Genomic DNA, 63,287 nt, shown 5'->3' on the forward strand with positions numbered 1-63,287 from the left:
ACCTTCCCTCATTGCCATAGACAAAAAAGAGTCTAAGGGATTGGGGACTCTACTGCATGTTAAAAATCTAGCACCAAATGCCCTTGTCAACTCCTCAAAGGACCTTATTGACCTCTCTTCCAGAGCATCAAACCATTGCATAGCCACATGCCTGAGGCTAGAGGGGAATACCTCGCACATAAGGGCTTCATTGCTAGAATGAACTGTCATTTTCTGATTGAAGTGACTGAAATGCTCCATAGGTTCAGATCTTCCATTGTATATGGCGAAAGTTGGCTATGAAAACCGGTGGGAAGCCTGGCCTTGTTGATTCTCCTAACAAAGGGTGACTTTGAGATTTGTCAAAGTGATTTGTCAAAGTCAAAGGGTGACTTTGAAGATGCTAAGAAGGATTCACTAGATGGGGTTCTTGACCTAAGGTGATACGAGTGATCCGTACTCTCCCCTAACCCATCACTTGATGGGGGGTGATGGATTCCTTCTATCACGCTCCCTTCGCCACAACTTCTTGCACAAGTGATCTATCTTAAGCTTTAATTTCTGCGTCTCCTGATCATGTGGAACATGGCTCCCAGTCTTAGAGTGACTCCTCTCTATACGCTCCGTATGGTATGACTCTACCATAACACTCGATGTATGGTACCTATCTCTCCTTCGCTCCAAATTAACAAACTGGTTTTCCCTTTATGAACGAACAGACTCCTCCCTATTCTGCTCCAAGTTGGCCATGAATACTTAAGACAAACCCACAACAACACCTTGGTTCCCACAGACGGCGCCAATTGTAAGGACACAAAAATTAGGCGGCCCAAACCCACTTAGAATAGTGAAGTTTGTGCAACCCAACTAGGCCCAAATCAATAGATATTTGTAAAGAGAGTGGGGTAAAATAAGGGGGGCTTAGCCCAGGGATAAAAATAGAGAAGGAATAACCAGAGGTCAACGTTTATGTGTATGAGAGGCTCTTTACAAGTTTGCCTATGGACGAAGTTCTCACACTAAATGATACACTATTCACTTTCTTCCTCCCAATGTTTTTGCTCTAATTTCTGTACTTAGAATGTTTTTCTCGCCCTTTCATCTGGAAGTTCCCTTTCTTTATATACTCCTAAGCCTATTACATCCTAGCCCTCCATCTCCCCTCAGCCAGACTCTCCTTATGACACTTGTCCCCTTAACTTCGATTAAAGGTGGTAGAAGAAGCTACTTAGCTGTGAATTCCATTATTCAAGTCACTTCCTCATTAATGCAGCTGATAAAACTGTTGCAAGTCATTTAATGCGGAGACAGTAGGTGAGCTTTCACTGGAAACTTCCTTCACCTACCTTACTCTCTCTCCAAACCCCATCCTCTTCATTTGGACTTCCAAGAAGTATTTTGTCTCTTCTCCTCTTATCCTCGGGTAAATCTCCTCTTTGAGCTTTAGAATACAATTTATAATGATAACCACAGTTCGTTGTACCCCTCTTCGGTCCTCAAGTAACCACAACTTGCATTAGTATTTGCATAATAAATAAATTAAAAAGTATCACATTTTAGCCAACCAAATTTAAAATTAACCTACATCAGGCTATGCAAAATTGTGTAAAAATATATAGTTGTTACAGTAAACATATAAATTTATATTGGTACTATTTATTTTGTATTTTATTTTTTATCTTTTTCTGTACGTATCCCAATGATGAAAAAAGACAATTGATGATGGTTGTTGTATGTAGAGAAAGAAAAACAATTAAAAAAATCAAGAAAAATTGATATTTTAATGAAATATAATGTAAAATAGATAATTTGATATTAAGTGTTTTGAAAAGTAAGTATATAAATGGTAAAAATAAATTGGGTAAATTGCAAAGTACACCCCCTAAAGTTTGAAATTGTTTAGATTTTACACTCTAAAGTTTGGTTCTGTTAGCCATTAGCAAAACTCCACCCTTTGTTAGTTTTGGCTATTAAGTGACATGCTAGCATACTGATGTGTTTTTTTTTTTTTTTTTGCAAATCAACCTCTCAAATGACGTTATTTAATTTAAAACAAATAAATGAGTTTGGATGTGAAGTAAAGTATAATTTTTAGTAGTTTTGGGAGGCAGATTTGACCCAAAATAAAATAAAATAAAATAAACGCATCAGCATGCCAACATATCAGTTAACCAAAACTAACGAATGACAGAGTTTTACTAACAAAACCAAACTTTAGAGTATAAATCTAATCTCTCAAATTTCAAAGTATAAAATTAAAATAATCTTAAACTTTAAGGGTTTATTTTGTAATTTACCCAAATAAATTTCTAGATGGGAATTTCTGCATAACATTCAATAGAGCCACATGTGTGAAGCACTGGACTTTTTGTTTTTTGGTAAACTGGATATTTCAGTTAAAAAGCTAAATGGTACAAAGTTTAGAAAATAACATCCCAACCGTCAACTAAAAACTGGTACATAATATAAGAAAGAGGACTATCTCTAAGGCCCCCATAGCGCTACTGCGATGGAATGAGTGAAGTCGATAACCTTGAAACTTCCTGTCCAAGGGACCCTAGGAATCCCTAAGTAGCACTGGACTTAAATGCTTTGTACTGTTAGCATCATTAAAGAGAGAGAGAGACACGTGTCATAAAATGGTTGGTGAAGCATGACGTGGATAGGAAACCTGCATGAATAGAGCATAACAGACACGCACTTTCACGTGTGTCCCCATGACTTTTTATAGTAGTATCTCATAATTGTGTTATAGCGCGTAACACACGCACCTTAACTTTTATAGCGTACTGATAACTGATAGAAAGATATGCTAGTCAAAGTCTCCAATCCAGTTTTTGTAAGAAAATTTTCAAATTATTTTACATTTTTCTCTTTTTCTCTTTCAATATTAAAATGAAAGAGAAAGATGTGGTGTTTTCTTGTCAGAGATTGCAAAAACCTTGTTTAAATTCAAGATGATAGTTTGTTGTAAGTTTTTAATTTGAAACTGAAACTATTTTTTTTTTACTCAATAGTAATAGCAAATAATAATTTGTTAAAATTTAAACTTTTATAAATATATTATGTGAATAACATTTCTCTCACTCTAATCACCGACTAACTAGGCTTTAAACTCTTATTCTCCGCTGCATTTCCCACGACAAAAAACAATAAGTATTTTTACCACCAGAACAAAGTCCTCCAATGAAAGAAACGGTTGTTGAAGAAATGCAGAGACAACTTGAGCATACTAATGGTGTTAATGGGGTTGGCGAAAAAGATGACTTCAACCCAAGTGCTCAGCCTCCATTTAAGATACTTGAGACCCGAGCTGCCATTCCCAAGAATTGCTGGGTCAAGAATCCGTGGTCTCTGCTTAGTCATTTTATCAGAGATGACTTTGTGGTCTTTGTATTGGCAGCAGCTACAATCTACTTCATTAATAGTTGGTCTTTTTGGCCACTCTACTGGGCTGCTCAGAGGACCTTGTTCTGGGTTATAGTTGTTCTTGGACATGATTGGTAATCTCATGCTTATATATTCTTTGCCTTCTAACATCTAAAATCATGTTATTATTGATTTTCACATACAGTTATACTGTGTTTGGTTTTCGATTGAACAGTGACCATGGAAGCTTTGTTGTCGTTGCCTTGGCAGCAGCTGCAATCTACTTCAATACTAGGCCTTTCTGGCCACTCTACTGGGCTGCTCAGGGGACCATGTTCTGGGCTATATTTGTTCTTGGACCTGACTGGTAATCTCATATATACTTGTGAATTCTGCTTAAGGTGACTAGTTTAAGTGGGACATATTCTAATATTTTAAATATTAATAAAAGATTTATTTAACTTTTGACATTTGTTTTTTATTTAGAATTTATTTTTTTAGATGCAAAGTTACAAATTAAAACCAATTCATTGTATTACTTTTCTTTTTTTTTTAATAAATACTTTATTGACCAAATAAAAGAAGAGAACAGTTAGAAGAACTAGTATTGAAGTAAAATAAACATTATTTCATTGAGTGAAGCAATTAAGTAATAAAAAAGTATGATAGAAAATTGTAACAAAATTATATATTTGATATCTTTAAATAAAATTTGAGTATAAATTTATTTATTAGTGGGATATTAATGAGTTCTTTTAGCATTTGTGTGTGGGAGATTAATGAGTTCTACTCTCTAAAACTGAGAAAATAAGTGGTTGTTGCCGCATCTAATAAAAAAAAATTTCTTTAACTTGTTTTTCTTTGATTAAAAAAATTAAATTTTATTTATTGATAAATAATTAGGACTTAATTAATATTTCTAATTTTACATGGATACCTCTGGTGGTAAAAATTTTGGGGCATTTTTTCATTCGCTCCTTAGTCAGTAGCCTATTGGCCTCGCTTCTTTAATTACCATGGATGGTGAGTGTGGTGGGGCATGTCTCTGGCTTATGTTAAGATTTAGCTATAAATTACTGACATTTCATGAATTTCACTGCTCTTGAATCCTATAGGAGAATCAGCCTCAGAACTCACCACCTGAACTATGGGAGTGTAGAGAATGACAAGTCATGGGTCCCGGTATTATCTCTAATCCATTATTTTTTTTTTAAAAATGCTCTCATTAATATATCGTGAACATGAATATAATGAATATATGGAGCAAAACTTTTAATTTTTTGAAGCATGCCATGTCAACTGTTAATATTTTGTTTGTGGTGACTCTCATGAATATGATTTAACAGAAAATAAAAATAATAATGATATTGAGGCGCTTTTTATTATTATTATTTTAATTAAGGATGAAATTTTAAGTTTAAAAAACGAAAAATTAACCTAGAAATTAAATTTTCACTTATAAAAGGTATTTTTTAACTTCATTTTTAATAAAATTAATATTATATTTTACTCACGCCAAGAGTAGTTTTAAGAAAATTACTTTTTATTATTATTATTTTTTGGTTTCAAGAAAATCATTGTCCTTTGATTTAGTATAATTTATCTTAATGGTAAAACTTAGATACAGTATTTAGGTATTATTTCTTAGATTCTCTTTTTAAAATTTAGCTATATGATTGTACTTAATTAAAAATATACATTTATCTATAACAAAAGAGTCACATAGTTAAATCTTAAGTGAAAAACCTAAGAAACAATACCTAAATATTGTACCTAACTTTTGTTCTTAATTATCTCAAATCTAGATTACTATATATATTTTGTATGTAGACCAACAACCGAAGACCAAACTGTCAAAAGCTAGAATATGCACAAGAGTTCCCTACTTTTTTTTGGATGTCGCATTTTTTTTTTTTGTATGACATCTTGTATTATTAGGTCAAAATTTGTGATTTATTGTTACAAAATTTTTTCCGCACAAATTGACACTTCTATGACCTTAAATTTTGTTTTGACGCCAAGCATATAGTAGATCTAGCTATTTGGTGTCCTTCTTCTTCTATTCAGCAGAAGTGCAAGATAAACATAAGATCAGTGTTTGTTTTACGGTGTATTTTACATGTATACATTGCATTTCAATAACTTCATGACTTTAAATTACGTTTTCGATTATAAATTGCATTGGTGTAAAACAAACTACGTAAAACAAGTTTTTGCCTTCAATATAATGGCTCCCTATTTTTCTATTACCTCATCAATTCTCTCTACCATTAGATTCTGCCAGCTATTATTGTGTGTGAAGTATTCTCTTTCTACAAGCCTTGGCTGCCTCAAATAGTTCACACAATGATTTGTATCCTGCTTGGTCTATGAGCATGTGCAAGTTTTGGGTCATGACTGGGTGGCTGGGTGCATCTAGAGATAGATTCTGTCCCCACACCACGTGCGTATCATATCAAAGCCTTTTATAACATATCGTCGGTATAGTATTCACGTCAATCTAGATAAACTAGGCTTTGGCTAAAAAACATAGTTAAACCCACACAACTGTGTTGTGCATCAACCTCTTCAAACTAAAACACAAAAATAGCGTATGGACTATGGACAGTACCTTGCAAGGGCCTCTCTCTCTCTCTCTTCTACCCATTGCATCCATGCTGGGACAGAGCCAAGACTTGGAATAATAGGTGGCTCTACTGTTCATTGTGAGGCGACTCTGAACTCTAACTCTATTGCTTAACCACAGAGGGGGGTTTTTTTTTTTTTTTGTCTTTGTTGCGTGCATGCTGGATAAGAAAAAAAAAATTTGTTTGAAACTTTTTAAAGGGTTAAGTTGTTTGTTTTGGGTAAAATAGGTTGATTGGTCATAATTTATTTTTAGCTTTACTATTGGTTTTTTTTTTTTTGGGCTAATTTTTTTGGGTTTCTAGATTTTTTTTTTTTTAGATATAATCTATTAATTTTTTATAGCTTTTAAAAGGTGAAAAATGCTAAAACTACATACATTAACAAATTACTATTACCTGTTAAAAAAAAAATTACTATTATGATGAGTGGTTATTAGTAAGTAAAAAGTGATGTTGTAGAAATTTTTTTGGCTATAACATTACTCTTAAAAATCCGATGACATTGTTAGGGGGGTACAGTGTACTTTTATTGATCGACATTACTCTTAAAATTTATGTGCTAACTACATGGGCGAATTGTAATACAAATTGCACTATTTTATGTGCCACCATCATTACTTTTAAATGATACTCAAACGCACATAAATGTAAGACAACGGTTAAATGTTCTTTTTGTGTCACAATAGTACAATTTATTTTTGCACTAAAAGTAAGCCGGTTGCCAAAAAGTAAGACAACGGTTAAATCCTAAAGTATCAAACTTTTTACCTTCAGTCTTCAATAGCAAAAGATTTGGAACTTATATAAAAGTTTTAAAAAAAATCTATTTCATTGACTAAGATTAAAAATAAATATTTAACTTTTAATTCACGTTCTTCTCCAAAAAAAAAAAAAAAAAATCAATTCACGTATTGCACGGTAGGATCAATAAATCTAGATCCACTAGCAGATATCAAAGTGTGACCATTTTAATTTTTGAATGATTGACGGCAGCTTTCAATGTACGTACTACATAGTACATAGTTCTCTGTGGCCTTTGCAAGTTAATCGGTCACAGTCATGAGTCATCACCTAATAGGCGAGTTTTTCTAAAAAAACAGAAAAAGAAAAAACCTCATGGCGAGTTATATGACTGAAAACTCATATGAGTGTTTGGCTTGATTTCTTAATTTTGTTTTCATCACTCAAACTCAGTGATGAAAACCGGAAACACCAAATTGGTGTTTTCAGTTTCTGAGTACATAACTCAGTGGCAAAATTGTAAAATTTTTGACCTGGTGGAGCCCACAGCTTTTGTGTTGTCAACCGGCTTCCTCTTTTTTTTGCTTTTCTCTACTTCTTTCTTCACTCCACCACCAACCCGTTTTTTGTCTTCTTCTTCTTCAGCCTTTCTTTTTCTTTTTTTTTTATTTCTTCTTCTACCGAGTTCCACCGGCTTCCTTGCTTTTCTTTTTTCTTTTTTTTTCTTTTTTTTTTTTGCTTTTTCTCTACTTCTTCTTTCTTTCTTCTTCATACCCACTCCACCACCAACAATGTTTTTTTTTTCTTCTTCTTCGTCAAATCCACTCCACCACCAACGGGTATTTTTTCTCCTCTTCTTCCTGGTTGTCTTTCTTTCTTTTCTTCTTTTTCTTTCTTTCATTCTTCTTCAGACCCACTCACCATGCTCATCCACGCATAAATATATACCCAGAAACAGAAACGCGCTCCTCATTTTCATGATTTTGGTATTCAATCTAAGGATTCCTGGGTTTGGATTTGGGGTTTTTGTGTTTGTGGGTTTGAGTTGGCAATTTTGGATCACTGATCTGAAGATTTTGTGTTGGTGTGTTTGGGTTTTCTGTGTTTATAGTTGTGGTTTGAAGCTTGGGCTGTGATGGAGGTGGGTTTGTGTGGTTAGTGGTGGTATTGATGATTGGAAATTTTTTCTTTTTGTGGCTATAGCTAATGGTTGGATTTTCTTTTGGTTGAGATTTTTTTTTTTTTTTTCATTTTGTGGCCGTTGGTGGTGTTGTCAGTGGTGGGTTTTGAGCTTGCCATTGTATATGTGGTTTTCGGTTTGTGGGTAAGAGGAAAAAAAAAATCTGAAATTTGGAATAGGGAAGAGGGAAAATATGTGCTATGAGTAAGGGAAAAAATTCATAGAGAAACGGTGTCGGAAGTGGGAGGGAACCAGTCTCTTGCTGGGTAATGTGAAATGGGTTTTGTGGTGTACAGAGGCATGAAATCAGTTGCTGGGTTTTGTGATGGAAAGGAAGAGTAGTAAAATGAAGAGAGAGAATGTCACACGCAGGTACCCATTTGACTATTCTGTGTAGTGTCAATTGTGGGGTCCATGGTTTTGGAAAAAAGTTGTAAAAATATGTAGCTGAGAACTGAGTCCTGAGTCCAAACATGTGTTTTGCAATTTTTGAGTGAATGTGAGATTTGAGAATTGAGTTATGAGTTTTGGGTTTGAGTTATGGGTTTTGAAAACTGAAATATGAAATTGGGTTAGCTCTAAACCAAACGGGCCTGAATGTCTACAGTTCGTTGACCAAAAAAACGTGTGAATGTCTTTGAACAGTACAGTAGTGTAATTTGCTAATTCTATTCTTTTTTAGTTCTATAATTTTTGGTTGGAAGGATGCATAAATTTGTGATTAATTTTTGAGAGTTTTGTATGTAAAACTGCATATTTCTGGTCATTAATCTTGTTTAGTGGCTAAAATGTATAATAGTTTACTTTTTTACTTTAATTATCCCAATTTTTTAAGATGATACATTATTTGTAGAAGGGAAGAAAAACAGGAATCCAGTGGTGGAAATTTCTTTTTCTTTTCTTTTTTTTGAGGATCGAGTGGTGGAAATTTCAAACCATAAAAAATAAACCCATAACTCTTCTGATTTATAATCTATAATTTATAATATATATAAAATCAAAATCATTTGACTTTTAATTGGCCTCATAATTATGCCACATAAGCTATTAAAGTCTCATAATTTACACATCACTATTCTTTTTTGATGTGTTACACATCACTATTCTAATATATAAATATATATAATATCATATCATATACTATATATTATATAACAAAAATTGGACTTAGAAACCGTAGTTACACCAAGTGGATTCACTAAATTGAAAATGAAAAAATTTAGAAGTCATGATTGTGCCAAATAGCTTCACTAAATTGCAAAAAAAAAAATAATAATAATAATAAGATTTTAAAATATATATATTTTTATCTTCTTCTTTTATAATTTCTAAGTTGATAAAAATTTTAATTTAATTACAATTCAAATTCTTCATCTAATCCTTTTATTATTAATTTATCTATAATTTCTAAGTGATTTATTCAATTAGTAATTGGAAATCTACTACTCATTAATGAGTTATGAATTCTAGCATTCCAAGGGAATAGAATTTTGGTTTCACACTAGCTAACTGTTCATATCAACGTTAATTTTATATAATAAAAAAAATCATAGTACATGTATACAACTACTAATATCTACATTTAATTTATTTTTTTTAAAACACCTCATGGATAGACACAAAAATTATAATTATTCTTATCAGTTTTCTATAAATCCCTAATCAATTTTTTAGATAAATACAAGAATTTAGTTGTTGTCATCTTTTGTTTAAGTTACATATGATTCTTAATTATAGTGCATTGCACGGGCATAACACTAGTATATGCTGAATTTAAAGAATATTCTATATTTAAACCCTTAGAATCTTGGTATATTATAATTTCTTTAAATGGTAAAATATATAGGGTCCGTTTGGATAGAACTTATTGCTGAAAACTGAAAACTGAAAACACTGTAGCAAAATAATTTTAAAATGTGTGAATAGTACCGCGGGACCCATTTTTAATGAAAAAGTGGCTGAAAAGTAAAATTTGTGGGTCTGTGAACAGTGCACGAATGCACTGTTCACGGAAGACTTGGTCAACAACTGTGGCTGGGAAGGAAAAAAAAAAAAAACTGAAGGTTGGACGCTGGAAGCTGGACGCAGCCTCCCAATCCAAACACACGCATAGTCCATATAAAAACACTAAATTTCTACTAATAACTACCATGATTTTCAAATTTTATATTTAGACAAAAAAAAAAAAAAAGAAATAAAAGATTATATTATATTAAACTTTATAGTGTATTGCATGGGTTACAAACCATAAATTCAGAATGTCACATTCATAACCTCTTTTGGAAGTAGGCAAAAACTATGATGCACTTTCGTAGCCTATCTAGTATCCATCCCCCAATACCTCAATACATAATGAGATTTAGAACATGTAAGTGTCCCTTTTAGCTCGGAATATGATTTTCTCTATATTACTTGAAGTTAAGAATGATTGGAATTATATTTTTTTAAATTTGACTACTCTATTTTTTTTTTTTTTTGAGTATGCAAATTTGACTATTCTAAATAAAGTGAAATTGCATACACCTTTAGATTCGTAATATTTAATTTAAATTATGAAGTTGATGTACAAAATAGTGATTCTAGAATGATAGGAGGAAATTGCTATTACGTTACTAAATACACACATATATATATGGGCAAACTTATGTACATTTCCTATGTTGATGCATCTTTTTATGTTCTCTAATTGACTTCAAAATATGGTTGTATGTATTAACAAATACAACAAAAACTATATTATATTTTTTAAAGATAATTAAATTCAACTGTAGTTTATTGATCAATACAATCAAATGATTAAATTTAATTAAAGACCATAAAATACAACAGCTAAGTAATTGTACATAAGATTTAGCTCATATATATATAATCCAAGAAAATGTTGATAGAATTCTTTTAGCACTAGGAAAATAAACAAGTTTTGAGTAACATTCTGTGACAGGGACGTGATACATGGGTGCTATTGGACTACATAGGGAGCCTGCTAAGTGTGTTGATTTTGCTAATGCTAGTACCAATTCGTAATCCATGGTCATCCATGAGTTCATATCGAGTGAGCTTCAACGACAATGACACGTTGCAGTGCCCCGAATCGAGCCATAATGTGCAGCACTTAAGAGTTGTTGAACTTGGCAATAGTGTTGAAGGCAGAGATGTAGAGGTAAGCGTAGGCGAAGGTGATGGAGAAGGCAGAGGCAGAGGCAGAGACGGAGGCAGAGGCGGAGGTGGAGATGATGGGGGAGATGGAGGAGATGGAGGAGAAGGCTTAGATATTGTAGAAAGTGGAGGTGGAGATATAAATTGGATAAACTCTTCCATATCCAAACTAATAAAGATGTCCATCATGGTCACAGTCCAAACAACTGCTGCTAGCATTGGCTCCCGTTCATGTGGCCAACATTCTAGGATCTTCCTAGATTGTATTTTGGTCAATGATTTAGTGGGTTACCTTTGTTGCATGATTGCTATCTTGTTAACCTATAAGAAGCCGCGGGTTGCAGAAATTCTTGGATGGATTGGATCTACTGTTGTTGCCTTTGGGTTCGTACTACTAACAACCATGTTCTTCGTCGAGTCTCGTGTTTGCTAAGAAAATAAGGTGTGAGTATGTTCATAAGACTCTGATAATGAACAAATGTATGCATTATTGATAAATATATACTAGTCGATAACCTGCGTGATATTCAGATATTGTATTAGTTCATTTGAAAATATTTTTTAAGAAATATAATACTTATTATAATAGTTATAATATTTTGGAAATTAGTTTCAGTTAATTTACATTTCATGATGTCATTAAAAAGAGAACAAAATGTAATCTTTTAAGATTAATGTAATTAAAAATATAAACGTATTGCTTGAGTGAAATGACAAATGTTTCAATTCCACTAATTTAAACAAATAATGACAATAATTAATTTTGTATTTTTTTTATTGCGTGTGATTAACTTTCCTTTTCATTTTATTGGATTTTGTTTTAATTGTTATCAAAGCAGCTCAACGTGAGTCATAATTTTACATTTCTAAACCAATTATTTCTTAAATATATTTTAGAAAAATTAATCATTGATAGGTGCTTTAATTAAATTTTTTTTACGCAGGTAGTTATTAAACTACCTATCGATTAATATATGAAAATAAATGCTTTTTTCCATTAATAAACTTTTGAGATTCTTCTACTATTGGTTTTTAAAAAAAAATAATAAAAGGGTTTTCTTTATTAAATAGGATCCGTAACACAGACATATTACTTTACCATAGCAAATATTTTATATATTTTGGTTAATTTTGTGTTGAGAAACTAAGAGGGTGTTTGGTTTAGTTAAGAATCTAACTCAAAACTCAATTTTCATCATCCGATTCTCAAAATACGTGGCCCCACCTCAAAACTCATTGTTTGGTTCATTTTTTGTTCTCAGTTTGCATAATTTATTACTCAAAAACTAAAATATTGTGGTATTGTTGTAAATATTTGCACTTATGTGGGACCCGCGGTCATGTTGTGTCTCCATCAAGTTAGAGCAACTCACACCCTCCTAACAAAGAAAGTATATCTTGTTTCCGTAATACCAACTCAACTCTTAGTTGGTGTTTCTAAGCCTAATAAAAAGTCGACACCTGTCTTAAAAAAAAAAAAAAAGCAAATCAGCAAAGCTCTTGAAAAGACAAGATTGCCCTTGAAATTTCTAAGCCCTGCCATTTACAATCTAAAACCTCTTTTGCAAAATCAAAATCAAAATCTTTCTCCTCTCTCTCACCTCACCACATCTCTCTCTCAACTCCAAACCTCCATAGCCACTGCCTTGCATCGCCGCCGGAGCTGCGTTGCCGAACTCCAAACCTCCGGCGCTATCGGCCTTTGTCTCATTGAAAATTCTCTAAAATCCTCTATCCTTCTCATTACTTCTTAGCCCCAACGACAGAATCTTTCTCGCCACTTTCAAGCCCCAACATTGCAAGAAGGTTTTCTTCTCTCTTTTACTATTTATTTTTTGTATTTTTCACAACTTATGTGTATCCTTTTTTTTTTCCTACCCGAAATTACAAGGGTCTATCTTTTTTATGATGATGGATTTGGCACCATAATCTCACCTTACAAGGGTCTATTTTTTATAACCAAATCTCAGAACACACGACGTTGCAAGATCTGTATGATGATGGAGTTGGATTTGCAGATTTGTTATGGGGTGAGATTTGGGTGTTTTTGTTTAGGGAAGAGAGAGGGGTTTGATGGAGTTTGGTATTGTGAGTTTCGGGTTTATTAGCTATCATTGTGTTTATTTTTGTCCATTTTATCACTGTATAACACCATTCTTTTTTTTAGTTTGTTTCCTTATTTTATTATCAGTGAATATAAATTTACATGGGATTGGGCTGCCAATATTAATATTAATGGTTCCTTGCAAGTGATGTATGATGCTATTGGAGTCATACTTCAGTGTACTTTGTTACTTGCATATAGTCTATATTGCCTTAGCTATAAATATTGAGGAATTTGGTACATTTTGTTAGATACCTTTGGATTATTTCAATATCAGTCTTGTTTATTATTGGCTTTATATACCCTGTTTCTTTCGATTTGCATCATGGCACTATATTGGTGGTGGTACTTTGCTAGTTGCTGGGTTTCTATTCTGTTGCTTGGGTTTGATCTTCATGTTCTTTGATTCGGTGGTGGTGATTTGGGGTTTTTTTTTTTCCAGTGGGTTTTTTTGTGTTTGTTTGCCAAGAAAATTTATGGGTTTGAATGCTAAGGTTTGCTTTATTGGGAATATGGGTTTGGGGCTTGGTTGGGATCTAGGTTTAGGGTTTGTTTTTTGCTAGAGATTGATTATGGGGAAGAACACTAGGGAAGAACACAAAGAACATGAACATGTTCTTATAAAAAATAATGAAAAGAATAAATTTAAAAAAAAAAAAGAAAGACATTTAATTAATTTATTTTGTTTTGATGTGTTTGGTTATGAAGAAAGTACAAGAAAAGAAAAGAAAATGATAAGAAAATAAGGATTAATTTGGTAAGAATATGAATCATATATGGGGAAGAACATAAAGAACATGAATATGTTCCTCTGGAAAAAAAAAAAAGGAATAAAAAATCATTTTAATTAAAAGAAAGTAATTTTTTTTTTGAGAGAAATTTTTTTTAAATTAAAATTGAGTAATTAATTTTTTTAAAAATATTTTGGCATTTAAAAAATGCCAAATAATTTTTTTAATAATATTTTAATGCTCACGTCAACGTCATGTCAACAACAGGACCCTCCGTCAATCACATAGGACTTTTCTATTAGCGGGTTGACGGCTGGGACTAAAATAAAATTGATTTTCTGTTTTTAAGAACCAGAATAGTAGCAAAATCAAAATAAGGACAAAAATGGTAATTAGCTCAAAATGTAGGGACCAAAAATGTATTTTCGCCTTAGTTAATTGGTTAGTGTAAGATTGCAAGACTTAGACCTAGACGTGTCGGACATGTTGGGAAACTTCTGCTTAAAGTGTCCTTATTTTGTTGGGAGAAATTTTTATTGAAAATGAATTCCTTTTAATTTTAGACATTTTTTTAATAAAATATTTTGATAGTTATAGACATAAAATATGCCTATAATATCAATTAATTACTTAATTGTAGTATCCCACTGTCGTGTCCTAATCTTTCAAGAATTTACGTGTCATTGTGTCTGTGTCAGTGTTGGTGAATTTGTGTCTATACTTCATGGTTGTTAGTTGGTTATTTGGCTAATAAGATTTGCTAAAAACTTGTATTTATTATAAATAAATAAAAATATTTGCAAGATTAAAACTTGTAGTCCACAACATTATAACATTAAAGAAATAAGATGCAATTTTCTCACATTCTTCTTAAAATTTTCTCTTTCTTAGTTTCTTCTTCTTAATTAGAGGCTGACTATCTCGAATTAAGTTAATTCTCGTTCTTTTATCTTAGAAACTAATGTGTTCATTATATTAAAATTATACCTCTTTAGGTATGGCAATTTAACATAAATTTGAAATATTTTTAGACACGTTTTTTCAAAAAAAAAAATTGGATTTGAATCTTAACAATATAGGCAAAGTGTTTATTACCAATAGATAAAGCAATATTGCTCAGCTTTGAAATGTTTTTCTTGGGGGGGGGGGGGGGGGGGGGAAGTTATACACACACCTAGGCTTCACTTGTATCTATACTTAGCCTGGAAAATGGAGGAGGGTTGCAGTAAATTGACAAACAACATAAAATTTAGTCACTTTATCATAGATGAATCAATTTCTTGTGACTAAGGATTAATAATTTACACCTTAAGTCATGCCAACCTTGGCTACTTTGTTGAGAATTAATAATTGACCACAAATTCTTGTGACTAAGGATTGGTTGTTGCTATTGTAAGTTATAGGAGCACCTGGTACTGGGTCCTGAACAACCCCACCCTATCCTATTATTATGGGAGAAGGAAGTAATAGCTGAACTATAGTTCCTTGTCATTGCTGAGTTTTAAAGTTTAGATGATATTGCAAACTGCACCATAATTAATGGGAAAGTGCAATTTGCACTGGAATTTTAGAGGTCTGTTTTATTACGTTCAAGGAGTGTTAACTCTTTATGGTTCAAACTCCTTATGCAAAATCTTTTGAACAATTAAAAATAATTAAGAAAAATTGATATTTTAATGAAATATAATGTAAAATAGATAATTTCATGTGAAGTGTTTTGAAAAATAAGTATATAAAATAGTAAAAATAAATTGGGTAAATTGCAAAGTACACTCCCTAAAGTTTGAGATTGTTTAAATTTTACACTCTAAAATTTGGTTCCATTAGGCATTAGCAAAACTCCACCCTCTGTTAGTTTTGACTATTAAGTGACACATTAGCATACTAATGTGTATTTTTTTTTTCAAATCAACCTATCAAAACGACGTTATTTAATTTAAAACAAAGAAATGAGTTTAGATGTGAACTAAAGTACAATTTTTAGTAGTTTTGGACAACAAAAAAAAACACATCAGCACGCCAATATATCACTTAACAATCAAAACTAACAAAGGGCTGAATTTTGCTAACAAAACCAAACTTTAGAGTATAAATCTAATATCTCAAATTTCAAAGTACAAAATTAAAATAATCTTAAACTTTAAGGGTTTCTTTTACAATTGGACAAAATTTAGCTACAAAATTAGTTGTAACCTTAGGCTACAAAATTACTTAATATCTTTTTATTAGAAGTGAATTTTGACAAATCCACCATTGGATTACATCTTCTTCTTATATCCTCTATGCTTGCAAAATTTCAAGAAAATTAATTATCAAGAGCTATGTCATCAATAAATTTTTAACTTGCAAGTTTTTGTAATTTAAAATTATGCACAAAATATAAGTTTATAGATCATATAGTAAATAATATTCAATTGACACAAAATTTAACATGTGTATTAAGAGCATAAAGAACATGCAATTTAACGGTTAGATTTTCAAAATATGTTGTAATATTTATTTTATTAAGTGAGTTTGTAGTCTTAAACTACAACTAATTTTGTAACTAAATTTTGTCCTTTACAATTTACCCAAATAAATTTCTAGATCAGAATTTTTGCATAACATTCAATAAGCATTGGGCTTTTTATTTTTTGATAAACCTGATATTTTATTAAAAAAGCTAAGATAGTACAAAGTCTAGAAAAAATAACACCCCAAGGCTGAGTTTGGATACGAATGAAAATTATTGCGTCCGCGTCTGTGCGTTTTTTTTTTTTTTTTTTTTTCTTCTGCTGATGCACGATTCAGGGGGACAGCGGTTACTGTTCATGCACTGTGCATGAACAGTAACCGATTTTGTTGACTTTTCAGCACCTCTGTGGGTCCCGTGTATTGTTCACGGGACCCACAAACTTCACTTTTCAGATTTTTTAAAATTAAAAATGGGACACACGGTACTATTCACACATTTAAAAATTATTTTGGTACAGTATTTTCAGTTTTCAGTTTTCAGTTTTCAGCAATAAGCTGTATCCAAACGGAGCCCAAGTGTCAGCTAAAAACTGGTAGAAAATATAAAAAAGAGAACTAGAATGCAAATCAGGGGAAATTGTACTGTGTATTCCTTCCGTAGCCAAAACATCCTCACAATAATTGAGGAGAGACCATCTCTAAGGCCCCATAGCGTTGCCGCCATGGAATGTGTGAAGGCAATAGCCCTGTTGAAACTTCCCGGCCAAGCACCCCTAGAAACTGGACTTTAATGTTTAGTACTGTTAGCAGCATTAAAGAGAGTGAGAGCACGTGTCATAAAATGGTTGGCGGAGCATGACATGGATAGGCAACTTTCAAGTGCGTACGCCTGACTTTTTATAGTAGTATCTTATAATTGAGTTATAGCGCACAACACGCGCACGTACGGCAACTTTTATAGCGTACTGATATATAACTGATAGAAAGATATGATAGTCAAAGTCTCCGAACTAGTACTAGTTTTGTTACTTTTGTACTAGTTTTGTAATAAATTTTTCAAATTTTTTTACATCTTTCTCTTTCATTTGGTGTTTTCTTATCAAAGGGTGCAAAACCTTTTGTTTTTTTCTAATATTGTTACAATAAATCCAAGATAAATTATTGTAAGTTTTTAATTTAAATTTATTATTAAAATTATTTTTTTATACACTAATAATAATAAATAATAACTTACTATTTAAAATTTATTATAAAAATATGAATTACAACTCGTTTTAATACCGGCTAGAATTTAAACTCTTATTCCCCACTACATTTCCTACAACGAAAAACAATAAGTATATTTACCACCAGAACAAAAGTCTTCCAATGAAAGAACCAGTTGTTGAAGAAATGCAGAGACAAGTTGAGCATACTAATGGTGTTAAGGGGGTTGGCGAAAAAGATGACTTCAACCCAACTGCTCAGCCTCCATTTAAGATAGCAGCGACCCGAGCTGCCATTCCAAAGAATTGCTGGGTCAAGAATCCGTGGTCTCTGCTGCTAAGTCATTTTACCAGAGATGAATTTGTGGTCTTTGTATTGGCAGCAGCTACAATCTACTTCATTAATAGTTGGTCTTTTTGGCCACTCTACTGGGCTGCTCAGACTCAGAGGACCACGTCCTGGGTTATAGTTGTTCTTGGACATGATTGGTAATCTCATGCTTATATATTCTTTGCCTTCTAACATCTAAAACCGTGTTATTATTGATTTTCACATACAGTTATACTGTGTTTGGTTTTCGATTGAACAGTGGCCATGGAAGCTTTGTTGTCGTCGCCTTGGCAGCAGCTGCAATCTGCTTCAATACTAGGTCTTTTAGGCCACTCTACTGGGCTGCTCAGGGGACCATATTCTGGGCTATATTTGTCCTTGGACATGACTGGTAATCTCGTACTTGTGAAATCTTTTATAAATATCTAAAATATTAGAATATTCTAATATTTTAGATATTTATAAAAGATTTATTTAACTTTTGATATTTGTTTTTAAAGAAAAATTTATTTTTTTAGATGCGAAGTTACAAATTAAAACCAATTCATTTTATTACTTTTTTTTATTTTTTCCTGAATAAATACTTTATTAACCAAGTAAAAGAACAGAACAGTTAGAAGAACTAATATTGAAGTAAAATAAACATTATTTCATTGAGTGAAGCAATCAAGTACTAATTGATCGAAAATTGTAACAAAATTATATATTTGACATTTTTAAATAAAATTTGAGTATAAATTTATTTATTAGTGAGATATTAATGAGTTATTTTAGCATTCGTGTGTGAAAGATTAATGAGTTCTAAACTCTAAAACTGAGAAAAATAAGTGGTTGTTGCCCCATCTAATTAATATATTTTTCTTTAACTGGTTTTTCTTTGATTAAAAAAACTAAATTTTATTTATTGATGAACAATTAGTACTTAATTAATACTTCTAGTTTTACATGGATACTTCCGTTGGTAAAAATTTTGGGGCATTTTTTCATTCGGTCCTCAGTCAGTAGCCTATTGGCCTCGCTTCCTTAATTAATTATTACCATGGATGGGGAGTTTGGTGGGGTATATCTCTGGCTTATGTTAAGATTTAGCTATAAATTACTGACATATCATGAATTTCACTGCTCTTGAATCCTACAGGAGAATCAGCCTCAGAACTCACCACCTGAACTATGGGAGTGTAGAGAATGACAAGTCATGGGTCCCGGTATTACCTCTTATCCATTATTAAAAAAAAAATGCTCTCATTAATCGTGAACATGAATATAATGATTATATGGAGCTAAACTTTTAATTTTTTGAAGCATGCCATGTCAACTGAAAATATTTTGTTTGTGGTGATTCTCATGATCGAATATAATTTAACAGAAAATGGAAATAATAATGAAATTGATGCGCTTTTTATTATTTTTTTTTAATTAAGGCTGAAATTGTAAGTTAAAAAAATGAAAAATTAACCTAAAAATTAAATTTTCACTTATAAAAGGTTTTTTTTAACCTCATTTTTTATAAAATTAATATTATATTTTACTCACGCCAAGAGTAGTTTTAAAAAAATTACTTTTTATTATTATTATTTTTTGGTTTCAAGAAAATCATTGTCCTTTGGTTTAGTATAATTTATCTTTATAGTAAAACTTAAAAACAATATTTAGGTATTATTTCTTAGATTCTCTTATTAAGATTCAGTTATGTGATTGTACTTAATTAAAAATATATATTTATCTATGACAAAAGAGTTATAGCTAAATCTTAATTAAGTGAAAAAACTAAGAAACAACACATAAATACTGTACCCAACTTTTGTCCTTAATTATCTCAAACCTAGATTACTATATGTAGTATGTAGACCAACAACCGAAGACCAAACTGTCAAAAGCTAGAATATGCACAAGAGTTCCCTACTTTTTTTTGGATGTCACTTCTTTTTTTTTTTTTTGTCTGACATCTTGTATTATTAGGTCAAAATTTGTGATTTATTGTTACAAAATTTTTTCCGCACAAATTGACACTTCTATGACCTCAAATTCTTTTTTGACGCCAAGCATATAGTAGATCTAGCTATTTGGTGTTCTTCTTCTTCTTCTTCTTCTTCTTCTTCTTCTATTCAGCAGAAGTGCAAGATAAACATAAGATCAGTGTTTGTGTTACAGTGTATTTTACATGTATACATTGCATTTCTATAACTTCATGACTTTAAATTACGTTTTCGATTATAAATTGCATCGGTGTAACACAAACTACTTTAAACAAGTTTTTGCCTTCAATATGATGGCTCCCTATTTTTCTATTACCTCATCAATTCTCTCTACCATTAGATTAATTCTGCCAGCTATTATTGTGTGTGAAGTATTCTCTTTCTACAAGCCTTGGCTGCCTCAAATAGTTCACACAATGATTTGTATCCTGCTTGGTCTATGAGTATGTGCAAGTTTTGAGTCATGACCTGGTGGCTGGGTGCATCCAGAGATAGATTCTGTCCCCCGTATCATATCAAAGCCTTTTATAACATATCGTAGGTATAGTATTCACGTCAATCTAGATAAACTAGCCTTTGGCTAAAAAAACATAGTTAAACCCACACAATTGTGTTGTGCATCAACCTCTTCAAGCTAAAACACAAAAATAGCGTATGGACTATGGACAGTACCTTGCTACTCTTGTCGAGGGTATTGTTGATGCTACTAATAAAAAAATGGACAAAACTTAGGTACAATACTTTAGGTACTGTTCCTTAGGTTCCCCACTTAACATTGAGTCATATGGCTATTTAACTAAAAAATATATTTCAATCCTATGAAGAAAAATCCACATAGCAGAATCTTAAGAAGTGAACCTAAGGAACAGTATCTAAGTACTGTACCTAAATCTTGCCCTAAAAAAATCTTCTCACTCTCCTTCTCCAAGGACCTCTCTCTCTCTCTCTCTCTCTGCTACCCGATGCATCCATGCAGTGACAAAGCCAAGACTTTGAATAAGGGGTGGCTCTGCTGTTCATTGTGAGGCAACTCTGACCTCTAACTCTACTGCTTAACCACTGAAGGGTTTTTTTTTTTTTTTTTTTGTCTTTGTTGCATGCATGCTGGATAAGAAAAAAAAATTCTTTTGTTTAAAACTTTTAAAGAGGATCAAGTTATTTGTTTTGGGTAAAATAGGTCCCATAATTTATTTTTAGCTTTACTATATTGGTATTTTTTTTTTGGCTAATTTTTTTGGGTTTCTATATTTTTTTTAGATATAATCTATTAATTTTTTATGGCCTTTAAAATGTGAAAAATGCTAAAACTACATAAATTAACAAATTACTATTACCTATTAAAAAAAAGAAACAAATTACTATTATGATGAGTGGTTATTGGTAAATACAAAATGATGCTGTATAAATTTTTTTGGCTATAACATTACTCTTAAAAAAAAATGATGATATTGTTAGGGGGGGCACAGCATACTTTTATTGATGATATTACTCTTAAAATTTATGTGCTAATTAACCACATCAAGAAATTGCAGCACAAATTACACTATTTTATATGCCACAAGCGTTACTTTTAAATGATACTCAAATGCGCGCACATACACCCAAAAAAAAAAAATCAATTCACGTATTGCACGGTAGGTCCAATAAATCTAGATCCACGTGAAGTGACCATTTTAATTTTTGAATGATTGACAGCAGCTTTCAATGTACTTACTACATAGTACATAGCTCTCTTTGGCCTTTGCATGTTCATCGGTCACAGTCATGAGTCATCACCTCATAGGCAAGTTTTTTCTCAAAAAAAGAAAAAGAAAAAGAAAAAACCTCATGGCGAGTGAATGTCTGCATTTCGTTGACCAAAAAAACGCGTGAATGAATGTCTTTGAATAGTACAGTAGTGTAATTTGCTAGTTCTATTCTTTTTTTTCTTTTTCTTTTTTTTAGTTTGGTAGTTTTTGCTTGGAAGGATGCATAAATTTGTGATTAATTTCTGAGAGTTTTGTATGTAAAACTGCATCTTTCTGGTCATTGATCTTGTTTAGTGGCTAAAATGTATAATAGTTTACTTTTTTACTTTAATTATCCCAATTTTTAAGATGATACATTCTTTGTAGAAGGGAAGAAAAAAAGAAATCGAGTGGTGGAAATTTCTAACCATAAAAAATAAACCCATAACTCTACCGATCTATAATTTATAATTTATGATATATATAAAATCAAAATCATTTGACTTTTAATTGGCCTCATAATTATGCCACATAAGCTATTAGAGCATCTACATCAGTGTATCTAAAATCATGTATAATGCAAATTTTTTTCAATTTTACACATTTTGAGCTACATCAGTGTATCTAAAACTGGGTAAAATAGTGTAAAACCATCCCCGAGCTACAGTACCGTGTATATTTACACGGTTACTGTAGCTCGTTTATAGCATTATTTTATCATTTTCGTTCGCTACTTTTTTTTTTCTCTCTCATTTCCGTTCTCAACCAACCCAACTAAAACTCAACACAGACACTTGCTCAAAAAAAAAAAAACATAGATACACAAATACAGATCGGCGCTTGATCGGAGCAATCGGAGCTTGGATCGGAGTGGATTGGAACTCGGATCGGTGCTCGGAGCGACTGGATCGGAGCGTATCGGAGTGGATCGGTGCTCGGAGCGACTGGATCGGAGATCGGATCGCGCTCGGGGCGCTGGATCGGAGCTCGGATCGCGCTCGGGGCGCTGGATCGGAGCTCGGATCGCGCTCCGAGCGCTGGATCAGAGCTCGGATCGAGCGTTGATCTAGGTAGAGAGAGAGTGAGAGAGATGATCTGGGTAGAGAGAGAGTGAGAGAGAGAGAGAAATGAAGAGAAGAAATGAAGAGAAGGAGAGAGAGAGAGAGAGAGAGAGAGAGAGAGAGATTAATCAGAACTGTGAAGAAGAGAAGAAATGAAATGAAGAGGCGCGTAAGTTAGTTGAGAGAATTAATAAAAAAAAGTGAGGAAATTATTATTTAATTAATAGAGGGAGTAGGATAGATGAACTGATGTGGGTAATTTGTAAAAGTGAATGTGTAAAATTTTAAAATGAGATTTTTTGTGTAAAATAGAGGAAATTTTTAGATGAGCTGATGTGTATGCTCTTAAAGTCTCATAATTTACACATCACTATTCTAATATATAAATATATATAATATCATATAGTATATATTATATAATAAAAATTGGGCTTAGAAATTGTGGTTATGCCAAGTGGATTCACTAAATTGTATAAATTTTTTTAGAAGTCATGATTATACCAAATGACTTCACTAAATTATAGAAATTTTTTTAGATTTTAAAATATATATAATATTTTTTATTATTCTTATCTTCTTCTCCTATAATTTCTAAGTTGATAAAAATTTAAACTTGATTACAATCCAAATTCTTCATCTAATCCTTTTATTATTAATTTATCTATAATTTCTAAGTGATTTATTCAATTAGCAATTGGAAATCTACTACTCATTTATGAGTTATGAATTCTAGCATTCTAAGGGATTAGAATTTTGGTTTCACAGTAGCTAATTGTTCATATCAACGTTAATTTTATATAATAAAAAAACAATCATAGTACACGTATACAACTACTAATATCTACATTTAATTTTTTTTTTTAAAACACCTCATGGTTAGACACAAAATTATAATTATTCTTATCAGTTTTCTATAAATCTCTAATCAACTTTTTAGATAAATACAAAAATTTAGTTGTTGTCATCTTTTATTTAAGTTACATATGATTCTTAATTAAATAGTGCATTGCACGGGCATAACACTAGTATATACTAAATTTAAACTATATTTGTAAGGACCAAAAATCATGCACAAGCTCAAAAGTGTTAAAGCTTAATAATTCAAGGCCCAAAACAATGAATTTGTAAAGAAGGAACCAACAACAAAGTTAATGGCGCTCTGATTATATGCCCTAATCCCCTAATTTTTCATGACCTTTTTTTTTCCCTTTTCCTCTGCTTCCACCTCTCTTATTTACACTCTTTGCCCTTGTTATCTCAGCCCTTCATTTCTCACCTAATCAACCTCATTTACTGACACTTGTCCATTCCCTTGTAGTCGGTAATGGAGAAAAACTCTTGTTCTGTGCCTTGTACTGTTCAGGTCACCTCCATATTAATGCAACGGATAAAGCTGGTACTCCCTATTCAATGCGGCCAGAAAGCTTGGTGCAAAACATTCAATGCAGCGTTCACAATTACTTTTCCTCGACCCCGATATTTGCAATATCTCTAATACCTCACCGATTTACCTTTCATGCTTTCCTGGACCATCCCACTTCATCTTCGGGCTCTTGACTTTTACCCTCCTTTATTCCTTATACTTCACAATTAATCCCCAGGTCTTCGGGTCTTTTTCTTAAGTCTTTGGGTCCTCGGGTCCTCACAATAGCCTCTTAAAACTTAGGCTATTGACTCCAACTAATAGCCAAGTTTTAACTTCTCGGATGAACTTCCTACGCGCACTTTGCTTTCACACGTACAAACGTCTTTTCGCTGTCTGTGACACGCTCCTGACACCTCGAAGTCCACGATGGATCATTTATGGTGTCAGGCGGCTCCCTGTCTCCGCACGTTCTACGGCTAGATCAACATTGTACGGCTCAGATTGCTCTTTCATTTATGAGCAGGAAAATTACCGCGCCTTTTTACCCTTATAAAAACAATATTTGGGGCTAGCTAAGGTTCATTTTGGCGTTTTGAAGGATTAAAGGAAAAGGACCTCTCGATGAGCAGTTTTAAGCATTCTTCAGAGGTGTGTCAGTTCTCCTATCGCTTCTCCTTCATTGTTTATTTTTTCTTCTTTTTGTCATAAAGCTAAATGGGTAGATATGCTAAGTTAGTGAATACTAATGAGGCAAAGGCCACTTTTAAGGCCCAATATAGGATTCCTAACGATGTTGACATTCAACATTGTGAGGAAGGAGAGTGGTTAGTCTTACCCCAACCACCCGAGTCAGTTATAATTCTCATGATTGCTTTTATTGAAGGCGGAATGGAAATTCCCATAGGTAGGGTAACCCGGGACTTTCTTATAAACTATAGACTTACCCCAGCCCAATGTTCCCCCAATGTCCTTAGGATCCTAGGATGTGTAGATGCCCTAAACCGCAAAATGGGGACTAACTTATCCTGGCATGATGTAAACTAGGTATACAATTGCCAAAAAAGGGAAAAAACCAAATATTATATAAAGTGTAGGGTCCCAGCCATTAGGCTGATCTCCTGCTTGCCTGACTCAAGCAAGGCATGGACGAGGATTACCTCATCGTCTCGGGGAACTAGTACAACGGATTACACTGCCCTACCCAAGATGGGGTGCCAGGTAGGGTTCCCGAGGACTGACGTGATACTTAGGAATATCAATTATCTTCTTTTATAATCTTGCATTGGTTAACTCTTCCTAACAGTATTTATCCCTTACTACAGACGATTACCACACCACTCCAAACAAACCCTCTGTAAACCTTCAGGACCTGAACAGAATTCTCAGGTCGAAAATATTTTTGCACAGGGACGGGCAGCTCAAAGCGCCCACGTCATTCTTGGCCACACCCCTTCCACCAAACGTTTTCAGAGTCCAAAAAACATAATCCGGGCCAAGGATCTTTGTTTAGCTCGTATTGATATAGTGGTGCGTGGCTTTTTACTGCCTACGACCCCTCTAGAAGGAACACAAGACGCACAGCTCCCAGCCCCTATCGCAGCCAGACTACTTTACTCCGAAGAGCAATTCACTGCTCCCGCGGACAAGGAAAAAGAGTCAGCTTCCGAGCCTAGTCATCCCGAGGTAACCGATAAAGACTTTGAAGTCTTTTACCGTGAAGATGCCCCTCACAACTCACAACTTCCTTCCTCAAGTAACATGGGATTCCAAGAGAAAGAACCCGATCTCCTGGCTTTGCTACAAGCCCATGCCGAAAGTTCTTCCCCTGCCATAACCGTACCTCCTCGTCCTATCACCCTAGTGGTGACACGTACCCCTCCCCCCGAGGCCGTGGACAAAAAAAGGAAAAGGCGTTAAGGTGGTAAGAATATCATTGAGGTCGAGGAGGGAGAAAACCCCGACCCCCCTTCTAAGGATACACGGGCGGGAAAAAGCCATTCCAAGAAACCTGCTCATACTAGGACTTCCAAGGAGACCAGCGGCGATCAACCAAGGAAAGCCTCCATTTGGCGCCCCAACTTTACTTTAAGTTCAGGCAGCCCCGTACTTGATGATGCCAACCTAAGAGATCCAACGAAGGGGAGCTCAAGTTTGGTGGCTGAGTGCGTGGAGAAAGCCCTATGCCTCCCCGAGGACATGGCTGAGCTGCGGTCTTTCCGCAAAAGAGAAATCTTCCTGTCTTTGAAACAAGACTTAGCTAAGGTATCTTTCTAACTCCATACCATCTTATCTTCATTTCTTTAAACGTGTTACTCATATGGCTCTTGTAATTGATGTACATGAGCTGTTCAGGCTTCTTTCATGGCTGAAGAATGGATGGATCACTCCTTGGACTTAGCCAGAAAAGCTGAAAATAACATAGAAGTTGTTGTGAGGGCTCAGACTGAAGCAGAACAAAATCTGAAGGAGACCCTCATCCAACTGGCTGAAGCGGAGAAGGCTCACAAGAATGCAGAATCTGCCTTGCAAAGTTATGAAACATAGACGACTATTGCCCTTGAAGCCCAGAAGCAAGCCTAAAACCGTGTGGCCCTCACTGTGGTGGAGCTCAAGCAGGTGCAAAAGCAATTAGCATTTAAGGAAAAGGAAAAAGCTGATGCCAAGCAAGCAGCGTACGACGCTGGCATGAAGAAAGCTGCTGACAGCCTTACAGCTCAACTCAAGGGTGTCACCCGTGCATTCTGCTTGGAAGTCTGGGGTCATGCCTTAGACGCTGCAGGAGTATCCCCTGAATCTGAGCTCCGAACTCCAGACAGAGTGTATTACCCCCTGCTCTACAGCTGGCACCTACTCCTCCCAAGCCAACTAGTGACTCCAGCTCCATTCCTCCCTCTTCTACAACCGCTCTGGATCCGAACCCTTATTCTGTTTACTCCAAGGGTAAAGAGGCAACTGAGAACCCTTCCCCCAACACCGAATTAATAAACATAGAGAATGAAGATGATACAATGGAGGTGGGGCAGTTAAAAAAGAAAAAGAAAGAAAAGGAACCAGAGAAAAAGAGTGCAAAAGAGAAGCAAACAAATATTTGACATATTAGCTCAAGAGTTTGTTAAAAGTTGTTTAAAGTTTAATAATGTTGTTGTTATTTTTTTTTTACATATTTCAAGGAACTAATCATAGCGTGAATGGTGCATGTTGTTTATTGCTAATGTTTTGTGAGATTCAAATATTAACTTTTCTGCCCATTGTCGATAGCAATTTTTCAACGCTTAAAACAATAACTTTCAGATACAAATAAAACACAACATGATTATCAACCTTGCAACGTAAGCCAGAATAATACCTATCGTACACATTCTTGTTACTTTAACACTTGGAATGCCTTATGTATGGTGTTAATTTCGCCTAGTCTTAAGGCCCGAGGAGCCAGAAAACGACTAAGTTCACCTTAGCACTTTTTTTTTTCTTATGGTGTTAATTTTCCTTAGACGTGTGGCCCGATGAGCCAAACAAGAACTAAGTTCAGCTTAACACTTTGCTTTTTCTTATGGTGTTAATTTTCCTTAGACTTGTGGCCCGAGGAGCTAAACAAGGACTAAGTTCAGCTTAACACTTTGCTTTTCCTTATGGTGTTAATTTTCCTTAGACTTGTGGCCCGAGGAGCCGAACAAGGACTAAGTTCAGCTTAACAGTTTGCTTTTTTCATGTTAATTTTCCTTAGACTTGTGGCCTGAGGAGCTGAGCAAGGACTAAGTTCAGCTTAACACTTTGCTTTTTCGGGCCAAGGCTGAGGTCAGTTTAACACTTTAAAGTAAGTTATGCCAATAAAGAAGTATAGACTAATAAAACAAAACAGGCCTACAACTTGTACAAAAGAAGGCTCTTTATTTAATAGTAATAACGTCGTAAATTGCTTACATTCCAGGGGCGATGGACCATTTTTCTATCTAAATCTTCCAAACGATAGGCCCCCACACCTGCTACAGACGTAATTCTATACGGTCCCTCCCAGTTGGGCCCTAGCTTACCCTAGGCAGGATTTTTTGATGTTCCCACCACTTTTCTCAAAACCAAATCTCCTGGCACCAAGGGTCTCGGCTTCACTCCTTTATCATATGTTTGCTTGAGTTTCTGTTGGTAACTGCCCATCTTCACACTGGCTACTTATCTTCTTTCCTCAACAGTATCTAAACTATCGCATAGCATGCCATGATTGCCCTCAATACTATACTGGTCAGATCTCAAGGTAGGGAAGCCTGACTCCAACGGGATTACCGCCTCCATCCCATATGTCGTTGAAAAGGGTGTCTCGCCAGTGGATCTTCGGGGAGTAGTGCGATAAGACCACAATACATGAGGAAACTCCTCTACCCATCTTCCTTTAGCGTCATCTAATCGCTTCTTTAACCCTGCCAAAATGACTTTGTTAGTAGCCTCTGCTTGACCATTTCTTTGAGGGTAAGCCGGTGTTGAGTACCCATTCCTTATTCCCAGATCCCCACAATACCTACGAAAAGCCTTGCTGTCAAACTGAAGTCCATTATCAGAGATCAGAGTATGCGGGACTCCAAAGCGAGTAATAATATTCTTCCAAATAAACCTTTTAGCATCTGTGTCCCTAATGTTAGCTAGTGGTTCGGCTTCTACCCACTTAGTAAAGTAATCTGTGCCAACAAGGAGCCATTTCTATTACCAGTCGCCCAAGGAAAAGGTCCGACGATATCCAAGCCCCACTTAGCAAACGGCCATGGACTAGATAATGGATTTAAGACTCCCCCTGGTTGATGAATGTTTGGTGCAAACCTTTGACATTGACCATACTTCTTTGCATACTCCTAGGAAGCTTTCTGCATATTTGGCCACCAATACCCTTGAGTCATGGCCCTGTGGGCTAACGATCTTCCCCCAGTATGACTTCCACATATTCCCTCATGCAATTCTTCCAATAGGGGCTCAACAGCTTCAAGATGTACGCAGAGCAGATATGGCCCAGAGTTAGAAAGTTTGTACAACTTATGCTCCTCGGAAAGCCAATAACGGAGAGCACTTCTCCGTACCTTCTTTGCTTCCCCTTTGTCCTCGGGTAACATACCATGTTTTAAGAAGGCCACAATCGGATCCATCCAACTCGGGCCCACGTGAATGCTGTGAATCCCAACTGTCGGGGCGCCAGCAAGGCTGGAACTCATCAAATCCTCCACCATTATCGTCCGCGGTAGCTTCGATCCCAAGGATGTGGCTAGCATGGCCAATGAATCAACATGAGCATTCTGCCCTCTTAGAATTTGTCTCACTTTGAAATTTTTAAACATGCCTAACACCCCTTTGACTCTGTTAAGATATTTTTTCATCCTTTCATCTCTTGCCTCAAATTCTCCATTAACTTGTCCAACAATTAATCTAGAATCACAATGGAACTCGACCGTTTCACCTCCCAAATGCGTAACCATTTGAGCACTTGCCAGAAGAGCTTCATACTCGGCCTCATTATTAGTGGCTACAAACCCCAGCCGTAATGACTTTTCCATGACTAACTTCTCAGGGGTGATCAACACAATTCCAATCCTTGCCCCTTTTCGGTTAGATGCCCCATCCGTATAAACTTCCCAAAGGAGAACGCTCCCAGGCCCAATGGACATCACAACTAGCATGTCATCTTCCTACTTAACTCCACCCTCTGTAAATCCTGCCACGAAATCGGCAAGAACCTGTCCTTTGATAGCTGTCCGGGGCATATACTTAACATCATAGGCTCCAAGCCTCGTTCCTCACTTAGCCACACGACCAGTGTAATCCGACTTCCTCATGAGAGCCTATAAAGGCAATTGAGTAAGTACAACTACCGTATAGGCTTGAAAATAATGGGGAAGCTTCCTTGTTGCATGCACGATGGCTAGCATAGCCTTTTCCAAGGGTAAGTACCGTTTCTCTGTCTCTTGTAAAGATTTACTAATGTAATACACCGGCTTTTGAATTCCATCATCATTCCGTACTAGGACAAGACTTACAGCATAATCCGTAATTGCCAAATAGGCATACAACATCTCTTCCTTCTCTGGCCTTGATAATATTGGTGGATTCGCCAAATATTGCTTCAAATCCTCAAAAGCCAAGTCACACTCATCCTTCCATTGAAAATCTCTCCATTTATGCAAAATGTGATGAAAAGGTCGACACCTGTTCGCAGATTGCGAAATAAAACGATTCAATGCCGCTGCCATACCAGTCAGCCTTTGCACCTCCTTAGGATTCCGAGGAGGATACAACCCCAAGATAGCCCTAATTTGGTCAGGATTAATTTCAATTCCCAAATGCGTTATCATATACCCAAGAAATTTTCGCGAACTTACTCCAAAAGAACACTTGGAAGCATTCAAGCGCAATTTATACCTCCTAAGGACCATGAAGGTTTCTTCCAAGTCCATCAAATGGTCTCCTACTCTCTTGCTTTTAATTACCATGTCATCAATATACGCTTCCATGTTACGCCCCAATTGCAATTCAAACATTCTAGTCACCATTCTTTGATAAGTGGAGCCTACATTCTTGAGACCAAAAGGCATTACTCGATAATGATAATTGGCATTAGGAGCATGAAAAGCTGTTTTCTCCTGGTCACTTAATGACAAAGGTATCTGATGATAACCCTAAAAAGCATCTAGGAAACTCATCCGAGGATGCCCAACAGTTGCATCCACCAGTTGATCAATTCTCGGAATAGGGAAAGGGTCCTTTGGACATACCTTATTCAGATCAGTGAAATCGACACAAACTCTCCACTTCCCGTTCTTCTTTTTAACCACAACGGTATTAGCAAGCCATTCAGGGTAAAAGATTTCCTTAATTTCCCCAGCTTACTTTAACTTTTTGACCTCCTCTTTTACAGCCTTGGCATGCTCTTGAGACGCACGCCGAGGAGGCTGTTTGCGGGGCACTGCGTCGGGACTAACATTCAACTGATGACAAATAAAATCTGGATCAATCCCCGGGACATCATATGTCGTCCAGGCAAAAACATCAATGTTATCCTTCAAGAATTGAACTAATTCCCCCTTTTCCAACGCGGGCAATTGGGATCCCACCTGGAAATATCTCTCCTTATCCTCCCCTATAAATACCTTGTCCAGCTCTTCAGCGAAATCTCCATCCACATCGACACCCAACCCCCGAGCAGATTTCTTTAATTGCTATAAAGTTTTCTGAGTTGCCCCTATTTCTAAATTTTCACCTGTTCTAACACTTATAGACATCAGACACTGCCTGGCTACTGATTGACTGCCATGTAACACTCCCACCCTTCCCCGGATGGGATATTTCACCTTTACGTGCAAAGTTGATGAAATTGCCTCCATTGCATGGAGCCAGGGCCTAGCCAATATAGCCATGTAAGGTGAATACGCCCTGACTACTATAAAGTTAACCTGGACCTCTACGTCCTCAACCTGTACAGGCAGCCTAATCATCCCCTGAGGAATCACCGGCTTCCCATCAAAGCCTACTAGTGGTGAATCATACTTCTCCAAATCCTCGTCTTTCAAATTTAAACCATTAAACAAGTCTAGATACATAATTTCTGCACCACTTCTATCATCTACCAAGACTCATTTCACGTCATATCCCCCGATCCGAATAGTTACTACCAAAGCATCGTCGTGGGGTTGGTATGTTCCTTCCTTATCTTCCTCAGAAAAACCCAACACTGGAGTGGCCGAGAACCTCATCCTTTTAGCCAACTAATTGCTCCCGTCCATGGTCTCACTCCCAAAACCACTATGCACGGACATAACCCGAGAAGGCTCCTCGGCTCCTTTTCTCAGTTGTTCCAAAATGACGTTAATGGTGCCTAACGCTGGCCGAGGAGTATTTCCGCGATACATTCTCGTACCCTGATGCCCAAATTGCCCGTCCGGCCGAGACAAAAAATGATTGAGCTTTCCCGCCCTGGCCAATTGGTTCAAATGGTCACGCAACATCCTACACTCTTCTATGGTATGTCCCTTGTCTTGATGATAATGACAATGAAGACTTTGGTTTCTCAAGGATGCATCTCCACTCATTTTATTAGGTAGTCTAAAATATGGTTCTTTTTGTATTTTCTCCAATATTTGATGTATGGGTTCCTTGAATAGTGAATTAACCAAAGAGGTCCCAACTGGCAATGGATGACTTGGGAAATCTTGCCTAGGACGATTGCCTTGATACCTTATTCCTCGAAGATCGTTCTTCCCTGGAAATAGCTTTGCTTTTCCTTTGCTTTGAATGTGATCCTCCTCGACTTGCTTATACTTGTCTATACAGTCCATAAGCTAGCACATATCTACAGCTGCTTTCATTATCAAAGACTTCCTCAATCCGTGCTCAGCAGGGAGCCCCACCTTAAAAGTCCTCACAGCCACATCTTCAACATCTCCGTTAATTTCATTATACGTTTCCCAATACCGATCTGAATAAGTTTTGAGCGTTTCTCCTTCTCTCATTGCCATAGATAGTAATGCATCCAAAGCTTAGGGACCTTACTACATGTTATGAACCGAGCCCCGAATGCCCTTGTCAACTCTTCAAAGGTCTTTAGGGAACCTTCCTCCAAAGCATCAAATCATCGCATGACCACTGGCCCCAAACTGGAAGGAAAGACTTTACACATCAACGCTTCATTATTCGAATAAACTGTCATCTTTTGATTAAAATGGCTAACGTGTTCTACAGGATTAGTCTTGCCATTATAAATGGTAAATATAGGTTGAGAAAACCTGTGGGGGAGCTTTGCCTTATTTATCCGAGCCATGAAAGGGGATTTAGAGATTTGCCTCAAGGCTTTACCCATTGCATCATTCCCCGCACCTTGATATGACCAATCCCCACCTCGCGTCTCCTCCCCCCTCTTTGCCCTGCCACCAGAAGAAGTAACCAAACGGGACTCACTAGGAAGAGACTTAGATGCCTGACGATCATCTCCTCCTCGTCTTTCCTCAGAGCTATCACTGGACGAGTAAGATGGGCTCCTCCTACCACGTTTCCTACGGTCTAGGCGTTTGCGCAAATAATCTATTTTTGATTGCATTTGCTGCAACACATCATCGCGAGACATTTGACCCTCAGTCTGTGATCATTGTCCAGCCACTCGATCATTATGATACGACTCTACCACTACACTTGGGGTATGTTGCTTTCCATCTCTGCGTTGCATGTTTATAGTTTGGTTCCCCCTTTGCGAACCTACTGATTCTTCCCTTTCCTGATTCGCCTTCGCCATTTACCTTCAAACTAGAACGTCACACTTTATTATTCCCACAGACGGCGCCAATTTGTAAGGACCAAAAATCATACACAAGCCCAAAAGTGTTAAAGCTTAATAAATCAAGGCCCAAAACAATGAATTTGTAGAGAAGGAACCAACAACAAAGTTAATGGCGCTGTGATTATATGCCCTAATCCCCTAATTTTTCGTGACCTTTTGTTTCCCCTTTTCCTCTGCTTCCACCTCTCTTATTTATAATCTTTGCCCTTGTTATCCCAGCCATTCATTTCCCATCTAATCAACCTCATTTACTGACACTAGTCCATTCCCTTGTAGTCGGTAATGAAGAAAAGCTCTTGTTCTGTGCTTTGTACTGTTCAGGTCACCTCCACATTAATGCAACGGATAAAGCTGGTACTCCCTATTCAATGCGGCCAGAAAGCTTGGTGCAGAACATTCAATGCAGCATTCACAGTTACCTTTCCTCGACCCCGATATTTGCAATATCTCTAATACATCACCAATTTACCTTTCATGCTTTCTCGGACCATCCCACTTCATCTCCAGGCTCTTGACTTTTACCCTCTTCTATTCCTTATACTTCACAATTAATCCTCGGGTCTTCGGGTCTTTTTCTTAAGTCTTTGGGTCCTCGGGTCCTCAAAATATTCTATATTTAAACCCTTAGAATCTTGGTATATTATAATTTCTTTAAATGGTAAAATATATAGTTCCATATAAAAACACTAAATTTCTACTAATAACTACAATGATTTTCAAATTTTATATTTAGACAAAAATATAAAAAAGATTATATTATATTAAACTTTATAGTGCATTGCATGTGTTACAAACCAGTAAATTCAGAATGTCATATTCATAACCTCCTTTGGAAGTAGGCAAAAACTATGATGCACTTTCGTAGCCTATCTAGTATCCACCCCCCAATACCTCAATACATAACGAGATTTAGAACATGTAAGTGTCCCTTTTATCTCGAAATATGATTTTCTCTATTTTACTTGAAATTAAGAATGATTGGAATTATATTTTTTAAATTTGACTATTCTATTTTTTTTGAGTTTGCAAATTTGACTATTCTAAATAAAGTGAAATTGCATACACCTTTAGATTTGTAATATTTAATTTAAATTATGAAGTTGATGTACAAAATAGTGATTCTAGAATGATAGAAGGAAATTGCTATTACGTTACTAAATACACACACACACACACACACATATATATATATATATGGGCAAACTTATGTACATTTCCTAAGTTGATGCATCTTTTTTATGTTCTCTAATTGAATTAAAAATATGGTTGTATGTATTAACAAATACAACAAAAACTATATTATATTTTTTAAAGATAATTAATTAAATTCAACTGTAGTTTATTGATCAATACAATCAAATGATTAAATTTAATTAAAGACCTTAAAATAGAACAACTAAGTAATTGTACATAAGATTTAGCTCATATATATATATATAATCCCAAGAACATGCTGATAGAATTCTTTTAGCACTAGGAAAATAAATAAGTTTTGAGTAACATTCTGTGACAGGGAAGTGATGCATGGGTGCTATTGGACTACATAGGGAGCCTGCTAAGTGTGTTGATTTTGCTAATGCTAGTACCAATTTGTAATCCATGGTCATCCATGAGTTCATATCGAGTGAGCTTCAACGACAATGACGCATTGCAGTGTCCCGAATCGAGCCCTAATGTGCAGCACTTAAGAGTTGTTGAACTTGGCAATAGTGTTGAAGGCAGAGGCAGAGATGTAGAGGTAAGCGTAGGCGAAGGTGATGGAGAAGGCAAAGGCAGAGGCGGAGGCGGAGGTGGAGATGATGGGGGACATGGAGGAGATGGAGGAGAAGGCTTAGATATTGTAGAAAGTGGAGGTGGAGATATAAATTGGATAAACTCTTCCATATCCAAACTAATAAAGATGTCCATCATGGTCACAGTCCAAACAACTACTGCTAGCATTGGCTCCCGTTCATGTGGCCAACATTCTAGGATCTTCCTAGATTGTATTTTGGTCAATGATTTAGTGGGTTACCTTTGTTGCATGTGATTGCTATCTTGTTAACCTATAAGAAGCCGCGGGTTGCAGAAATTCTTGGATGGATTGGATCTACTGTTGTTGCCTTTGGGTTTGTACTACTAACAACTATGTTCTTCGTCGAGTCTCGTGTTTGCTAAAAAAATAAGGTGTGAGTATGTTCGTAAGCCTCTGATAATGAACAAATGTATGCATTATTGATAAGTACTAGTCGATATCCTGCGTGATATTCAAATATGGTATAAGTTCATTTGAAAATATTTTAGAAGAAATATAATATTTATTAATAGTTATTATTTTGGAAATTAGTTTCAGTTAATTTACATTTCATGATGTCATTAAAAAGAGAACAAAATGTAATCTTTTAAGATTAATGTAATTAAAAACATAAACGTATTGCTTGAGTGAAATGACAAATGTTTCAATTCCACTAATTTAAACACATAATAACATTAATTAATTTTGAATTTTTTTTATTCCATGTGATTAACTTTCCTTTTCATTTTATTGGATTTTGTTTTAATTGTTATCAAAGCAACTCAACGTGAGTCATAATTTTACATTTCTAAACCAATTATTTCTTAAATATATTTTAGAAAAATTAATCATTTATAGGTGTTTTAAGTAAATTTTTCTTACGTAGATAGTTATTAAACTACCTATCCATTAATTCATGAGAATAAATGCTTTTCTCCATTAATAAACTTTTGAGATTCTTCTACTATTGGTTTTTATATATATATATATAAATAAAAGGGTTTTCTTTATTAAATGGGATCCATAACACAGGCATATTCCTTTACCATAGCAAATATTTTATATATTTTGTGTTGAGAAACGAAGAGGATGTTTGGTTTAGTTAAAAATCTAACTTAGAACTCAGTTTTCATCGTCCAATTCTCAAAATACGTGGCTCCACCTCAAAACTCATTGTTTAGTTCATTTTTTGTTCTCAATTTCCATAACTTATTACTCAAAAACTAAAATATTGTGGTATTGTTGTAAATATTTGCACTTATGTGGGACCTGCGGTCATGTTGTGTCTGCATCAAATTAGAATAACTCACACCCTCCCAACGACTCTCTTTCCCCTTTTCTTCATTCTCATTACTATCTACTATACTCCACAATCCAAACCCTCAACCCATACCAGCGAATATACCCATTTCATTTGTTTTTCGTTTCCTCCTCTCATTCCTCAACATTCATTGTTTCCTTTGCATCCGAAGCTCTACAGCTGCCTGTGGATTTCGGTGAGCAGTTTCAGCTAAAACCCAGCATCTTCAACCAAAACCCAACTGATGTATTTGGTTAGGCCTAGTATTTTGATTATTTGCTTGAGTTATGGTGTTATGTAGTGTTTATGTGTTTATGTGTTTGTTTGTCTTTTTTTTTTTTTGGCTGATAATACTAATTTGTAGTTTGTTATAGCTAGTTTCTATTTCTTAACTTATTTTAGATTTTGAACTTAAAACTTAGAACTTGGAAAACATTTTTCATATGTTTCCATAGTTATTTTGGTATTTGGTTTAGTTGGTTGCTAATTAAACATTTACTGAAATTTTTTGGATTATATATATTGCTTTATAAAAAAGGTCTCACGCTTGTGATTATTGACTCGACCCACTTAAACCCGCAAAACTCACGGCGTGGTGCGTTAGTTGTGGCATAGCATTTTTGTGTAGCATACGACTTGAACCAAACAACTTTTGGACCCACAAGTGTAACCTAGTTCGAGACTCCTACCAATGCACCACGCCCTAGGAGGCTAGATATTATGTATCATGTCAAGACTTAAGTATATTTGTTTTGTTACTATAGACATAGTGATGTATGATATACAAATTACATTATATTGATACATTCTTTTTAAATGAACAAATTCATAATTTATGTAATTAATCAAGGTACAAAGTTACTGCTAATGAATTTCGCAAGATTCACGATTTTGCTTACCTCTCATGATATTGTAACAAAAGATCTCCAAAAATGTTCGATGAATAAAAAAGAAAAAAGAAATATCAATTGTTGTATAGAATATGGATGGAAAGCTTGTATATCTACAACATTTCGGCTTCAACGCTAGATTCCGATATAACTAGACATGGCAAAACGGGTCAGAATTTTCTTACCCAACCCGACCCAAAAAATACTCGACCCGAACTCGATTTTTTGACCCGAAGCAAAAATAGGTTGACCCATAATCCGACCCGTGTTTTTTATGGGTCAACGCAACCCGACCCAAGCCCAAACCATTTTTTAAAACGATTTTTTTTGGTAAAAAAATTAAGACAATTTTGGTTTAATTATTTGTTGTGAGTTTTAAGGAAATAATTGAGACATTTACATAACTGCATGTATATTAATTGAAAGATAAGTGGTTGAGCATTCTGTAATGAGTAAAGATTTTTAGATATCAAATAACAAAGTACATGCCAAGATAATTTAGTTACAGTAGAGTTAAAAACATAGATTTAAAATTGTAAACATGTGTGAGAAACATTCACAAGTGTGAAAATAGTGAAGTCAAAGTATCAAATTAGAATAAATTATGAATACTTAAATCTATTTTTTAACAATTTATGTCCAAAATAAATGACTTTTCAAAATAAATTATGATATTTTCTAGAGTGTGTGTTGCTTAACAATGATATGATATTCATAAAAGAGACCATCTATAAATAAGTAAACAATCTAACTTTAATGTATATCCTAAATTGAAATAAAGTAACAACAAAAATTGATAATAGATTATAAAATTAACTTTCAAGATTATAAATTTCTTATACATTTTTATTCTTTGTCAAATGAGTAAGTCATTTGCAATTTTGTTTTATATTTTGGGATGTTGATATTGTGTATAAATAAAACTTGTGTATTTGTTTTACTTATCTTTGTGTTATTTTGTTTTAGATAGCAATATTAGGATTTGTATAATTTTAAAATTATTGAATAAGTATTGATAAGTTTAACTGAGTTCATTCTTGATATAAGTGGTGAATTCAAAGTAATGCATTATACATCAAGTAATTGGTTGCATGACTTCCCAAATGGCTAATACATATTCTTTTCTTTATAAAAAAAAAAAAAGAAAGAAAAAAGAAAAAAAATCATGTAAAAAATACGGATCAACCTAACCTGACTCGCAACCCAATTAACCCGAACCCATTTTTAACCCCTTAAAATGACCCATTTGACCCAATCTAAACCTGAGCAGACCGTTTTGCCATGTCCAGATATAACTAATAATTTTATTAATATTATATTTTATAGAAATATTATATTCACAATTTTTATCTTAAATTAATTGATTTTTATAAATAAATAAAAAAATACATCACGTAATTTTCAAAAACTTACCTCAAATATTATTTTTCTTTCAAAAAGATACGATTACCACCACATGGCAACAACGACGGTATCTCCGGTTAGTCTGAAAGACTGTATGGAAGAGGTGGTGAAGTACACTTTGGAGTCTCACATAAACCAAACCCTAGAATTCGATCTAGCCCTCTCCAAATCCTTCTGCTCCGACCTCCTCAAACTCGATCCCAACACCTCCACTACGACCGGTAACGATTTGATAAATTCATCACTTTTTCTTCTTCCTCTTCTTTAATATACGGTTCGTTTTCTTGCTTATTATAATTTTGGGCAAATTGTGAATCCAAACATGTTCAAGAAGAGAGTCAAGTTAGTTAATTGGTTAGTTGTAAAGATTGCGAGACTTATTAGGCCAAGACATGTCGGACACGCTGGGACACTTCTGCTATGTGTCACTGTGTCCGTGTCAGTGTTTGTGAACTTGTGTCTATGCTTCATAGGTTGTTAGTTGGTTATTTAATTAATAAAGATTTGCAAGATTAATACTTGTAGTCCACAGCATTTCAACATTGAAGAAATAAGATGCTGCAATTTTCTCACATTCTTCTTAAAAATTTTTCTTTCTCAATTTCTTCTTCTTGGAGGGTGACTATCTCGAATTAAGTTAATTCTCGTTCTTTTATCTTAGAAACTAACGTGTTCATTACATTATAGTTATACCTCCTTAGGTATGGCAATTTAACATAATATTTAAAATATTTTTAGACACGTTTTTCCAAAAAAGAAAAAATTTGAGTTTTAATCTTAACAATATAGGCAAAGTGTTTATTACCAATAGATAAAGCAATATTGCTCGGCTTTGAATTTTTTTTTTTTTTTTTGGCAAGTTATACACTCACCTAGGCTTCACCTTTATCTGTACTTAGCCTGGAAAAGGGAGGAGGGTTGCGGTAAATTGAAAAATAACGTAAAATTTAGTCACTTTATCATAGATGAATCGAATTTCTACATATACACCTTAAGTCGTGCCAACCTTGGCTACTTTGTTGAGGATTAATAATTGACCACAAATTCTTGAGGATTAATCTGTTTTATTACATCCAAGGAGTGTTAACTCTTTATGGTTCAAACTCCTTATGCAGAATCTTTTGAAGGAGTCCCTCCATATCCCTTATGCAAGCATCTGGCATCAGCTTTATTAGAATCAATCAATTCTAAAGCCTTTTGTAGGAAATATAGCGATTTGAACTTTATCCCTGAAGGAAGCTCCTCAAAGCAGGAAGAAAATGAATGGCAGAAGCTGGTTTTGGATAAGGGATCGGAAATTGTGAATGTAAGTTTTAAGTTTTTAACTGAGGGTGTCATTCAATGCCAAATTGTCCTTGTGTAATATTAATCTAACAGATGTTTTCTTTCATCAGATTTTGAAGTCTATTGTCCATGAACTTCATGTTCAGGAGCCTTTCTTTTCGCAGCTAAAAGGTATCGATGCGTTTCTGCTATGAATCTCCATGTTTATTGTCTGAACATAACTGGATCAGATTTCTTTGTCATAACTAGAGAATTTATCAATTCCTTGTCATAACTATGAATCTCATCATTGCCATTGAGCTCTAGCTCAAAAAGCACCTCCTCCCCTTGTAAGAGCAAGGTGGAGGGTGAGGTTGTGGGTCCAAGACTCACCAAATGCATGTGTATCTTACCAATAAAAAAGAAAAAATAAACTATGAATCTCAGAACTTTCTACTCCAAATCTCTTGATTAGATATTGCCAATCTTGTTTGAAGTGAATCCTATCTGGTAATTTGACATTGTCTCTAGATGGCAAGAAAATAATTGAAGGAAGGTGTGCCATTGGTGACTACAATAGGTATGAAGAATTCCACTTTTATGCATAAATCAGTAGGAATCAGTTGGTAAATTCTTTTTGATGTACTTTCTCTCTCTCTCTCTCTCTCTTTTTTTGTTTGACATATAATTCTTTATTTTCATACTTTTTAATGAGAACAAGTACGAATGGGTTTTTGTGCCTACTGTGGACACTAGATGCTAGCACCAAAATGCAATGTTATGTATGTAGGAGGTGTAATTTTTTTTTTCTGTTGGTTTTGTCACTGATTCTAAATTAATCAAGAGGTTAGAGTGTCAAAAACATATAATTGGAGCCATGTTATACTCCTCAGCCTAAGAAATTTCCCTAAGAACACTTTCATTTGAACTGACAAGGTTCTTCTCAATTTTAAGTGGAATGAAGATAGTCCATTTCACTGTTCATAATTTATTTGTTGTATCTAAATGGTATACATGATGGCACTAGAAGACATCTTTAGATTTGTTATGTTTAAAATCTGATCCATGAAATCAATTCATTTGAGATATAGAGGATCCTATTCTCATTTTCATTTAATCAGATTTGATCAACTTTTGCTTAAAACATATTATGTAACTTATGCACGCATAAGAGTATAAGACAAGGTCACTTGAGCTAATTTCTCACCCCAAAAGTAGACAGAATATATCCATTAAGGTAAGTATGCGTTTGGCCAGCTTATTTGCAGGTGAGACAAAAGGTGAATTTAAGCAAATAAGCTAGCTTATCATATAGTTTGATTATCCAAAATAAGTTTGAATTATAGATATATTAAATTCTTCCAGGATCCTGATAATCTTTTCTAGTTCCATTTTATACTTTCTGTACAGCAATTTTTCCAAAGTTGAATGATTGTTATCTTATTGGGCTTTCTATATGTTTGGTAATTTTACTTCACTGTTTCTTTTATGATTGATTTGCATTAAATTTTAACTTTTATGGTCACAGAATTGGTTCAGGAACTTTGATCCGTTTCAACAAATGTGTGGTGTTTGAAGTTCAGGTGCCGATCCTGTTTTTTCAATTAATTTGTACTTCCCTATTTCCACTTAGCCCTGCTCTTTGTAACTTTATAAATTTGCAGGATGCCCACCGGTATGCTTCATTCTCTGAAATGTTGGGGGCAGAGAGTCTTGCCAAGGTCCTTCCTGGAGTTGAAACCATTGAAGAAGGTAAGAAACTAAGAACTGCTAGTTTTATTGAGTTTCACTTCCTGTATGGTGATAAAGTTTATCCATCTAGGCAAAAAAAGTTACTTGCTCTGGTAAATAGCTGGAAATAATTTTGTGCTTGCAGCAGAAGATATTCTGGTAGCAATTTTAAGAATCAGAATTTCGTTGTGCATAATAGTAATAGGAACAGTGACAGTAATAATAATAGAAGTTACAATAATAATAGACCCAATGGAAGCAGAGGTCACTAGTTAGAATCTCCTCCTCCTTCTGTTGGCCAAAACTTATAAGAGTAATAATAACAATAACAGATGCTGTGGGAATAAATCAACCCATGAGAAAGTTATCTCTTAAAGCTGATAATGAGAAATAGGGGCTGCATTCATTCAAATTTGCCTTCCAATGAACTCTCCATGTCCTCTGGAACAATCTGTTAATACCATGGGAAGGGTTGTAGTAACCATATGAAAGGACTACTAGGTTTTAGGGAGATTTAGATAGTAATGTCAGAAAAAACTTAAAATTATTTGTTTTCTGCTTTGTGTTAAGTATTTTTTCTGCTTTGTGGTTGCTTTGACATAATCAATTGAGAGGTTCACCTAATAAAATTTATCTATGAATTTGATTTGTGACTAAAGTTATTTCTACCTGTACTAGTTCATGAGTAATATAGGCATGCAGTTTTCCAGGTATACAAATCTACAGGAATTTCTACACAGAAGAGAAAGAAAAGACAAATGGCGTTCTCGCAATCCATGTTTTGAAAGTGGATGTTCAGCCTTATGCTTGTCTGGCATCCCTACTCTCTGTAAGTGCTTAGTTGCTGCTCTGTTATGACTTGCATATCCAATTGCATGAATAGAATGACTTCATATCTTTTTACAGAGAACGTTCTCCTAATTTCTTAGGTATGATTGTGACCTAGCTTTCATCATGCTGTTGGAGCGTTTGATACGTCAGCCAGAGATAAGGGATATAATAAATAATAGGATAGAAAGTATAACTCATATTTTTTTAGGGTAAACATGTACTCTGCTGTCCTAAGATATATGTCTTAGTTTCTTTATTGGAAGGACCCAAAATAAGTATCCACTTTTCAAAGTAGAAATACTTTGACATTTTCTCTTACCACTCTTCACCTTTTTAAAGAAGCAAACAAGATTCTCATAAAAACTTGTACTAATCTCTAATATAGGGTGAATGGCATTTTATGAAGACTTGAACTTTTTACTTTTCGTTAATCATGTCTTTAGAACCAAGACACTTTTTTGGGGACACGAAGAGTGTAAGTCATGCTACATGCTAATGGTGTTGCAGTGGAGAAATTATAGTTAAAATTTGTAATTTCTGTAATTATTAATTTCTTTTGTAGTCTTTGTAAACAATAAATTAAAAAGGATTATGGAATGTAAAGAGATGACCTGAATCTGTTTGTAATCAGAATCAGTTATTGAAATATTGCTATTGTCCTGCTTTATTTGGAAGTATGTAGCATGAATTTTGTAACCTTCATCTTGGAGCATCCAACTCTAAACCTTAAGCTTTTTATTTTTTATTTTTTTGATAAGTAACCCTAAACCTTAAGCTATTAAATGAAGAAGCCCAACTAAATACATAAAACCATATCAAGTCTCAAACACAATCATGGAAAGTCCTAACAGGCTTGATGACCCAACCAGAACCCAACCAGATATATATCTGGTTCTGGTTAGAAATATATATCGCTCTATATATATTATAAAATTAGTGGTAACCTTGAAATGGTACTGGTACCAAAATATACCATTCCAATGGACAAACTGGAACTGTCACTGGAATGTATTTGTTAATCAGAAACAACAAACAATAGACTTCTACATCCTAGACAAACAAAAGGGGGGTATAAGCCCGTGAAAGTTATTTTCCAATGCCCAATTATTGAACCCGTGAGCTATAGAATTACACTCCCTTGCCACCCAGTCAAACAAAACAATTCTTCCCACCTAATGCTGAAACCAAATCCCTTATGTTTTGAATTACTGAACTGATCTCACAAGCTGCCTCTGAGGATTGCTTCTTAGCATCTTGCACTGCCACTCGGGCATTGCTTTCAATTGTTACTCTATCAGCTCCTGTTCTTTTACTAATATGAATTGCATTCCTGATTGCCAATGCCTCAGAAAGCATTGGTGAACTATAGTTCACTTTAAAGGACCATGCTGCAGCAAAATACCCTCTTCATTCCTCAGCACAGCTGCAGCAAAGGCTTTACAATATCCCAACACAGCTTCTACATTCAATTTTAGCCAGTGTTTTTGAAGTGGAATCCACTCATAAGTTTTCCTCTCTATATGGAGAGTTTTACTCAGACTCCAGCATACTACAGCTGTTAATCCTAGATATCTCACATTTAACAATTTCAATGGGATCTGCAACTTTTTAATTAAACCATGTCATTCCTTGTTTTCCAGAAGGCCCCAAGAGTTACAGCAGCCATCACAAACCATTCTTTCTTACACACTTCATCCCACCCACATCTCCCTAGAGTGCTATCGACAACTTAACAAATTCCCCAATTGTATCTGCTCCCAATGCGCCAATCCTGCAACTCCACAGGATTCCAAACCATACTGCCCTTGCAAATACACAATTCTTAAATAAGTGCAAGGCAGTTTCAGCAATTGTGTTGAAACCTGTAATCATGAAGCATTATTAAGATGTTAATTTACTTTTTGTTGCTTGCCATGAATTATCACATAAAATGTGGACCATGAATTGAATTTTTGAATAACACAGTGAAAAGGTTTGTGACCATGCTGGTGGCTCTTAGTTTTAAATACTTTTCTAACATTGAGGTCACATTACTATCATTTGGCTCCTTTTTGGTTAATGGAACTAAATTTTCACAAATAAAAAAATTATGCTATGTGTATTAAACTTACTGATTTAGTGATATGTATATGGCAACCATTTTCTTGGTTAAGATGGTTTCACTAGCTTTTTGCTTTTTTTATTGCCTTCTTTATATGTATATGTCCGAAAGATGCATGTTCTAGGGATTGTAATTTAGCACTCTTGATTGCTCCTTTGATGCCATTCACTTCTTGTAATCAATAATAAGATTATTACTCCCAAGTACCTGTTCACCGGTATGCATAGTTAAATACATGCATATGCGCGTCCATATTATGCCTCTTTTTCCTGAGCGCATCTTCACTTAGTTCTCCAATGTCTTGATGTAGGGACTAGTTTTTTCAATGACTGCTGCATGCGTTATGTCACATAAAGTTTGCAATTTTATGTGAACCTGACTGTTATATGATTTGTCCAGGTATTGAGTTATGGGGGTGTTCAAGGCCTTCTTGGTCTGACACATACCACAGGGACTATTCCAAATGCACTTCCCCCACCAAGATCAACTTTGTTATCATCATTTACCCTTCCATATAAGCCGAATGTAAGATGATGACTTTTAATTAATTGCTTGTCTTTTGCACTGCATGCAGAAGAATTATTTATGCCTTGTTAGGAATCACTTTCTCTGTTAGACATTTTGGAACTGCTTAGCTTAACCTTTTAACATCTAAGCCATCAAGTCAAATGAAGAAAAGTCAGATTTTTTTTTTTTTGGGTGAAGAAGCCACCTCTCTGCAGCTATGCAGTTAAGCTATAAAAGAGGACCAATCTTATCTGTAAGGGACGATAAGAATCTCTGCCTTGTCTGCACCACACATGTGGTACCTATGCTGTGGAGCTAGGGTCAATCATCTATAGGTTTCATTTTGAAATATCATAACAAAATAGTTTAAATTGAAGATTATAAGCATTGGTGATCTAGCTCTTAAACAAGACCCATTAATGGGTGGGATCCCATAACCCTGAAATCTCTATCTCTCTCTCTCCCCCCCCCCCCCCCTCAGGGTATGTAACTTGAGTTTTAATAAATGATTTTTGAAAGTACAGTCACCAGCATTTAACTCTTGAAAACCTAATGGCTTCTAAGGGAAGCTCAGGAAGTACAAAACTTGAAACAGCTTATCTAATTGCAGAATCTGTAGACAATTTGTAAGCATTACAGCAGTAGGAAGTTGGAATTTTAATAGAAGTGCATAATAAGTAAGATTCATCTCCCGTACATCATTTCTTAAAGAATACCCTGGATGGATTTAGTGATACTTTTGTGAAAACTATACACATGCTTTGTTTATCAAACGGTTGAGAAAACTTATATTTTCACAGCCTCATAGTTGTATTTCTTGCTCATCTTTATTCTGAGAGGCTTGACAGACTAGTTTATGAAAATTATATATGGCTGAATTGTAAATTTTCTCATTGGCTTGAGGTTGAAGGTTGTACCTTGACTCATGGAGCTAGGGCGCTGGCAAAACATGCTAATAGGAGTACAAGTAAATATTGGGGTACTTTAAAAGGAAGCGGTGAGGACCTATTTGAATTTGAGCTTGGGAGATTAATTTCTTTTTGTTTTTTCACTTACTGTGGTTTTTTGTATGCACAAGTTTGTATCCAGAAATTTTAAATGCTGTCAAATGTATTTAACTATCTCACTTTAAGGCATAGAGATTTGCTCACGGTTGTATTGCGTCTTTTGGTTCCTCATGCATCTAGTAGAATAGGAACTATCAAATATAACTTTTTTGTCAGGCCTTTGGAAACATTGTTCAGATTATTAATCATTAGTATTTTCTTGGAATGTGGCTTAAGTCAGTCATGTTCTGACTTAAGCCAATGAACTCTGGCTCAATTGACACTTTCTCCCCTTGTAACAATAAGATGGAGGGTGAGGTCGTGGGTTCAAGACCCACCAAGTGCATGTGTAACTTACCAATAATAAAAATTCTTTGTTCTGATTTAATGTTTAGCTAGTTCAAAATTCTGCTTTAGAGAGTCTGCCTCTGTGCCATTGAAAAAAGATTGCATGTATTGGGATGAAAGGAATCAGAGAACTTTATATATATATATATACACACACACACACACACACATATTTGATCAGTAAGAAAGTAAAATTTTCATTAATAAAATGAAAACAAATTCACAGTAGACAGCAAGCATACTATGGAACAAACAAACATAGAAAGAAAAGGAAAAGAGGATTTAAAAGATAGAGAAACTATCTATCAAGGACAACAGATCTGTAGAATAATCAGGGGAAAGGGAATGAACTTTTTATAGATGTAAGGGCACAAAATTTAGCGGCCCGAACCCACTTAGAATAGTGAAGTTTGTACCACCTCACAAGGCCCAAACTAATAGATATTTGTTAAGAGAGAGTAGATGAAAACAAGTTGAGCTTAGTCCGAAGATTCAAACACGAAGGGAATGAACTGAAGTTCAAGTCAAATATATTGAAGGTTCTTTACAAGCTCGCCTGAGGACGATGTTTTTATGCTAAGATATACACTATCCTTGTCCTTTCTCTCTGTCACTGTTCTTGTTCTAATCTCTTTTCCTTGATTTTTTCGGGATCCCTTCATCTGATAAAGCTGTTACCAGTCATTTAATGCAGGGGCAGCAGATGAGCTTTCACAGGAAACTTCTTTCAACTACCTTGACTCTCTCTCAGCGCCATTCTCTCCATTCGGACTTCTAGGCAGTATTTTCTCTTCCCATCCTATCCTCGGGTGAACCCACTCCTCGGGCTTAAAGGGCTTCCATTTGAAGAATAGATGATGGTCACGGCAGTTCTATTCTTCCTTAGTCTTCAGATCCCCACAATAGACATTAGAGCTAGATTTTATTACAATAGAAAGCTTGCCCCCCCAGATTAATGGATATTGGAGATACTTCACACCATCTTACTTTAATGAATAGTATTGCAAAAAAATTTACAAGACATGTGGCTACATACTTGCCAAAATGGGAAAGAAGAAATGAAGAGATAAAAAAAAGAAAAAAAAAAAAAAAGTGGATATGCACTCCAGTACTTAATTTCTTACCCAAAAAAAGAAACGAAAAGAAAAGAAAAAAGAGCTTTATTATATGGTCAATTTTCTTTTGGACATTTTATGCTAACAAGAAAAAGTATGACAGTCTATGTCCAAGCTAGAAGCCTTTTTGTTTGTATTTGACATTAAATAAAGGTAAAGGCTTATTGGAGAACATTGGATATTTTCTCCAAAAGCATAGGCAGACTGCCTACTCTTAGGAATGCTTTATTATTTTATGAACTATTGCCAGGGTCTACATACTAATGTCTCCAAGAAAATGTCACCTTGAGAAACTTAAAAGTGTTTTTTTTTGCTCAAAGTAGTTTGATGTGGCAGGCACAAATAAATATTTATTTTAATTTATTTTTTAAATGGAAGTCAATTGTATTTTTGGTGTCTTATTAGCTGATTATGTGTATTAGTATTTTATTAATTTCCTAGAGTCAAGTTTATTTTTTTAATTTAATAATTGGGATTTTCCAAGACAATTAGAATTAGGGTTTCCAAAGTCAACTAGAATTAGGTTTAGTTTTAGTAGTCTATATGAGCACAGTATTATATTCCTATGAAGACAAATTACAGTTTGATTAAATAATAAAGTTTCTCTCGTAATTTTTTCAATGATCTAGGGCTAACTTTTTTTTTTTTTTTTTGATAGGTAATAAAACTTTTATTCGAAAAAATTGAGCAATCTAGGGCTAACTCTAGCCATCCCAGGTGTTAACTTGTAAAGTTTTGTTCTCTTTTTCTTGGTGTTGACTCCAAGCAAGCTTAGGTGCTAACTTCTAGGTTATCTTTACTTTATTTTTCACTTTTATTGTTGCATTGTTTTGGTTTTGTCCTATGTCAAATAGTTGAAGAATTTATTAAGTGTATAGGAATAACTGGAGCTTTGAAGGTTCTGAGAGAACTTGCTGTATCTTAAACTTTTTTTCTTTCAAACTTTGTTGGATTAGATGTCAGTAATGCGTAGCTATTCTCTATGTTCATTTTTTGATTTGATAGATCTTTGTAATTTGCGTGCTTGATTGCATAAGGTTATTTGGGATTTTCTTATGGTTTTAATTCTTCTAAGATTTGCATCATTCTTCTAGAGAATGGACACAAATATAAATAAATAAATAAATGAATACACACATGTAGAAATCTGTATGTGTGAATACGACGTACACACGCACAAACAAATTTTTCTTTCACTGTCTGTTTTGGGCCTTTTGGCTTGGCCCCAGCTGATTTGAGGTTGGAATGGTGGATCTCCATTATTTGCTTATCGTTTACTAAAATTTCATGATTTTGACATTGTTATGGGGAAACACAAATTTTCTTATATACAAGACTACAACTTGTAGATAAGAATTTGAGAATGGATAAATAAAGACTGATTTAAGGGCATCATCACTATGACATTAGCATTATGAGGAACAGCCATCACCATCAGTAGTAGGCCGCTTCTGGCACCATCATATATACTAAAGTCATCATCACCAGCAGCTTTGTACCATGACAGTGTCACCACAGCCACCCACCTGTTGTTATTACTAGTGCAAGGCCTCACCACCATCACTACCAATTTGTTACTGCTGCTTTTCTGCAGTCAAGACCTTACATAATCATTTATGAACTCACTGTTGCCATTATGATATGCAGTAAAAAGTGACAACCCCAAGGAAAAAAAAAGAAAAAAGAAAAAAAGAACAAAGAAAATTATTAACTGCCACTTCATAATGATATTGTCAAATTAGCACTCACCATCCACTCTCCACCTCCTCTGATGGCCTATCCTTAAAAAAATAAACTAGGACTATGATGATTTATCAACTATGATCACACATGTATCCAGTAGCTATCCCTGCTCTTTAAAGAGAAAGTGACGAATAAGTTGCCAGAAGAATCTCTGTTACCACCCTGCTACCATAAGCCATAAAATCACTGCTTCCACTGACCATTTTGCCATCAAAAGGTTGCCTGATGCTACACTTCCACTTTCTATCACTTTTCATACCCATCCATCATCAACAAGTACAGACTTCAGAGACTTCAACTTAGTCACCATATTTCTCTATTACAAATTTCTGCTTGAAATTATTTGTACCAACATATCCAAAATAGTGAGGTCTACGGAATTTCGCATCTGAGGTCCTCGTCTTATGATAGGTAATCTTAGACTGGTTTCAAACCTATGAATGAAAGACAACTCATGTTAAGAGTCGTAAGGTGTTCTCCGCCAATCTATGTTTATGGTTATAGGCACTATTTTGGTCATGTAATAACATATTTATGCTGCAGATGCCATTGAGCTCTGGCTCAAATGTTTCTTTCTCCCCTCTTAAGAATGGTGTCGAGCTTGAGGTTGTGGGTTCAAGATCCATTGGGTGCATGTGTAATTTAAAAGGAAAAACATATTTGTTTGCAGCTTGTGCCTACCAGATGTCAATCCACATTTTAGGTAGGCTAACATATTCTCATTGGCTAGAGTGCATTTGATGATTTGTACATAGGGAAGGTTGCCATTAGACATCTGGTTTATATTCTGAATAGGATTTTGTGTAGTTTGTGATTGTATTTTTAATGATGAGTGGATGGAGGGTATCAGGCGATATAGGATCTTTAGTTTTACATTCCAGTTTGTAGATCAGATTCAGAAGATCCATGCATCTTTCTTTAGATATCAATACAAGTGAGAGAGGAAAATCTAAGATCATTCAAAAAATGATACTTGATTTGATTAGCAATTTATTTTGTAATCCAATTTGCAATAAAATGTTTATAGTAATTGATTAGTCAAAATTGCTGAGTTTAATGCATTACAAGTTATTATAGTTGTAGGATTCTTTGAAAATGAGTACAACTAATTTTGTTCATTGAAGGCAATGAGCTCTAGCTTTTTTAATTTTTAGGTAAAAGTTACACATGCACCCAATGGGTCTTGTATCCACTACCTCACTCTCCATCCCATTATTATGGGAGGAGGAAGTGCTAGTTGAGCTATAGCTCATTGGTGAGCTAAAATGGCACCTCATTTTCTTGTAAGAGTAAGGTGGAGGGTGAGGTCATGGGTTTCAAACCCATCAGGTGCATGTGTACCTTACCATTAAAAAAAAAAATTATTTGTTCATAGAACTATAATTAACATACAACATGGCTTATATCTTTCTCTTATATTTCTAATATTCTTGACTGGCCATTGTTTTCCTCCTATTCATTGTGATGTCTCCAGATTATGATAAAAATAGGCTTGCAATGGCTGTCGTCTGTCACATAATTGAACATTGTGGCTGGTTGAATGTGCATATTGTCCCACCACATGGTGCTGTCTTTGAAATAAGGGTTGCTGATGGATATGGGGCACGGTGGTCTAAAGATGGTTGCAAGGTATCTATTTAACATTATATGCATATATTACTCTAGTCTTAAGTTCAATGGCTTTCATCACTGATGAGCATACAAGCTAATAAGACAAATAAGACATGGACTGATTAGGACAAGAATGGATTCTCCTTTATGGTATTGTAATAGAAGAGTTCAGTCCAGTTTCCTGGGCTTTCTTCCTTCTTGACCACATGGAGGAGATGTGGATTTGAGCCTGCCTGTCAGCCCATTAATTCTTCAGTGCTGGCTGAGCTAGGTAAGGCACTTTTAAGCCTTTCACCAATCATGGACTTTCATCTAGTAAGTCATGGTACTATGTTCCCCAATCATTACTAATAGAATAGGCAGGCAATTTGAGAGCAGTAGAATAGAAGGCTAACTCTGCATTAAGTGCTTTGCTGCTTCTCACCATACACCACCTAGGTGATAACTAACTGGTGTTGAAATAGTTAAATGAGTGGGCAGGGTCAGGCTCAACTAACACCTGGAGTGGATTAAGGCTGCAGCATTAACCTTATTACTTCTCTTCTTTTTGAACCGAAGTTTGAATTGTGTGTCTTGGGCTTAAAAATGTTGCATGTGCGAATATGTACGTGTTTTATATGTTCTCTTTGGGTTTTATCATATAAAATATAAGCATCATTGAATTATTACTATTATTATTATTATTTATGGAAGCACCATTGAATTAAATGGCATAGAATGTATCCGGGTGCCACCTGGAGAAAAGGTGCCAAAACTAATTTTTCAAGACTCTCTAAGATATTTTTTATCTAACAACAGGTAAAACTTAAGCATATTAAATGGTCTTTGTCTAAACATTTTAATAATGCTATGCTTCCCTGATTCCCTCTGTCATTTCAGTTTATTGGATTTCTAGAGCCATACATGGAAGATGGTCACTTAAAGGGATGGAAGCACTAACGTTGTTTGGGAAGGTGAACTTGCTTAATTTTGATAGGTGTGTCAAACAATTGTTTTACTCATTCAATCTTTCTCATGACAAGATCTTGTTACAGTAATACACGAATTTGACCTCTTATCTTTTTCCCAATGCACTTGTGCTCTTGTCAGCCCCCATTATTACAGACAGGGAGAAAGTGACTGGCTTTGATAATGAATATTGGATCTCATGTCTGAGATGTGTTCACAATACATTGTAAGAATCCCGGATGCAAACAGCAATCTCTCTTGTATGAATCATGGTGTCAACTCTAAAAATCCTACTAATATAATTTCCTATCTCTCTCACCTTTTTAACATTTGATTTTGGATGCTGTCATTGGTCTTCATGCCATATCATCCACTGTTGTTTACCATATCATATATCAGTCCTTGGTCATTATCACTTGGCCGTTTTTTTCTCTGGTAAAGACGACATTATCTTTCACTGTCTCCTCTTTCTGTCTTCTTTCTTCTTTCTTATATTTATTTATTTTTGGGGGTCAATACAACTCACACGCCTGTATGGGATTGAACCCGTGACCTCACCCTCCACCTCTTATCAATGGGACAGGAGGTGCCATTTAGTCGTAAGACTGTTGGCCTTTTCTGTCTTAATTATTATCAACTTACAGAAGTGCACTTAGTTAATTTTACTTTTAAAAAAAAGTGTTCTTAATTGCTTATAATTCCATTTAATTGTTTCCATGTTCTAGAGAATGTACCCTTTAGTCACCTTACACCACTAAAACACATCTCTACTTTCTATGCGGTTAAATTCCATTGGCAACAATCCCCTAACTTGTTTTCATGTACTCTACAAGGTACAGTATAACGGGAGTTACTTTAGATACCATTGTTATCGTGCATCTCAAGCCAATTTACTTTCAAGCCTTTTATGATAAACATGGCCACTGGCATTAATCAGATTTTGGTATGTGTATATATGGCCAACACATCTTGAACACATTATCACTACAATCACTACTGATATGTGGTCACTTTTTTGCCCCTTTGCCATCACTACCAATCGTCCTTTACATCATGCCTCTTCATAGGATTTGATCTGTTATACCTCTTGTAAACTTATCACCTCTTTCATCTGCATACAATAACTAGTAAAATCCACAGTGGAGTCATGTCCTTGACACTGCAGTGTCACAGATTCCCCATAACCACTACCTCCGCCTTTTATCAAATTACATCTGTCACCACCACCTCAACATGGTTTGGTCACCATCTCCTGCACTACTTCTGGCAGCTCCTTTAGTTGTCTATGCAAGCTGTAAAATTTGGTTGTCTAAGCCAGTTTTAATTTGTCCCTATTAATTTTGAGGTGGCAACACCCACGTTAGTAAAAAAAGGTTAAACCATTGACAGAAAGCTTAATAAAGTAAAAGATTGTGACCAAAGCTTGGTATTAAGATTGTGTTTGTTTTGTGTTATTTTATTTAACAACCCGAGGAAAGCACTAGCCACATATGTGCCTACATCCCAAAAGGACTAGTTAAGTTGCAATTGGGGCTCCTCTCAATCACTTATAAACCTAAGATCTACCTAGTAAACACTTGATGTGGGACTCAACACACGCCCGCACAACACACTCACAATCCAATTTGGGGTAATACATTTTAAGTGAATATTTGATGGTTCTTGACATGTGAGTTGAAATTCTGTAAGTAGTGTTTGGTAGCGTCAATGAAAATAGGCGGTCAGACTACCTAAGTCTTTTTATATTTTGGGTAAGCCAAATCACCCAAGGCACTTGGACTCACTTTGGTCATTTTTAACTCAAGAACTAATTGTGATGTAAAAGGGATTCCTTTTTTTTTTTTTTTCCTTTTCTCTTTTGGGTATCATCATTGTTTATTGGATTAGTGTTTTATTAGATTGAACCAAACGCGCCACTTTTTGCATTAACGCTTCTCTGGAATCAAAGTCTAGAGAATCACTTGGAAGTGTCACCAAAATACTACTTTCAATTGGATACTATTTATCTTTATCATCATTCTCATGGGAATTTATTTGAAAGCTATTCATTTTGTCAAGAGGAATTCTTAGGAACAACAAAATTGGCTTCTAAATACTTTGCTAAGTTTGTTTATATATTAATCAGGATGATATTAATGTCACTACACCATAACACAACCACTGTCACTCTATATGGCATCTCCTTTTATAGATAGGTCAAGACTCTGTTCGTGCATCCTCAGAAATTTGCACCAAAGCATATATAGGTGAAGCCACCATCAATCCTTACCAAAGAATAATATAGAACAAATTATCTTTTAAATATAAACTTGTGTAGAGTTGATTAGAAGCTCATAGCTGTGCAACCTACCCTGGATATTCATAGCTCTTGATTGATGATGCTGATGATGATACCAAGGGTCAGTAACTTTGGTAATTCAGACCAATGTAACAGACTTAGTTGCCATATGAGTGTTAAGTTGAAGTGCATGAATAAGGATTTCTCTCTTTTCCAAAGATTTTCCACCATTTGGAGTGTCCAATAGCTATACCCTTTCCGACATCATGACAATTCCTCATGGTATGCTAGGATGAAGGGAAAGGACTTGGTAATATTGGAACAACCGTTTCCAAAAGTGTGTTTTTGTAGGCCACTCCATTATTAGAGCCATATCATTTATATGTTTGCTTGTATTAGGATTATGTCAACAATTTGATTTTCCTGGCTTCAGTGGCTAGCATCTGAATAACGTTTTGAGTGAGCCATCAAAATCAGTATTTCCTATTATGAATATTGAGCGAATTGTTTATCTTGTGTCCAAATGATTTTGCCTTTGTATATTTTATTTTTATATTTAAGATTCTTGCATGCATTATGCATATAGCATACATTAGCTAAAGACATTTCTTTTTTCTCCGTTTCTTTATTTAAAGATAGAATTACTTCAAACCTCAAGGGTTTGGCTTAGTGGTTCCTAAGGCCTTATAATATCCATGAGATCCTGGATTCAAAACCTCTTGCCGACATTTTGGGGCTACTCCTATGGGATTCCTCCCTGTAATAACCTGGTGCGTGTAGGATGAGGGGATTGCATACACTCGAGGGAATGGTTAGATACTCAAAGAGGTTTAGACACCTTCGTTTGTAAAAAAAAAAAAAGATAGAATTTTTTCAATGTTCGGTTTGGCATAATTACATTTGGACAATCCATCATTTTTTGCTTGTCTATCATAATAAAATGGGGTCATTACTTCTTTAGTCTTTCTTTATTGACCATCTTTAGATAGACTCTCTTTATGATTCTACTACATTTGGGATTTAGTGCCTTTCTTATTGCTGAGAGACTTCTCTTAATCGTTTTGGCTAACTAACTAAAATACTTTGTTTTGTTTTACGTTGTTCCCCCCCTTTTTTTTTTCTTGGGTACAATTTTGGCAGTAATTTTGACAGGAAACTCACCAGTGACGTAAGAAGAACTTCTAAATAAGCAGAAATATAGAACTATTCTGAAATAAGAAATTACATGAGAAAAAAGATTACCTCTTTTCTTTCTTTTTGTTTTGGGGGGTTGGTTTTGGTTCTGAAATTGATGATTTTTGTAAAAAGTTGTAACATCAGACCAAAACCCGCCCACACAGCCTCCCCCCCCCCCGTTTCCCTTTTTTCCAAAGAAAAAGTTGTACCTTTTTCTCCTACTTTTTTTGGTTGGGACAAGTCATGTGGCACTTTAATTTTATATCTCCCAAGTCCCAACAGACCAATAATGTGAACTATCATCCCATTTACAGCAGCAAACTTTGACCAACTTCTTCATCCACCAACTTCTTCATCCATCTTAAAGTTGGCTCCTATGTTAATCAATTTTGATTATTGGTTTTTCATAATTAAACTTTAAACTAGAAAATTTTCTTTTGTTTTTGAAAATACTATATTTTAACATAAACAGGCTCTTTGGGTGAATTTCAATAAAAGTGCCTTGGGGTTAGTTTTTGCATTTATCAACTTATTTGTTTGTATAACTTTTTGAAGTTTACTTCTTTTGGGTAAAAAAATTTTTCTCAACTTTTAACAAAAAGTTAATCCAAACAAAGGTTAAGACATAATTATTGCCGACCACTACCCCAGAAGCAATCCACTTGGTACTATCAAAACCAAAAAGAAGAAAAGGTGAGCCATTTGGGCCATCTAGTGTGAGTTTGTGAGACACTGGACAAATAGAAACTCCACCTTTTTCAATCAAAATTTTTCTTGAATGTATTGCAATTCTAATCACTAATCATTACTTTCTGATGATCAACTTCCTTATTTTAGAGGCGTAATTGAGCTGTACATGAGTTTCCTCTTCCATGGATTCTTGTAATTTAGGTATTCTTTAAATCTCAATGAGTCATAGCTTATGCTATGAGCGATACAAATTTTATTAATATAAATTATAAATTGATTTCTTAAATTCTATAGGCAAAATAAACTAAAATTTAAGAAATTTATTTATTATTTTATTGATGTGATACCAATTACCTAAATTAGCATATCAATTCGTTAGTATCTTGTAATAAAATTGGTAAAATTTTTAACTTTTTTTTTTTTTTTTTTTTCGATTGTGTAGGTTTCCCTCATTTTTAAATAGATGACACATGAGATTTTTTAATTATAAAGTCCATGTTCCATGTTAGAAGTGTAATGAAATTTTAAGCTCCCAATTATTACTTCAAATGTGATATCAAACATCCATGCATCCTTCGTGCCATTACAAGTTACAAATCAACTTGGCTTTTTTTCCCCTAAGGCTAATTTCCGGCTAATTTTAATTATCACTTTAAATGTGATACTAAACATCCATGCGTCATTCATACTATTAAAGTTTACAAATCAAATTGGCGTCTTTTTCCTAAGACTAATTTCCGGCTAAATTCAATTATCACTTTAAATGTGATATCAAACATTCATGCATTCTTCGTACCATTACAGGTTACAAATCAAACTGGCGTTTTTCTCATAATGCTAATTTTCAACTAACTCTACTCTACACCCTCCTACTCCCTCTCAATCCAACCTAGCCACTAAAGATAAAGAACCAAAGGTCTTAGTTGTTAAAAAATTAATTTATGTGCCTATTTCAAACTCTATTATACATTTTATTCACTTTTTAATTTGAAGTGGTGCTTGTACTTGGGTTTTATCAAGGGAAGATGCAAAGAGAAAGGAGAAAAGTTCAACACGTCTAGTAGGAAACGAGTATAGACTATAAAATATAGTTTGTTGGCAAGTGGTCAAATTTTAAAGGCCTGCCAATTAGCTCAAATGAGTTCCTATCAAATAATTCCAACGAGAAAAGGACACAGTAAAATGAATATATGTTTAGGGATTTTGTGTCACTTCAATAATATGAAGTTTTAGTATTTGTTAAGAGGATATTGAAACAGAAAGAAGAAAATAATAATAATAATTCTAAGCATGCGTTTGGATAAGAATGAAAAATTAAAATTATTTTACTATTTAGTTTATTTTTGCTACTATTCATAGACCCGCTACACTTTTTGGTACTATTTATGAATTCTACTGTACTATTTCAACTAACTTTTACCTTTATCTATAATACTTTCAGTAATAAGTTTTTAGTTTCAGCAAAATAAACAGTATCCAAACAGGCCCTAAGACTGGACAACCTGTTCTGTGACTGGTACATTAATTAACATCAATGTCACGGGAGGAGGGGGGTGGATAGGAATCTAGAGCGAGTATTTTACAATAGTCGTGAATTAATTAAAGATGTGTATCACCATGCACTTTTAGCGTGATAGTCACTTCACAAGAACAAATTTTTGTGGAATAAGAGAGCAAGGGTTAGAATTCAAGTCTTTAGGAATGAACTTTACATACACATATACTTAGATTTAGACTATAGTAGAATTTCTATCTCAAATTATAAATAAATTATATAAGAAAAAAACTCTAAAAATGTGTTAATGTGTCACAATAAATCTCAAAAGTTATTAATGTGTGTCCTTCATTCTAATTAGCAGTAATTAACATGTTCAATAATAAGAGTTGTACCTATAATTCTATCAATACTTTGATTATTATGTTATGACTTCCATAAAAAAAAGAAGATTATTATGTTATGACAGCATCACATTTATAGTACCAAGAGTTTTGCTCGTTAGTGATACTATTCTGTTATTTTCTCTGGAAAAAATCCGTCCAACTTATTGTTGTACCCCAAAAAAAAAAATTTCTCTTTCCTCTCTAGCAAACTAGCACAAAAGAGAAACCCATTAAAAAAAACAAAAACAAAAACAAAAAGGTTTCCTGCCCTTTAAAAGAATCCAAACTGTGGGAAACCTGCAGACCTCTCTACAAAAGTAACAAAACACATGCAAGCACCCGATCGAAACTGATATGGGACATCAGTGGGTACATTTTTTTTTGTTACTAACAACGAGGAAAACACAATTCTTTTTCAGCAATTCCCTTAAATCCTCTTCCACGTGTTGATACTTGATCACCCCGATGTAAAAACATTATTGTGATAGTGTCCTCCTCACGTATTCCAGAATTACTATATTCATCACAATTTGTTACTCATTTGTAATCGGTGGATAATTATTTTCACATGAATTCGCTACTTAATATTCACCAAATACAATTAATTGAATCAAAATTGTCTTTCAACTTTTTAGTTTAGTTGGTTAATCTTTGCCAATTTTGTCATTCCGGTTTAAAATTGTAATTTAAAATACAGTTTTTTAAAATATTATTTCTTTTTTTAGTTAATACTTTGAAAAAGTGAAGTTTTTAAAAATTATACATAAAAACTAAGAACTAAAAATAAAAGTTAAAGCCAAAAGAATCACACCGTGTTGTAAAAATATTATTGTGATAGTTTCTACCTCACTTCTTCTAGAATCACACTATTTATCATAATTTGTTGAAATTGTTGATTGTAAGTTGTGAACAATCACTTTTACATGAATTCACCACTTATTCTCTGATTCACCACTTATGGCAGATCTTGTGTCCAGTGAAAATTTTCATTGGACACGACTGGATTCGAACACGTGTCCAAGAGTGGACACATGTCTCCAATCCAACGTATCCAGTGAAAACTTTCACTAGACACAAGCCACACCCCACCACTTATTCTCTATCAATTATAATTGATTACATTAAAATTGTGGTCAAAGTTGTTGCACAAAAGTTGTAGCACAAAAGTTGTGTCCTTGAACTTTATATTTCAGCCTTTCAACTTTCAAGTTTAGTTGGTTAATCATTGCCAATTTAAAATACAGCATTTTAAAAATATCATTTTTCTAGTTCTATTATTTTAAAATAGTGTATTTTCAAAATTCTAAAAACATAAGCTGTACTAAACGAGTTTAGTCCCTAATTTGGCAGATTTTTTTTCTTCAAGTTTTTTTTTTTTTGGGCTTAAATCCACTTTTATCTGACATTTTATCAAATAAATTATATATATAAAGGAACAAAATAAGCTAACTTATTCCTTTTTTTCTTACCTTTTAGCAAATAAGTGTTGATTTGGTATTATTATAGGAGGTTGAATTTTAATTGTAGTTAAACTTTTGTGATATAAAGCTTTAAAAAAAATTAACGGAATTTGACAAATTATAGTGAATAATACTTTAATATTTTGTATTTCTAAAATATGAACAATGAATTGTAGATTTTTTTTTTCTTCGTAAAAGCTCCAAATATTAATTTCAAATACCACTTAAAGAACATTTGGCAATTTTACTAAAAAAGCTTTAACGCTCTTAAACAAGGGAGTCAATCTTGTACCAAAGGCTGTACCGATTTGACTAGTGGAACGATATAATTCAGTACCGGTCAATACCAGTGTACCATTTTGGATTTACCGTTATTTTTTATATTCGTGTGTGTGTGTGTGTGTGTGTACGCATGCGCGCGCATGTATTATAATAAATAAAAAAGTTTACCATAAAACATTTTTTCAATTCAGAACAAATTATTCATAGTTTTAGACTTTAGCATCAATTAAAAGAATAAAAAAACATAATATAAAAAATAGAAAGTTTAATTGTTCATTGCATACTAAAAAAACAAATAATATTAATAAGTTAATGCAAATAAGTTACCATTCTGCCCTAACAAAAATTCAAAAATTACAAAACGTTGACATTTCGATACTGGTATACGCACTGGTACAGCCGATACCGGTATGATATTGACTACCTTGCTCTTAAAGCACTTCTCTCGTGGTGCTTTTTATTAGACACACTCTAAATATTCATGTTGTATGATTTGTATTTGTTAGCTTATTTTTAATTAAAAAAATAAGATGGACAAAAAGATAATCATGCTTTAAAAAATTTATGGTTATTAAAAGTTGTACTTTTTTTTCCCTGGAATAAAATAAGCTGAACCGAAAATGCAATCAATAGGGGTAAATATTAAAGGAAATGTCAAAATAGTTGAAAAATATACTTATGCTTTAGGCTATAAATAAACCAAATTATTTATAAACAGTTTGAGCTTAACTCGATAAGACGTTGTTTCATATTTTTTTATTTATAAACAAACCAAGTTTGAGCCTTAGTTTTAGGTTTGTTTAGAAAATGAGCCAAGCCCGAATAATTGCCCGAGCAAAAAAATTGTTCATGAATAAACTCGTGAATAATAGGGATTAATTAAAATAAGCTAAGAGGCTCATTTATGTACTTGGTAATAACTAATAAGTTTTGTATGAGCTTAAAAATGAACTCATATCTTATTAAAATTTTAACTAATTGAGAGTTTGAATTACTTATCCAAATTAAATGAGCTTGATAATATGCTTAAAATGGCTTGATAATTTACTTGAGTTGGATCTCGAGACCATGAACTTGAATTTGAGCTCAAGTTTGGTTGAACTAATGAATCAAGTCAAACCAAACTAAACTCGAGGTTTTGGATTTTTTTTTTTACGAGTTCAAGCTCAAACATCAGCTTGAATTAAATTCATGTGGAATTTGAATATTTTACTTTTGATGTCGAGCCGAGTTTGAACATTCAAATACTCGAAAAAAACTCCACGCATTTATCAACTCTACTATTACTTTTCCATCCGTGTCGTCCAAATCTACCGGCTGATAAATTAGTTTATCCCAGCTATATCAGATCTATGGTCCATCCATTTGATTTACATGACTGCTGGTCCAGCTTCAGCCTTAATCTTGATGAAATTGGAACGAAAAAGTTCTTTTTTTGGTAAAAGAAACTCAAAAAATAAAAATATAAAGTTTGTAAGGTAGTTGCCGTGCTCGAGTACCACACTTTAGATTTACCCTCTATGAGCCTACTTTTCTATGAAAAAAAAATTGATGTATGAGACAAGGAAGGCTGCAATAACATGGACCACCATGAATGGAATCGCCTAAAAGAGACCATCTTTTACAAATAACAAATAATAATAATAATAATAAAGGAATTGATGATGCTGAGGCTAAGACATTTTCTCCAATGATTGGATGTTTAAAAAAATGAAGAACTTCTCTACCTTGTCGTCTTTTTTAATCATTGGTAAGGAATAACATGCATTTAGATACCATTATAATTTGGTTTATTCACCTTCTAAACCATTTCTTTATATTAATAGAAGCTTAATTGAATAGATATTTTTCCTATAAATGTTAATTTATTTAGCCGTCAAAACATGAAAGTTTGCAAAAACTCTTCAATTGGACCCAATGTTTTGGCATAGATGAAGACTTTTAAGGGTGTTCGAGGGACTTTGCTTTCTCCTGTGATTTCTATAGGAGGATAACTTCATTTAAAATGTTTTATTTTCTTCTTTAATGTTGTTCAATATAGGATTAGAAAGTGATGCCAAGCATATTCTGTAGATTAACTATATTTAGAAAATAAGATAATAATAAAAATAAATGAATCATCTTTCATATTGCAGCTTGTGTTTGATTGTCATTATCAACCAAAAGGAAAGTGTTATTTATCCTTTTTTCTCTCTTACTTTTTAGGATTCTCTTGGTCTTGTGGAAAGGATTGAATCCTTTACTCCAAAGTTGCCAATTGGGATGGCTATACATTGAAAAATATGAAATTATGGTAAGAGAAATTTATTCTATTGTACTTATAAAACAGAGGATGCTTTTTTTTTTTTTAAGTACATGTGCTTTTGACATTAAGTGTTTTTTTATTATTGAAAATGTGTTAAAATATACTTGTATTTTGAAAAAATAAGGAAAAAAAAAAAGAGATTTTAAAGAACTGTATTTAAAATATAAAAGCTAAAACAAAAAAGGTGGAGGCAAACAGACACGTACTTCTGCCAATAGGGGAAAAAAGATTCCAATGTTTATCACTATTATGCTGGAAAAAAGTATTATGGATTATGCAAAAATGCTAATGTATCACAAATGTGTAGGTGCAGTGCTATTATGCGGTGAGGATTGTAGCTTTCTATGAACTTCCCATTTCTCCGTACACTTTGAATTATCGAAATAAACTAGCAAGATACTTTTCATACTAAAATCTTATTTCCTATGGGAAAGTGATTAGTGCATGATAAATCATTTCGTCATCAATTCTCTAATTTCCTTATCAAATAGAGGCTTTATAGTAAACTCTTCTTCGAGTGCGGTTACTAAACATGTTGTCACTTTGACTAGTACTACTAGGTGACAAGTAACTATAGACAGCATCAATAACTTAATGATAGTGGTGGAACTAGATAAATATAGCTACAGTAGCATTTCTATATATTATATAATTAATCTTTTTTTTTATGTTACTAGGTAACATATAATCTAAAGAGATACCATGATATAATTATTATTATTATTGCTATTATTGATGGTCATTTCTTGCACTATGCAGTGATGGTAATCCATCGTCATTGTCAACAATTTATACATATACAAAAGACAATGATAAAAATAATAAGTGAAGGCCCAAAAATTTTAGTAAGATAGACTTTTTTTTTTTTTTTTGTGGTAACGGTAGTAATAGTAAAAAGTTGACAAAATTGAGGTAGAATCTGAGCATACTAAGCCCCAAGAGTGTCTTTTTCAAGTACTATAACCTTTATCATCTTCTATTTGTTTGATTTAACTGAAAACAAATATGTCGTTTGTTATTTTCCTTTAGTTTGATGGAGTGGCTATTTAAATAATGGGGATTCCATTTCCATGCACATATTTTTTTTAAGAGAATAAATTATTTATTCTTTTCCAAACCTCCTGCATCAAAAACTATTGTTGGGGGCAGGCAATGTCAATCTAGATGTTACAATCATGTGATTATTCTTTAAGCTTTGTTTGATAGGATAGAAAAAAAAAATGACCATCTTCATTTGAAATAAAATAATAAATTTATTTTATCATCAATATCAAATATTGTAAATCTAAGCGTTC

General features: G+C 34.3%; 3 protein-coding genes across 14 annotated transcripts; 1 reads left to right on the plus strand and 2 right to left on the minus strand.

The window, feature by feature from the left end:
- Positions 1 to 28,845: 28,845 nt before the first annotated feature.
- On the minus strand, positions 28,846 to 29,661 carry LOC142632392 (uncharacterized). The gene has a single exon (XM_075806812.1). It carries the CDS (start codon positions 29,659 to 29,661, stop codon positions 28,846 to 28,848), a length of 816 nt encoding a protein of 271 aa, XP_075662927.1.
- Positions 29,662 to 30,864: 1,203 nt separating this feature from the next.
- On the minus strand, positions 30,865 to 32,493 carry LOC142632394 (uncharacterized). Its single transcript, XM_075806813.1, has 3 exons — positions 32,332 to 32,493; positions 31,306 to 31,536; positions 30,865 to 31,197 (listed from the first exon to the last, which is right to left on the minus strand). The coding sequence occupies exons 1-3, from the start codon at positions 32,491 to 32,493 to the stop codon at positions 30,865 to 30,867; spliced, it is 726 nt and encodes a 241-aa protein (XP_075662928.1).
- Positions 32,494 to 38,700: 6,207 nt separating this feature from the next.
- Positions 38,701 to 52,289, plus strand: LOC142631915 (uncharacterized). 12 transcript variants are annotated; one of them, XM_075806269.1, is made up of 12 exons: positions 38,701 to 38,897; positions 39,792 to 39,982; positions 40,071 to 40,131; positions 40,471 to 40,519; positions 41,468 to 41,522; positions 41,604 to 41,691; positions 42,381 to 42,499; positions 45,002 to 45,127; positions 46,013 to 46,106; positions 50,836 to 50,990; positions 51,852 to 51,925; positions 52,062 to 52,289. In XM_075806269.1, the coding sequence occupies exons 1-11, from the start codon at positions 38,729 to 38,731 to the stop codon at positions 51,909 to 51,911; spliced, it is 1,167 nt and encodes a 388-aa protein (XP_075662384.1). In that variant the 5' UTR covers positions 38,701 to 38,728; the 3' UTR covers positions 51,912 to 51,925; positions 52,062 to 52,289. The 12 variants fall into 12 exon arrangements, 7 of the variants coding, with proteins under 7 accessions (XP_075662384.1, XP_075662381.1, XP_075662382.1 ...); XM_075806266.1 differs by lacking the exon at positions 46,013 to 46,106 and adding an exon at positions 49,905 to 50,064 and having other exon boundaries at positions 51,852 to 51,948; XM_075806267.1 differs by lacking the exon at positions 46,013 to 46,106 and adding an exon at positions 49,905 to 50,064.
- Positions 52,290 to 63,287: the final 10,998 nt, after the last annotated feature.

Source organism: Castanea sativa, chromosome 4, assembly GCF_040712315.1.
Source record: "Castanea sativa cultivar Marrone di Chiusa Pesio chromosome 4, ASM4071231v1".
In the NCBI taxonomy this organism is placed as follows: Eukaryota; Viridiplantae; Streptophyta; class Magnoliopsida; order Fagales; family Fagaceae; genus Castanea; species Castanea sativa.

Excerpts from the sequence above, each read along its gene's own strand:
- LOC142632394 (XM_075806813.1), bottom strand. The coding sequence starts at position 32,493 with ATGGCAATGAGAGAAGGAGAAACGCTCAAAACTTATTCAGATCGGTAT. Across the intron at positions 31,537-32,331 it reads CTTTGATAATGAAAGCAGCT|GATTTGGAGAAGTATGATTC; the intron begins GTAGATATGTGC and ends TTGAAAGACGAG. Across the intron at positions 31,198-31,305 it reads AATATCCCATCCGGGGAAGG|CAATTAAAGAAATCTGCTCG; the intron begins GTGGGAGTGTTA and ends AAAACTTTATAG.
- LOC142632392 (XM_075806812.1), bottom strand. The coding sequence starts at position 29,661 with ATGCTAGTTGTGATGTCCATTGGGCCTGGGAGCGTTCTCCTTTGGGAA.
- LOC142631915 (XM_075806265.1), top strand. The coding sequence starts at position 38,729 with ATGGCAACAACGACGGTATCTCCGGTTAGTCTGAAAGACTGTATGGAA. Across the intron at positions 41,523-41,603 it reads GTGTGGTGTTTGAAGTTCAG|GATGCCCACCGGTATGCTTC; the intron begins GTGCCGATCCTG and ends ATAAATTTGCAG. Across the intron at positions 45,128-49,904 it reads CCCTTCCATATAAGCCGAAT|ATGCCATTGAGCTCTGGCTC; the intron begins GTAAGATGATGA and ends TTTATGCTGCAG.